The 72,089-nt window shown below is 38.0% G+C and overlaps 4 protein-coding genes across 6 annotated transcripts in view; 2 read left to right on the forward strand and 2 right to left on the reverse strand.

Moving 5' to 3' along the window:
* Window positions 1–10,245, forward strand: part of LOC149832307 (putative bifunctional dihydrofolate reductase-thymidylate synthase) — a 12,633-nt gene extending 2,388 nt beyond the window's left edge. The window contains exons 4-11 of the mRNA XM_090012415.1: window positions 91–135; window positions 1,404–1,469; window positions 1,661–1,722; window positions 1,824–1,898; window positions 1,984–2,149; window positions 8,694–8,817; window positions 9,397–9,503; window positions 9,815–10,245. Coding sequence (XP_089868541.1) covers window positions 91–135; window positions 1,404–1,469; window positions 1,661–1,722; window positions 1,824–1,898; window positions 1,984–2,149; window positions 8,694–8,817; window positions 9,397–9,503; window positions 9,815–9,925 — 756 coding nt within the window. The 3' untranslated portion in view covers window positions 9,926–10,245. The remainder of the gene's footprint in view (window positions 1–90; window positions 136–1,403; window positions 1,470–1,660; window positions 1,723–1,823; window positions 1,899–1,983; window positions 2,150–8,693; window positions 8,818–9,396; window positions 9,504–9,814) is intronic.
* A 21,705-nt stretch (window positions 10,246–31,950) lies between these two features.
* On the forward strand, window positions 31,951–47,159 carry LOC149832308 (signal recognition particle 19 kDa protein-like). Of its 2 annotated transcripts, none has more exons than XM_090012416.1 (4): window positions 31,951–32,142; window positions 32,310–32,503; window positions 32,661–32,817; window positions 46,775–47,159. In XM_090012416.1, exons 1-4 carry the CDS (start codon window positions 32,124–32,126, stop codon window positions 46,909–46,911), a joined length of 507 nt encoding a protein of 168 aa, XP_089868542.1. In that variant the 5' UTR covers window positions 31,951–32,123; the 3' UTR covers window positions 46,912–47,159. The 2 variants fall into 2 exon arrangements, with proteins under 2 accessions (XP_089868542.1, XP_089868543.1); XM_090012417.1 differs by having other exon boundaries at window positions 32,001–32,142; window positions 32,661–32,760.
* A 534-nt stretch (window positions 47,160–47,693) lies between these two features.
* On the reverse strand, window positions 47,694–50,169 carry LOC149832309 (AAA-ATPase At3g50940-like). The gene is made up of 2 exons (XM_090012418.1): window positions 49,294–50,169; window positions 47,694–48,562 (listed from the first exon to the last, which is right to left on the reverse strand). Exons 1-2 carry the CDS (start codon window positions 50,043–50,045, stop codon window positions 47,866–47,868), a joined length of 1,449 nt encoding a protein of 482 aa, XP_089868544.1. The 5' UTR covers window positions 50,046–50,169; the 3' UTR covers window positions 47,694–47,865.
* Window positions 50,170–53,612: 3,443 nt separating this feature from the next.
* LOC149832310 (uncharacterized) lies at window positions 53,613–70,995 on the reverse strand. Of its 2 annotated transcripts, XR_016433334.1 has the most exons (3): window positions 70,761–70,995; window positions 70,540–70,638; window positions 53,613–53,747 (listed from the first exon to the last, which is right to left on the reverse strand). XR_016433334.1 is itself a non-coding variant. In XM_090014437.1 (2 exons), the coding sequence occupies exons 1-2, from the start codon at window positions 70,926–70,928 to the stop codon at window positions 70,591–70,593; spliced, it is 216 nt and encodes a 71-aa protein (XP_089870563.1). In that variant the 5' UTR covers window positions 70,929–70,990; the 3' UTR covers window positions 70,431–70,590. The 2 variants fall into 2 exon arrangements, 1 of the variants encoding a protein (XP_089870563.1); XM_090014437.1 differs by lacking the exon at window positions 53,613–53,747 and having other exon boundaries at window positions 70,431–70,638; window positions 70,761–70,990.
* Between the last annotated feature and the right edge of the window lie 1,094 nt (window positions 70,996–72,089).

Genomic DNA, 72,089 nt, shown 5'->3' on the forward strand with positions numbered 1-72,089 from the left:
AATTTTGAAATGCTCTCTGATATACCACTCCATAACATATTTTTTTTCACTTCATGGTTTACTCCTCTCTTTTTGACCTTTGTTACACAGATGCGGTTTAATCTGCGCAAAACATTTCCACTTCTTACTACAAAGGTAGTTTTCTTTATTTGCTTCTTTATTGTCATGTGTCATGAGTTTAAAAATATAAAACCTCTATATGCCTCTCTACCCTGCAGGTATAACCATTTGTTGGATCCCTCATGGCCTATGTCACATGGGTGCGGGTGCGGGGCTGCGGCACTTTCAAAAACCTTGGGTGCAGGGGGTGCGGCAAAATACACACACACACACACACACACACACACACACACACACACACACATATATATATATATATATATATATATACAAATACAATGGACACAGAGAAATGAAAGATCGAATGAACACGAAGCCCCAGCAGTACTCTTCTACAAAACCAAGAAAGTTCACGAATAGTAACCAATTGAAAGAGGGAAATGAGTAAACAAACAAGGAAATACAAAATTTCTGCCGAATCAACTCAAGATCGAGCGATAACTACCGAGATCCCCACGAAACCCTAACCCTAGGATTACAACCAAGGGAAACCCATCAAATCTCAATTAATCAAAAACTTTACAAAAAATTAGACCCCAAGAAGGAGTAAATCACACAAAATACAGACCGATCGATGGCGGATTCGAAAAGCCCCAAATCCTAACCCTAAATTCCAAATACCCTCTAGAAAACCCAAATCGAGGACAGATCAACGGAGAAAACAAACATAGGTCGAACGACCGTTGATCCAAACCACGAGATCTCAACATGTCTGTTGCGGCAAAGGGAAAGCAAACACAGAGACCCAAAAAAGCACAAGCCGTGCGCACAACCATGTGCACGATGGACATGTTGAGAAGCCGAGCACCCAAGCACCTCGTGGCAAATTAGCACCGCTCGCAGCCACGACGACGTCGGGCCCCTCCCCGACATTCTAAGAGGGAGAGAGGGAAGACGGAGAGGAGAGGAGGAGAGCAGAGGGAGTCGGGGGCATACCTGGTTCGGCGGAGCGGTCGACATAGTGGTTCGGCTTCAGGAGGAGACGAAGGGAGGATTAGGGCAAAAATCCCTAATCCTCCTCTTCGCAACCCTTTTCATCAGGGATTTTTTTTAGTCTAAAAACTGGACAAAAATGACCCTGGGTGCGTTGACAGCATCCAGGGTCAGGTTGACCGCACCGGGTGCCACACCTGCACCCACGTTGCGTCGCGTCAACGCGGGTGCGGCACCTGGTTGGCCGAATCCCTGTGACATAGCTCATGGCTATTCAGTTTTATAAAAACATAAATAAAATTGTTATTTGTGTCTTGTGTTTAGTGCTTGCCTTTTGTACTTCTTTTCAGAAAGTATTCTGGCGTGGGGTTCTTGAAGAACTATTATGGTTCATCAGTGGTTCTACAAATGCAAAGGTAAGCAGTAACTTGTCATGTGTTGGACTAGATCTATGCTTTCCCCCTTAACACCTCACCACTACGCCCCCCCCCCCCCCCCCCCCCTTCAAATTCCTCTCAACCTTATAAAATATCTATGAATAAGTTATGTTTGAAAGTTGTAAAAACTCTCATTTGCTTGAACCTGAAGGGTAAATATTTCTCAACAGGTTCTACAAGAAAAAGGTGTGCACATTTGGGATGGAAATGCTTCCAGGGACTACCTTGACAGGTGCCTGGCTGTTCCCACCTAGCAGGGCTGATTGAGAATGTGATTTGCAGTTACAATTCTCGCTTTTCTTACCTAATGTTCCTTTGGTATTGTGGTTACAGTATTGGCTTGACTGACAGGGAGGAAGGTGATTTAGGTCCCATATATGGTTTTCAATGGAGGCACTTTGGTGCAAGGTCAGTCTTGCATATTCTCCAGAGAATAAAATTTCGCTTAAAGAAAATATCTCTAAGTAAATCTCACACAAAAAATTCATTACAGCTATACAAATATGCATGCTGATTACACTGGAAAAGGATTCGATCAGTTGTTAGATGTAATCAATAAGATAAAAACGTGCCCTGATGACCGACGGATTGTCCTCTCAGCCTGGAATCCTTCTGATCTCAAACTGATGGCTCTCCCACCTTGTCACATGTTTGCACAGGTTAGGCCCAATGACATTTTGTAATGTTCTATACTTTCTTAGTGAGAAAGTTTTATTTTTAAAGATGACCCCGATAAGATGGCTAAGATGTTCTTTAAAGATGCTGACTTAAGTTTTAGATGACTTGACTAACTCATGGTGGATATGATAGACTTAAACTACCTTTACTGATTTATCTTATTATTTGGTCCCAGTTTCCTTGTGTCTTCTGAATCAAGATGGTTGCTCGTGATGAACTGCCCACTTGCTTGGTCATCACCTACTTGAGAGTTGACTATGTTTTTGTTTGCACCTGTGTATATGGAGCACTTGTAGACTATTTGAGATGATTAAATTGTCATGACATTGTAAAAATATCTCAAAAAGGAGATAAAGTGTGCGATAAGCACAACACCACCAATGTGCACAAATGCACAAGAACACTTAGAACAAATGTACACGAAGGTACAATAAAGAAACTCAAATGCACAAAGGCATACAAAATATAAAGAATTTTATTGAGAAGAATAAGTTTTACAAAGGGGGAACTCCCCTATTTATAAGAGGAAAGGAGCCTTGGAGGGGCTCCACTAGCTGTTGGAGCCCCTCCAACGGTTAGAATTCTAACCGTTGGAGAGGCTCAACAGCTAGTGTTGAGCCCCCTCAAGTTGACTTTGAGTCAACAAAAAGAAAGAAATAACAAATGAAAAGAAAAAAGAAAAAGAAGAAAAGTAAAAATACAAAAAATATTACAACATATTCATAATTATGAATATGCGCAAAAGGAAGGGAAATGACTAAAATACCCTTGCGGGTTTTACAAGAAAAAAAAGGAAACATATATATTTACATATATATATATATAAAGATAGATACATATACATATATACATCATGTATATATGTATATGTATCTCTCTTTATATATATATGTAAATATTTACATAAGAGAGATATATTTTAACACCCTCCCTTAAACTTAGGGCACAATGACCGAAAGCTTGCTAAGGAGAAAGTTGAATCTTGGAGAGCAAAGCGCCTTGGTGAAGAAATTTGCCAACTGATATTCTGAAGTCACATAAGGAAGATCAATGACTTTTTGTAGATATGTCTCTCTGACATAATGGCAGTCCATCTCAATATGGTTTGTGTGCTCATGAAAAGTGTGATTCTTAGCAATATAGATTGCACTCTTATTATCACAACACAACTTTGTGGGTTCTTGAATTGTAATTCCCATGTCTTGCAGCAACTGATGAGTCCAGACAATCTCCATAGTTGTAGAAGTCATGGCTCGATATTCTGCTTCGGTGGACGATAGAGACACCTTCTGTTGTTTCTTACATCTCCATGAGATCAGGGATTCACCTAAAAAAATGCAAAAGCCTGTAGTGGAGTGACGATTATTTGGGTCACCTCCCCAATCAGAGTCAGTATATGCAATTAAATTTAACTCAGAAGATGAGGAAAGAAAAACTCCCTTGTTTAAAGTTCCCTTTATGTATCTGACAACTCGGAGAACGACACTCATATGAACGGATGTAGGAGCATGCTGAGATTGGCTTGCAGTATGCACGACATGAGAGATGTCCGGCCTTGTGATGCTAAGATACATTAGAGATCCCACAAGTTGCCGGTAGGGGGTAGGATCCTCCAAAGGTTTCCCATCATCGATCTTCATTTTTTATCCCACAATTTCAGGGGTCTCACAAATTTTATCATCAGTAATACCTGATCTGTCAAGAATCTCACAAGCAAGTTTAGTTTGAGACAAAAAATAGCCTCTATGAGAGTAGGCTACATCGATACCAAGAAAGTAAGTCAGATACCTCAAGTCTGACATTTAAACCTTTCTTTTAAAGTGGTTTTAATGTTTCTGATGCCCTTTATGTCACTACCTGTTATCAACATATCATTAACATACAACAGTAGAATCACAATTCCTGCATCAGACTTTTTGACAAACAGAGTAGTGTCAGTGTAGCATGAGGTAAAACCATTTTGAACCGTCACATCATTAAATCGATCATACCAAGCCTTAGTGGCTTGTTTTAAACCATAAAGCGCTTTTTGCAAACGAAGGACTTTCCCCTTTGGTACGTTCATACCAGGAGGAGCATCCATGTAGACTTCTTCATTAAGGTCCCCATTTAGAAAGGCATTTTTAACATCCATTTGGTAAATATTCCATTTTTTAATAGATGCAATGGTGATCAAACACCTTACAGTAACCATTCGTGCAATAGGAGCAAAGGTTTCTTCATAATCGATGTCGTATTCTTGACTATATCCTTTTGCGACAAGACGGGATTTATATCTTTCGAGAGTGCCATCACTCTTGGTTTTGACTTTAAAAACCCATCTACATCCTATTGTTTTCTTTCCTTTTGGAAGACATTGAAAAACCCACGTTTTGGCTTTGTTGAGGGCTCTAAGTTCGTTGTCCATGGCATCCCTCCACTCTATCATTTCCATAGCTTCTTTAAAATTTCTAGGTTCTTGATATGAGTGAATGGCACTAAGACATGCCCTATGCTTTGGAGAAAAAGACCCATAGGATATAAATCTAGAAGGATTTTTCCTAGATCTTTCAGTTCTTCGAGAGTGGTTGGAAGATTCACTAAGGTCACTATATTTCTCTATTGCACTTCTAAAAGTGCTTTTATCTCTATGTGTATAGGTAATTGGTTCATTTATCATTTCTTCTTCATCATGAATGGTTTGAGGAATACTTTCACTTATTTCCTCGTTCTCATTCAATTCATCATCGCTAAAAAAATCTTCATTTCTAGATAATAGTTCAAATAAAAAAGAGTAATCGGCATTATCTTCATGAGTTTTGTGTTCTTCAAAACCACTTATGTTTTCTAAAAAGGTTACATTTCTTGAAACATATAGTTTATCATTTTTAATATCATAACACCTAAAACCTTTTTGTGTTTCCGAATATCCCAAAAACGCACAAGGAATAGCTTTGGGAGATAATTTATCATTCTTATCGGTAAGAACAAAACATTTACAACAAAAAATTCTTAACCTATTGTAATTGGGTTCTTTTCTATACAAGATTTCATATGGAGATATTTGATTCAAGTTTTTGGATGGAAGTCGGTTTATGAGATAAACCGATGCAAGTGCTGCTTCGGACCAAAATCTTTTTGGAATTTTTTTGAGAAATGAGAAAAGTTCTTGTAGTTTCAATTATGTGTCTATGTTTTCGTTCGGCCAACCCATTTTGTTGATTCAATTATGTGTCTATGTTTTCGTTCGGCCAACCCATTTTGTTGAGGAGTTTTGGGACAAGACCTTTGATGAACAATCCCATTATTTTCAATATAACTTTTGAAATTATTTGAGAGATATTCTCCCCCGGAATCGGTTCTAAGAATTTGTAATTTACTATTGAATTGATTTTGTATTAACATGTGAAAAACCTTAAAAGTAGAGAAAACCTCATGCTTATGTTTGAGGAAGTATATCCAACTATACTTTGAGAAATCATCCACATAAATAACATAATACGAAAAACCTCCCTTAGACACAACGGGTGCCGGTCCCCAAACATCCGAATGCACAATTTCAAAAGGCTTAGTTGAAAAATAGTTCTTTGTCCAAAAGGTAAGCTTCTCATTTTACCAAGAATACAATCATTACAATTGAAATTGTCTTTACATAAAGTTTTAGCAAAATGTAAATAAGAAAGCTTGACAATATTTGGATGCCCAAGGCGTTTATGCCAAACATTTATATCTTTATGTTGGGCAACATTACAAAAAGAGGTTTTTGGAATTTGAAGAAATTCCATGAGATAAAGATCTCCCTTCCTAGAGCCTTCCCTAATCAACTTCCCGGACCAGCGATCCTTTTTCCAAAATTTATTTGATGAGAATTTGATCACACCCATGATCCGATAGTTGAGAAACGGAAAGCAAATTTAAATTTAGTTTTGGTATAAATCTAACTTTAGGAATAGAAAAATCTTGTCTTTCAAAATCACCAATTTCTTTTATTTCAAGAGAAGCCCCATCCGCGGTGGAGACAAAAGAGGGTGACAAATTTTTTGAATATTTAGAAAGTGCAAAAACATTTGGAGTCATATGAAAGGATGCACCCGAGTCTAAGAGCCAAAGAGTCTTACCGGGAGGAGAGAAGGTGGTCTTGGCGGCTCCGAAAACGGATCCCTTGAGGAGTGGTTGAAGAGCTTCCATGATTTGATTGAGAGACAAAGTAGCATGGTTGGAAGTTGATGGACCTTCCTCCTTGGTTGATTGGAAAGTAGTAGACATAACCACCATCTTCTTCCATTTAGGGCATACCGGTTTAATGTGACCCGGTTCTTTGCAAAAATGACATATGATCTTACTATAATCTCTTCTTCCATAATGCCCACTATTTTCTCTTCCTCCTTGATTTTTGTTAAAATGAGGGGGTTTATAGGTTTTAACATTATTCCCCGGTCTTGAGACGACATAAGCACCCTCATCCTCATCTTTGGAGGGAACGGCCAACACACTTAGATTGGTTTTATTCATTCCCAATCTAGTTTCTTCTCCACTTAATTTGGTAAGCACATCTTCCAATGGAGGAGAAGAGAAAAAAGACAAGAGAGAGGATCTAGTTTGTTCAAACTCGGGTCTAAGCCCATTTAAAAAGTTAAAGAAATGATCGTCTTCTAATTGTTTGGCCCTCAATTCAATAGCCTCACCACTCCATTTAGGTTCTTGGAGACCAAGCTCATCGCAAATAGTGGATAACTCGGCGAAATATTCTCTAACGGACATTTCTCCTTGTTGAAGGGTTAAAGCCTTCTTTTGGAGATAGTATTTATGGGACAAATCTCTTGAAGTATACATTCTTTCAAGATATTCTCATACTTGATATGCCTTTTTGAACTTTAGAATGTTGACATTAATTTTGGTCTCAACCGAAGAGAAGAACCATGAGAGTATTTTGTAATTTTTCATTTTCCACTCTTCATGCTTCTTATTGTAATCTTCAAAAGCCTTTTCTCTTTCTTCTCCCTCAAGAACCTTGATCTCCCCTCTCTCAAGGATAGTAATTTTAGGTTCGGGAATAGTTCCTTGAACATATCCCCAAAGACCCTTTCCTTTTATATGGGCCTCCATATTCCCGGCCCATACATGATAATTCGTTCCATTTAATTTGAAGCCAAGAGAGAAGTGTGAATCATTTTCGCCCATTAGAGAGGATACAAAGAGAAATAAATGCGTACCACAATGCGAAATGAGTCCCTTCTTGATGTAGGAAGCTTCTAAAATATAGAATGAAGGACCGAGTCTTCACTCCAACCACCACAACTTAATGTCACGCTTTACGAGGTACTCCAACGAAGAGAGAAAAAAGCACGATCTTCTTTTCCTTTAAGCCTAGCTCTGATACCATGTGAAAATATCTCAAAAAAGAGATAAAGTGTGCGATAAGCACAACACCACCAATGTGCACAAATGCACAAGAACACTTAGAACAAATGTACACGAAGGTACAATAAAGAAACTCAAATGCACAAAGGCATACAAAATATAAAGAATTTTATTGAGAAGAATGGAGAACAAAAAGCTCCAAGAAGTAAGTTTTACAAAGAGGGAACTCCCCTATTTATAAGAGGAAAGGAGCCTTGGAGGGGCTCCACTAGCTGTTGGAGCCCCTCCAACGGTTAGAATTCTAACCGTTGGAGAGGCTCAACAGCTAGTGTTGAGCCCCCTCCAAGTTGACTTTGAGTCAACAAAAAGAAAGAAATAACAAATGAAAAGAAAAAAGAAAAAGAAGAAAAGTAAAAATACAAAAAATATTACAACATATTCATAATTATGAATATGCGCAAAAGGAAGGGAAATGACTAAAATACCCTTGCGGGTTTTACAAGAAAAAAAGGAAACATATATATTTACATATATATATATATATAAAGATAGATACATATACATATATACATCATGTATATATGTATATGTATCTCTCTTTATATATATATATGTAAATATTTACATAAGAGAGATACATTTTAACAGACATCTATGTGAATTATGTCTCTCTGCCATTTTTAGAGGAATTTTTTTTATAACCTTTGGAGTCAATTGTTTGCATTACACTAAAGTAGCTCGAACAACTCATCTGATTTTTGTTGATTTTAGATTCAAGTTAATTCATAGTTCATACACCTAAAAGATCTTGGAATTGAAGCAGTATTTTAAGTTTATTTCTCAGTTTATTGATGGCTCTGCCTCTGAGTTGGGTAAGTTTGTCATGGTAGTCTAGTGGTAAAGATAGCTGTGTACGGCTGTTGATCTGTTCAGCATTTTTTTGTTCTGAGATGATCTATTTTTATCCATTTATAGGAAATAATTGGGTAATAATTCTGTGAAGATGATCTGCTTGTGATAATTGTGACTATCTTTTTTCAAGAGCTGCTAAGACTAATGGGCTAGTTTATTACTCTGGAAAGTAGGGCCCAGTGGTATTCTTGTGATCTTGAAGGTTTGTGGCCATTGCTTTGCATCTGTGTCCAATATGTTGGCCTTATTTTCTCTGATTGTCTACTTTCACAGTTTTATGTGGCAAATGGTGAGCTATCGTGTCAGATGTATCAGCGGTCTGCTGATATGGGACTCGGCGTGCCATTTAATGTAGCTTCATATGCTCTCTTAACACGCATTATTGCTCATGTCTGTGGTAAGCTATTCATTCTTTGCTATGTTTAGTCATTTTAACAAGTTTGAAGAGGTAACTGGCTTGGCAGTGGGACTTGTTTGGACTCAATCGTACATTTGTCATCTATGAACTACAGCAACTTGCATTGAGTTCGTGCACTTTGTTCTGAGTTGAACATAAGTGATGTGTCCTGCTGAACCTGAGTACTTTTTATAGTTTTGAGAGTAATCCCTAATGCTTGATCTTCATCAGTGTACATGAAAACTGGATCAACTGTTTGATTTGATTGATTCAAATTTAGCTGGTTTTCAGACTGCCTTGGTGTGGAAACAAACATATTGGAATCAGTAGAAAAAGTTCATGCTTGTTATTGTTATTTTTTAAAATCTTATGAAAATGAGCCAGATCTTTCTTTTTGCTGTTTCTTTTTTTTTTTGGTAACGGTTGGTGTAATTTAGTTTTAGAATAGAAAGACGTTCTGAGATTGCACCAGCTGCACATAGCTAGGCCTTTAATTACCTAGACAAGTGATATGCCTGTTTTAATGCTCCTTGTGCTTTTATTTATTTTCTTCTTTGAAAGAGTGGTTTTTGTTTGCAGATCTTTCTCCAGGTGATTTTGTTCATGTTATTGGAGATGCTCATGTTTACAGGACTCATGTTAGGCCCCTCCAGGAGCAGCTAAAAAACCTGCCCAAACCATTCCCAGTAAGAGGACTGCTTAGAACACAATGTCATTGTCATTTAGCAGTGCTTTGTTCCAGACTACCTGTTCAGTATTGTTTTCATACTAAAAATCCTGTGCTGCACAACCACCCTTTCCCTCCTTTCCTCCCCCCTCTCCCCCTCACAACCCCCCCCCCCCCCCCCCCCCACACACACACACACATACACCAACGTCTAGCATTGAGTAGCTCCTATACATGGATATCCTAGTTCTACTGTATCTTTTTGCTTCATTTTGTTTTCCTCTGGAGCAATTACAAATCCTTTTTTGATCATAGGTCTTATGATGACAGGTTCTGAAGATAAATCCTGAGAAAAAGGACATTGATTCTTTTGTCGCAGCTGATTTCCTGATTGTTGGATATGATCCCCACAAGAAAATAGAAATGAAAATGGCAGTCTAGAAGAGGGCTCGATGAGAGACTATTTCCTATTCCCAATACTTCAAAATGGGTTGTTGTCTTCATTTTTATAGTAAGTGCAGTGTTGCATAGCAATAATGAACCCTTCTTTCTTGAGTAAATTTCTGGGTGAGATGCTGTAGGTTAGTGATCCATACAGAATGAGCAACATGCCAAGTGATGGCAGTCGGATCATGTTTTTAAATTGTTTATACAGAGTGCTTCTTTGCTAGAAAAAAAAATTCTTGTAACGTTAACATTAGTTTTCTGAAATTTGTGCTTGTGCAACAGGGCCACAAGTCTTAAGCCAATTAATTCTCAAATGCGTCCGCATTTCAACCTTTGGTTGAGTAACAAGAATGTCTAGGAGTGAAGGCAATATTTGTGTACCATTTTGTTTCCTTAGGCGAAACAATTGAAGCGTCTGATAATGCAAGTTTTTTCCATGAATTGGCAATGATATATATATATATATATATATATATATATATATATATATATATATATATATATATATATATATATATATATATATATATATATATATATATATATAAACTCGGACTGTCTTTCAACATTTAGGCTTCTCAAATTCTTGACCCTTGCAAGATCTTTCCATTGAATGGCTTTGATTTTTGTTGCATTTACTTTTCTTTATTCAAGTGTATAGGTTCTTATATGATTTGTTTAATTTCTTCTGTCTAAGATGAGTCTAATTATTTCATCACCTCTTCATTGCTTGGGTGGAGTGTTCTTAATTCTAAAACCGCCTAGTCATTTGGTGCTAGCAGATTTCCCATAACCTGGCTTCTTTTTTAATGTCCAGGTGGGAAAACAGGCACTATTGTAGGAAGAGAGGTTAATGGTGAGGGTACACGTGTATTTGCAATGTACAGATTAGACTCAACCTTATTTTTCTTGTAAAATTTTCTCTTTTCTCAAAGATGCAGGATCTAGTAGCCTTCGTCACAGCGGGTGATACTTTGATATTTCTTTTTTTTTCCTGTTACTAGTATACAAGTCGAAAGTGCTTTATGCGGGACACACCCGTGCAGGGACCAACCGGGCACTGTCCTGTGTTTGATGCGCAGGGAGCAGTGTGTTCAAGACAGCACAAAGAAAGTCCTTTAGTCGCACCCCTGGGGATGCAAACACCGCCTCATTGTCCACTATTTTCGTAGTTTCCTTCAGGACTGCTGTACCCAAACATGGAAAGTATCTTAACCTTGGAGAGAGAGAGAGAGAGAGGGTTGAATCTATTTCCATTAGGGGTGGCAATTTCTGACATGACCCGCCAACCCGCCTCTTAGGCGGGTTCGGGTTGGGCTTAAGCCAACCCGTTTAATAAACGGGTCGACCCGCGTAACCCGTTTATTAAACAGGTCGGGTTCGGGTTGGGGGTATGCCAACCCGCCAACCCGGCTGACCCGTTTAATAAACGGGTTAGGCGGGTGGGTCAACCCGCCAACCCGTCTGCCAACCCGCCAACCCGCCAACCTGCCAACCCGATCCGTCAACCCGCCAACATGACCCTCGAACCTGAAAACCCATTTACCCGACCCAACCCATTTATTAAATGGGTTGGCGGGTCGTGTCGGGTTACCCGTTTATTAAACGGGTCGGGTTCGTGTTTGCCACAGCCGACCCGTTTAATAAACGGGTCGGGTTCGGGTTGAGGTATGCTGACACGCCAACCCGCCAACCCGACCCGATTACCACCCCTAATTTCCATCAGGGAACTGGCATTTCAGATTGGAAGTCACTGAACCAAAATATTTGTCAAACCTTCGGTTACATTTTCATTGCATCACCTACAAGTCAAGTATCCTTTAGGCTTACTAAATGTTTTAGGAATCCGGTACCCGACAGTTAGTATTCCTTTTACATTTAGAAAATAAACAGATTATGGCACATTTATCATAGATTGAATACGACTTGATCCAATTTTCATGTTGCAAAATGAGGACAATCAATTGACAGTTTTTGGATTATTGGTAATGACAACTTGATGTTTGGCATGATTCTTGACTTCGTTTTACACATGAAGGAATGGAGAAATGGGAGATGCATGACTCACCCCTTATAGATGGGGCAATGCATAATGATGATGATAATAGTTATGGGTACTTGATGTGTTTGTGTGGTAAATGATCAAATCTGACCGATTTCTTGTTAATTGCTGTCAAATATCTGTGTTTAGTGATTAGAGAATGGTTTTTTGTTCTCATGGAAACTGAATATTGAGCACCCCCTATAGATGGGGCAAAGCATGTTGATGATGATGGCGATTATACCAACCTAATGTGTCTGGTATGATCGCAGTGGACCAGTGTCTTGTTAGTTGCTATCAATTATCCCATGTTTAGTGAATAGAGAACGGTTTTTTGTTCTAACAGAAACTGAATATTGAGATAATATCACTTTTCTGTACTGGTCGTACTGTTATTCAAACAATAATGGGGTATGAGATTTTCTTATGTAGAGAATGTTGCTTTCTTGGAAACTAGAAGCATACTTCAAATTGTTTCCAACTTGCAATTGGTAATTCTTTTAGGGGACGTTTGGAAAGAAGGATTCATTTTCGTATATGAATGTGACTCACGATGATGATAAATCATAGTATATCAAATCTAATGACTTAGCTTCTCCTAGTTGTTTTGCAATGTATGGAAGGGGACAATCCAATTTCCTTTGTTTGTTTTACGTCATCAAGCTTGAATATCCAACCGTTGTGTATATTAGATTTGATTTTATATCCAAATCCAAATAGATTGGGCTCCGCATATCGTTTCTAGGTAATGGTATTGGATTTGATTATTATGGATCATTCAAACTCAAATGGTTTTGAGTGGGTGGCTGACATTAGATCTTTTGTTGAATCCAAACTTCAACTTGATTCGATGTTGATTTGATCGAGTTGGACATGATCCTCTCAACTATTTAAGATGAGGACATGAACCTCTCAACCATTTAATTGGCACAATATAAATGCTGCCGATCAGAATAAAATTTTGATTCCATAGAAATTGTTCTTCAAAGCGCACACCAAGAGTTACTTTATAGAGATGCTCCAAACATTATCAACAAAATGTAGCAGTGATAAATTTATTCCAAAAGTTAAAATCAAATCATCAATTCTCTGTTGTCGCATACAAGAGAAAATTTTCTTTTGGGAGAATAAAATCAAAACTAGGGGTGATAGCGCAAAAATAAAATTGTTCACTCCATTGCACTTCATAGCAGATTATTCTGGAGCTTGATTTTCAACAACAGTTGGGTTATTTTTCATATAGTATAACATACTATATGAAATTGGAATAAGAATGGCTCTTAATTTGAACTGAGTTATTTAGATCACGCAGGTAAAACCTGGATAGGATCCGATTGAGTCTATCATCAACTTTCTAAAATCCTATTCGTGAAATGATTGGGTTTAGCATGTGGCTTTCAAACCTGAATTGATAATGCCATGAGCAAACCTAAATTACTGGTCCTGTTTGGAAAAGGCCTTCCACGAGAAGAGGCAAGGATTTCTAAAAAATCTTGCCAGCTCAGCCTTTTCATGAGAATACTTTCGAAGAGGGGGTATGAAAGGATTCACACATAAGTGGTAGGTGGTAGAAAAAACTGGGGCCCACTTGTGCCAGCATGGCACTTTTCCACTGTGATGATTTGATGTTTGTTTCATTCATAGTGGGAAAGGAAAAGAAAAAGATTGCCAGTTCAGTAGTTTCCCATGAAAGATGCATGAAACAAATGAGATCGTGTATTTTTTGATAGGCAAGTTGGGGGATAACCCTTGTAAGATTTGAAGTCAAGACCCCTTGGTTATGATAGTGCAATCTAACCATCATTCGACCCCCATTAACCTGATAGGTTAACTTGCCTGCAAATTCACATCCAATAAGGGTATGAAACTAATTGAACTTGGATAAGGGAAAAGGATTTCCCACCCCTTGCCTATATCTGTATATGCTCTTTTCTATTTGAAATTTTGAATTGAAGTCCAAGAGGGTAGCTGTGAAAGAAATGGCAGCGGCTTTTGCCAACCCAGTTAGACATAACAAACTACTATTAAAACATCTAATAAATGCATCATTTCAAAGTTACCAATTGTACAAAATTCAAGAATACTCTTGAACCATAAAACAAAAAAAGGTGGGAGAACAAAAAAATCTTTTCATTACATTGCACATGGCAATATTCACCTACCAAGGCCCCTGTCAAGAAACCATTATTCTTTTATATATATATATATATCAGCAGGGTCTTGTGTCAAGCTGAAGACCCAGGATTGAATCCTACTGACACATGGGGGCTGCCGTTGCTGTTTTGGGGTACGTAAGGCTGGGTGGTCGTGTCTTTAACTTGGAGTTTTACCTCACAGGGTGACAAGCCCGTGACCAGGTTCTTGGTGAAGGTTTCTTCATCATCTTATTAGAGCATTTATTCCTATGCATGAATAGCTTTTTATAAGGTTTCAAAAATTACTGCTTATAATTTTCATAAATTTTAGAGACACTAAATACCATTTTTTCTATCCAAAATGCATGATCTAAGTATCAATTTCTAGTAAATGGATCGTGTTGAACACATCTATGGGGTCAGAATTTCGAGAAAAAAAATCACTAAAAATTCAATAGCCCTTTTTATAGGTTTCTATTTTATTATATGTTCATGTATTCTTAAAGGGAAGGCAACAATGTTTTGCAGCGACATTACGAAGTTAGAGGTATTCTAGAAAATAATTAGAAAAGAAAAAATGTTTCTAAAGAAATTATTACACCTGGGGCTTTAAAAGGGGAAGAAGCAGTTGTCCTTTAGGTTCCTAGCCTTGAAAACAGAAACATTTCCTGAAAAAAGGCTAATCCGGGAATAGGAAATGAAGGCTCTGTCAATTTTACTTGCACGGTACAAGCCAACTTTCTGGTTATTATGCCACGTAAAATTCCTGGATGGATGTTGAAGCTCCAGCAAGTTACAGTCTTCAAGAGCTTGATTGAATTCCTTCATGCAGGAAAGAAGTGATTGAGATTAAATACGCTCATGAGGGAACCTTATGGTGTTCCAGTCTCCAAAAACAAGCGATTGCTACAACATACGGCGTTGCGTGTAAGAATTAGACGCATATATAGCTGAACCAAAGAACTGGTGCTTACCATCATCAAGCAGGACAGTGGGACATTGATCAGAGGAAAAATATAAAATCTGCAGAAAGAACCATGGGATTCCATAAGCAAATGATATGAACCACCTTACAACCATGTCCATTATCAATAATATGCCATCCATGAAAATCTGTAGTCAACGTTGCAACAGCAGCCTGTTGAGTTTTGGTTTCAAGCAAGAAAGCCACTGCTACTTTAAATTTTCTCAACATAAAAAGAATCTCCAAATGGGACCATTTCCGCCTCAATCCCCTTACATTCCAAGCCACAAACTTCGTAACGAAAAAACAATCAAATAAATTAAACATACGGCAAGTCCTTTCCCTGGCAACGTACGGCAAGTCCTTTCCCTGTTACACCGACAACCAAGAAAACCCCCCTTTGATATTTTTTTCTCTATCGTAAGGTAGTGGGGGTTTTGCTCGGATCGACGGATCCTATGGACGTCGTGGCTGCATCGCTAGGCTCAGGCGGTTTTTCATTGGCTGATTCACCTGTGCCATCGGGGCGTTAGGCGAAATCAACAGCATCTGACATAGTCTTCTCCCTTTTTTTCTCTGTTGTTTCCGTTGTGAGCAAGGCGGCGATGTGCATCACCACCAGGTGATGTGGGTCACCGGCAGGTGACGTGGGTCACCGGCAGGCGACGTGGGTCGCCGGCAGGCGATGTGGGTCGCCGACAGACGACGTAGGTCACTGACAGGAGACGTCGATCGCCGGCAAGCCGGGTGGGTGAAACCTCCTTTCCGGTTTCACCAATTTTTGTAAACAAAAACCCTTGGGTTTTTGTTTTTTTTATTTTGATCAATGGAATCGGATCGGGTTCGAGTATGGATCAGATCTGGTTCATACCGGGTCAAACCCGGATCCGGTTCATACCAGGTCAGACCCGGATCCGGTTCATACCGGGTCAGACTCGGATCTAGTTTATACTGAGTCAGACTCGGATCTGGTTCATAGCCACGTGTAATGTATACAATGATATTAACATGCCTCTAAAGTACAGCCATATATGTACCAAATTAATTCATTAACAATGAGCATGAAATATGACATTCTCATATGCAAATTGAACTGTGCATGTTATACATTTTTCATGTGTATATGCTTGGTATGCACATGCATTCATCTTTATGCGACCATTGTCAAACATGCTCCTAACCATGAATCGTATTGGGCTAGACAAGAGAGCATTCATGTATTTATGTATATGCAACAACACACGTCAAGTCCATCTATGTGCAAGCACTTGAAAACAAACTTTATCATGGAATGATGTTTAAGCATGTTCTAACAAACATATAAACAACTTCAAATCCGAACATATAGGGAAATCAAAGTGCAGGTACGTAACTCATTCTCAAAATTTATCATGCATCGAGAGATTAGAATTCCAAATTTCACAAATCACATGACTAGACACTGTTTACATAAGCTAGCAGCATTATGTCATTATCATAATATGATTCCAATATAAGATGATGCTTTTAATTGGACTAATACAAGGGTGGGTGTGTTGTCAATGTGTTTATCAATACTAAAAAAGAAATTGCAGGGTATTGGACCTAGAAATAAACCCTCCCTTTTTTTCTATTTAACAGACCAACCCAGCCGACAAGCCTGTTGGCTGGGTCCAAAAGCATTTACACAGACCCAGTTTGGGCCTGTGTATGCTGTCAGGGAACAACAACAATAAGGATAAAAACTATTTACTCATTATGCTATATACCCATTTTTTTATTTTTTTTTTAAAAGAATACACCCAGCCCAGCCGACCCGAGTCGGTTGGGTCCAACAGCACCTACACAGGCCCAGTTTGGGCATGTGTATGCTGTCAGAAACGACATCATAAGTGTCAACGCAATCACTTTGTGATATTTATTATTATATACCCCCTTTTTTTGTTGAAAAACAATGAAAATACTGAATATACAAATGGGTAACGGTGGAAATCATGGATCCACTGCTCCTCCATGGATTTCCATCAAGAGATGCATGAAAATCCAATCTCCACCCGATTCTCATTCGTTTCAAGAAGGGGTACCTGTACCTTAGAATCGACGTTTGAAAAAAAGCACAAGGATGCCAATAGCGAGGAACAACTCAATCAGGCATTGCCCGAGGTGTCTGTTAAATATAGGAAAGAGGTCACAATAAGGAAAAGGTTAAATGAAAGAGAAAGAGGAGAACAGGGAAAACAACGTGTGAGGGTTCGGCCACCAGGCGAGCCCGGACCTGCTATCCAAGCCCATCATTGGGTTTCGAACTTGCTACGTCCCAATACAGGGTGATGAGCACCCACTGCTCCTGTCAGACTAACTGAGCCCCCCATTTGTCGTCGCAGAGAGCAACGTGTGCTGCCGCAACCATTGTTGTGCACTGTGTCACAATTGTGCGTATCGAGTGCACGCAACCTCAACCACCAGTAATGCAGCCACGCGAACCATATGCTGCAACGATGCACGGGGTACCACAGTTGCAGCGCACCGTGCCACTAGGATAAATCAGGACTATGATTCCCCATTGGCTTCCCCAACAAACGAAAAAACAAGCAGCTCCCTACCGGTTATACAACTATAGCATTTGGGATTTGAACCTGCAACGTCACAACACAAGGTGACGTGCAGTAGCTGCTCCTACCAGACAAGCGGAGTCCTTGATGGTTTCACCAAAAAGGGAAAAAAAATAAATCAGGCAGGGACCTTGCTCTTTGGCCTGGACAGAAGGGAGAAAAGGGGCGGCAGGGGCCTTCGACCCCTTATCGGCCCTTGGCAGAGCCCCACGCTAGAGGTGGCAAGGGCGGCAGAGGCACTGCCGGCCACCTGCTGACCCTCGGCAAGTCCTTAACGAGGGAAAACAAAAAGGGAAAAAGCACAGCAGGGGCCTCCAACCACCTGCCGACTTCTCGATAAACTCAGCGAGGGGGAGAGAGACACAGCAGGGTCACCGACCTCTTGCCGGTCTCCTGACCACCCCAATCGAACAACAAAAGGGAAGAGAGAGAGAATAGAGGAGAAGAGGACAGAGGAGAGTGGAATGACACTTACCTAGAGGAGTTGCGTCATCCGCCGACGTTGATGGCTACCACACGTTGGGAGGGGAAACACTACGAAGAGGAGAGACACACGATGATGTAGGGATGGCAGTGGACCGGGGGAAAGCGGGGCCCCGCCCCGCCTCGCCCCGTTTGGACCGGGGATGAAGGGTATGAAACGGGGATGGAGGCGGGGACGAAGGTTAAAATCCATCCCCGTCCGGGGGTGGAGGCGGGGATGGACTGGCACGTTCCCCCGCCCCGCCCCATCCCCGCCCCGCCCCATCCCCGCCCCGCCCCCGCCCCGGCCCATTCCTGCTCCGGCCCCGGCCCATCCCCGTCCCGGCCCCGCCCCATCCCCGCCCCCAACCCTTTATATTTTTACTATTTACTAACCCTAACTCCCTTCCCTAATTTCCTAACCCTGGAGCCGCCGAGTCGGGCCGTCGCAGGGGGAGGCCTCCACCCTCATACTCAGCCTCCTTTGCAAGCTCGACGGGAGGGCGGAGCTCTACCGTACCCCTCTCCTACCTCTTCCTTGGTTTTCAGGCGGTTCAACTCCGCCTTCGAGGAGGGCAGAGCTCTACCAAGGCTTTCAGGCGGTTCAACTTCCTTGGTTTTCAGGCGGTTCAACTCCGCCTTCGAGGAGGGCAGAGCTCTACCAAGGCTTTCAGGCGGTTCAACTTCCTTGGTTTTCAGGCGGTTCAACTCCGCCTTCGAGGAGGCATACCGGGCGCAGACTGCGTCGATCGTGGTGGAGGACATGAAACGGGGATGAAGGCGGAAACGGGGACGGGGACGGGGCGGGGACGGGGACGGGGACGGGGCGGGGGTGGAGGACATGAAACGAGGATGAAGGCGGGGGTGGAGGATAAAATCCATCCCCGCCGCGGAGGCGGGGCGGGGGTGGAGGATAAAATTTTGAGGCGGGGCGGGGGTGGAAACCTTGTCCCCCGTCCCGCCCCGCCCCACTGCCATCCCTACGATGAAGGCCTCCTCCCTTTTACAAGTTTTTAAAAAGGAACTGAGGGCGTCGACGGTTACGGGAAAACAAGACTTTTTTTTTAAACCTTATTGGGTTACGAGTCCGAGTTTTAAAATCCTACCGGGTTACGGATCCAGGTCTGGTCCGACCCAAGTCATTTTTTTTAAGAACGCGGGTTTTACAACCAAAGTGTTTAATGCATCAAAAATCAATGACAAGAGTGATGATTTGGTAAAAGTGAGTGCTGGCAGGTTACAAGTAGCCCAACTCATACGGACAGAGTTGAATCCATTTTGTAACGCCCCAGAATTTCTACTCGGAAAATCCTTTGGATTTTTAGGAGTTTTTTTTTTTGAAAACCAGAGAGTACAAGTGCGGAAAAACTGAAAGGGAAAGACAAGTGGAAACTCTGGGCGAGCTACAGAGAACAACAATAGTAAGGAAACAACTTTCATTAAATACATTTACAAGTTGTACAAATCATTTTTCCTTATACAAAACCAAACTGCCAAGATCTAGCAAGTATGAAATAAAGGCAAGCAATGACTTATGATAATTGCAAGAGCATGAGTACATTTACTCGTCCTAAATCCACAACCAAATAGGAAAAATGGAAACTCACGAAATGGTATCACATTCATAACCTAATCCACAACATCTCCACGCATTTCATAGAATGCGCAACATGGAGTTTGGTTTCATGTCGTGCGTGGGAAAGAAAGAATGTATAGTTCATTTAATCAAGACAAGAAAATCGTGTAAATAGAAAGAGGTTGGAAACCTCACTAGAAAGGGATGCAAGCTTGCTCAACCCGAACGACAAGCGTGGTACCAAAACCGAAATGTTCTTAAGCAAAGACCCAAAACGTTTTCTAATAAGGAAAAATCCAAACGATTTCAAATGGTAACTCACTACCACATTTCACAATAACCAAAACAAATGCATTGTATACATGCTCAACAAACCACAATTCTAAGGTAAAGACATGTAATAGCAGCTCGTGAAACATGTATGAACATGTAAAGGTTTGTTCAAATCCAAAACCCACAAGGGTAGAAGAAAGGAAACCCACAATTTTCACAACGCTTGGAAGAGATGGAAAGTCTCACCTTCGAGGCTTTGAGGCAACAATGGAGAAGAACGAGATGGTGTACACGGTTGGAGTTGCAGCAATGTTCACTCTACACTCACTCACGTTGGAGAAGAAAAGGGGAGGAGGAGAGAGATGCTACTCAAGAAAATCGTCTATAGCATACCTCTTTCTCTCTCTTCACAACATTAAATAGTTAGGGTTAAGGCATTGGACGGCTGGGATTAACCCAGCTAGGATGAAGGGCTGGGGTGCTCCACGCCCCCCTCCTAGGAGTCTACGCCCAATGCATGTAGGTCTTTTGAAATCATTCCAAATTCTTTCAAAAATGCCACTTTGAAAAACCATTAAAACTTGAAAGAATTACATGGGCTGCCCTAAGGCTCAGCCAATGGGTTTCTAGCATTTGAAATCCTTCAAAAATGTTGCAGAAATGCCATGGGGTGCCAGCCCCATGCTCTCTCTTTGAAAGGTGCGCCCCTCATAATGCTTCATTATGAGCCTTTTTGAAAAAAGCAATGGCCAATAGTGGCTTACTTTTCAAATGCCATGCAAAATGTTACAAAAGTACCACCCAGCTGGTCAAACCTTGACCATCTGTTCAACCAAGACTAAGGATGTCTACTAGAGAGGACGCCCAATGGATTTGGGTCCTCATCTAGTTGATCCGCTCCAAATCCAAAAATCGCCACTTGTTATATTTCAAAACTACGCTTAATTAATACACTAAAATATTAATTAAATTCAAATAAATCATTTAGTTCTCTAAATAACCTCAATTAATACGAAATGGTCAAGGCCTTTCGATAAAATTGCCTCTCTCTTGCGAGAATTAAGCGTATTATGATTTTGGGTCTAACACTCGTAATTCACATGCACTGACGAGGTTTTTACGTTGTATAAGTCCGGAATTCGGGGAAAAACTATAAAAACATATTATAAATTAGACCTTAAATTCTCAAAGATTAATTCATCCAGAATTAGGCACTTCTTACTTACACAGTGATTTTTACACGATTTTCGAGTCACGCGTATAAAGCGGAAATACAAGGCACAACCAAAATTTACTTAATTATGCAATATGACCTCGTAATTATACAAAGCACACATATCAACACTAAGTACGCAGTAAACTCCTCAAAAATATTCGCGGACCTTACATCCTACCCTCCTTAAAAAGGATTTCGTCCGCGAAATCACAAAACAAGGGGTAACAACAAAATGGTCAGATCTCGTCTGACAACGCCTAATCGGCTACAACTAAGTCTCCCATAGACTTCTTGGGACAAAACTTGGCAACATGCCCGGGTTGTCCACACCTAAAACACTTGCCGTCGAAGAGAGGACAAGTTCCAAGACCGTGATTTACGTCACATCGCCGACATTTCCGCTGAACTATCGGTCGCTGTGGTTGCTTTCGCTGGACAATCGATCGCTGGGATCGCTTACACTGGTGGTTCTGAGATATTTTCTGACGCTTCTGCTCTCTCTCACGTATCAACGGCTCGGCAAATCTCAGGGTCGGTCTTGTTCTCAAAAGTAGGGAGATTCAAATCTATGGGTAGCTTATAGGTTTTTGCACTATTATTCTGCCTATCTTGGGTTACGAGCTGAAGATTCGCATCCAACTGCTGAATCGCTACCGTTTGTCGTTGCACAACCTCTGCAAGGTTGTTCACAACACTCAAAATATTGTTGCATCTAGTCTCCTGAGTCATCTATCATGATGAAAAGACACAACAAATTAATCAAGAGATCTAACAACCCTGCTCGCTAAGCGATAATCGCCATAATCATACAGAAATCATGAGCACCCAACACACAAAATCAGGCAACATTCATCACAATTCAAACAAAAGTCACATTGCAACAAAATCGGGCAACAACACAACAAGCAAGTACGTTCCCTCAACAATCTCGAGCGACACCATATCAGGCCGCTACTGCTAGAAAGGTCAACTTATAGATCACAACTAGCTATATTCATCAATATCAGGAGATCAAAATCACACAAGTTACCCGTCGGATCACCAGATCTGGGAAACGTACAACCTCACACGGATTTACCGCCCTAGATGGTTTACCTGGTCTTGGATAGTATTTCCTCACAGAGATTCACCAAGCTAGTTGGATTATCTGGTCTTGGTCATACCTATCTTCATAGATACTCTGTACATAGAGATACATCAATACAATCGATTGATCAAGACAATTGACCGCACTCAGGGTCAGAAACCACTAACAAGGGTTTAGGCACACTGACTAACAACACACATCGTATTACTACTTTTCCCAGGAAGTAGAATCACACATAAAATAGCAACATGTATCACATTACTTTACATGGCACAACAGAACAAGGAATCACACATTCCTTCAACAAGGTTCCACGAACCAAAGTCATACATCAGATCTAAGCATCCGCCGCATGCTCTCAATAATTCTATTCAGATAGCAACACGATCATATCATAAAGGAGATTCACAATATGCTACTTATCACTGCCACTATAAGCATTACAAAAAGCACGCGTAAACAAGTCATCTCAAGCTTAACATGACTAGGATAATAGTTCGATCGTTGCTACGATAAATCAATCGTCCCCACCATACAATGTGGAACGAGAAGGGCGAACCATGCAAGTAGTCCCCTCGATTTAACTCAAAAGCTTCAACTCTCGCAGGAGTCTACTCGAAACATCTTGGGAAACTAGGTCCACAAGCGCGAATGAACCTTTAGGTTCCAACAATCGATAACTTAAGCCCGATATACAAGGCTCAAACACAAAATGGGGTCTCACATCGAACGACACCCGAAAAACACACAAGATCATCTAATCAAGCAGTACAAGTCATCAAACAACAGAAATACAATTCTACAAAATTAGAAATACTCACAGTGCGATGGTTGATGCTTGCAGAGACTTGAACCACACTTCTTCATCTCTTTTTAAAACATTGCTCTGATACCATAACTGTAACGCCCCAGAATTTCTACTCGGAAAATCCTTTGGATTTTTAGGAGTTTTTTTTTTTTTGAAAACCAGAGAGCACAAGTGCGGAAAAACTGAAAGGGAAAGACAAGTGGAAACTCTGGGCGAGCTACAGAGAACAACAATAGTAAGGAAACAACTTTCATTAAATACATTTACAAGTTGTACAAATCATTTTTCCTTATATAAAACCAAACTGCCAAGATCTAGCAAGTATGAAATAAAGGCAAGCAATGACTTATGATAGTTGCAAGAGCATGAGTACATTTACTCGTCCTAAATCCACAACCAAATAGGAAAAATGGAAACTCACGAAATGGTATCACATTTATAACCTAATCCACAACATCTCCACGCATTTCATAGAATGTGCAACATGGAGTTTGGTTTCATGTCGTGCGTGGGAAAGAAAGAATGTATAGTTCATTTAATCAAGACAAGAAAATCGTGTAAATAGAAAGAGGTTGGAAACCTCACTAGAAAGGGATGCAAGCTTGCTCAACCCGAACGACAAGTGTGGTACCAAAACCGAAATGTTCTTAAGCAAAGACCCAAAACGTTTTCTAATAAGGAAAAATCCAAAGGATTTTCCGAGTAGAAATTCTGGGGCGTTACACATTTTGAGCCTCAGAATGGCCGTACCATGGCCTGCAAATGAGATGACAATCCCTCCACCAAAAAGGGAAAAAAAAGCCTGGGGCAGACCCATGTTTAGTCTCTTGGTCGGTTGGTCTAACCTGGACTGGACTTAGGCCCAGTCAGCCTGTTGCCCACCTTTATTTCTATCATTAGCAGTCCGCAAGCAATGGTAACATCTTTTTGTCATATAAAAAATTCTTTTTATTTTGTATTACTTCGCTTATAACAGAGTTTATTACACGAATGAAATCTAACTTTTAGTAGGCATAGGACCGGATAAGGTTCATTTTAAAACTGGTTTGGAAATTTGTGCTAGTTCCCACAAAGAAAAATGGTACACACTAGCACACACATTATGATCAATGGGAGGGAGCATAACATGAGAAAAGGAAGAGAATCAAATAATGTAAACTCTCAGATTTTCAGGGAGTCACTGGAATAAGGCATTTACTGTAGTAAATGCTGTTAAATTTTTTTAGGAAAAATGTTGTAAAAAATTTACTGTGGTAAGTGTAGGAGACCCAACGTATGCAGCATGGAGGAGAGTCAATATATACTCAGATTTTCAGGGACTTAGTGGGAATAAGGCATTTACTATGGTAAATACTATAAAAAATTTATTGTGGTAACTGTTGAAGGGACACAACGTGATAAATAGGGCATTTACTGTGGTAAATGCTATAAAAAAATTATTGTGGTAACTGTTGAAGGGACACAACGTGATAAATAGGGCATTTACTATGGTAAATGCTATAAAAATTTTGAACCATCAGATTTTTAGTGGCTCACCGAATCAAGGATTTGTAAATACCTCCTCTTTCTAAGGAGAGTTCAAATAGTGTATTTTAAGGAGTTGGAGTTGGTTGTTTCACAACCTTAATTATCAGCTCATTTCAACTCCTTATCCTAAACAAAAATCAAATCCTCGTCCACATTTCCACTTAGGATAACTGTTACCATCTTCCCAAACAGAACCTAAAGGAAGTTACAAATCACATTTTGGATAAGGTTACAATCCATTAGGTGAGTGACCACATTTGAGTATACTTGGGTAATCACGATCCTTACAATCCGTTAGGTGAGTAACCACATTTGTGTAACCAGGATCCACATTTGGGTAATCTAGATCCTTCGCAATTGATATCCTTAACACCATGTTTCTCGCTTAGGAATGAGGTTGAAGTTTTTCTTATTCGATACATGAATGAAAAATAATTCATTCTTCAATTGTTGGGTTTCCCTCCTTACGAGACCCATTTATCTTGGAAATGGATCATCTGATAACTGATCATTTATGGCATCATTAGTAGTTCGATGCATATTCATTATCACGGCAGAATTTTCAAGCATGATGCTTGATCTTCTCGAGAACGTTTTAGAGTATTCGTTGGATAGCGATTTGTAGGAGTCCTCACAGCTGAATGACGATTCAATTGTTCAGAGTTTTGAGGATCAGCGACTTATCGATGGCGATTTGTGATTAGTGCTTTAAGCTGCATAGCGACTTGTTTTAGTACTCGTTGGATAGCGATTTGTAATGCGATTCAAGCGCATTGTAAGTTGTGCAAAAATTTTAGTCTCCCACATTAAATGCGGGTCTCGTCCTCTATTTAAGGGATGGATGAGAGAGAGAAAGTGAGAGCTGAAAAAGCAGGAAAGAGTGTGAGATACACTTTTAGGGCACCGAAAGGGTGTGTTATGAACAAAGGCAAGAAGTGTTGTTGAACTTCTTTTAGGACAGCTTCGTGAGGCTAGTTCTTTCGAGCATTTGTTTTTTGTTCTTCAGTGAGGTATATTCTTTTTGTTCATTTCGTTACACCTTTGTGTGTTTGTAAAGACTTATGTTCTGTGGCCATTTTGTAAACCCTGTTTGATAATAATGGAAGTTGCTGACCTATTGGTCACCGTGGGCGTACCTCAGTTTGAGAGGGAACCACGTAAATCTTTGTGTGCTTCTTTTGTTTTCGTTGTTGATATATTTTCTTCCATTATCATCGATATATTACCTCCATCGATTCACACTTGTGGGAAAAGCCAATTTTTTTTCAACATATACAAAACCTTAAATCTTTTAGGCGTTGTTTGGGAGAAGGGTATCGAAGGAGTTGAGAGGGTGTCGAAGAAGGTTACATGATGGCAAGGTCTAAATGGATTTGGAGTGTCTTTGGGAGAGGGAGGTGGAAGAAAGGGCAAATGTCAATTGGAAGTCAACCAACTCCAAATACCAAAAATTTACTTCTATAATCACAAGGTCCTTTCGATGGGTTCTTAAATTTTTGATGGCTCAAAATGTTTACCCTATTTACCTCAGTGAATCTTATATTCATTTATTTTACCTCATTATTAACTACAATAATGATGCAATTAAGAGGCTAACAACTAGAGGCGGGCAACGGACTGACCTGGCCTACTAATGGATTGGGCCAACCAGCCGATCCGTTGACCCAACAGAGCCGATCAAAGCCCGACCCGTAAATTCAAAAAACCTTGACACACCACCTGCCCGTTATGCCCGTGGGAGTAATCAGTGCAAGCTGGGCATATTATATTATATAATATATATATATATATATATAGCCACAACCCAGTCTCTTTTGGCTTGGTTTCGATTGAACTTAGAGCTAATTTATAGGCCCAAGCCTGGCCCATGATGGCTGGGCTAGGCTAGGCTGCCCGACTCATTGCCTACCTCTACTTACAACTACATGCACTTACAACCAAACATGATGAGAAATCAAGAAGAGTTGAAAGTCTGAATCCTTAAAAGAGTTACTTATGCTTCTAAACAATAGAAGGAATTGACAACTCCCTTAAAATCCATTTTCCAGCCATTGGAAAGGAAATACCATCCGATCATAAGCCATGGAAGGTATAACTAGTTCACGATATATTGTCTGAACCTTGAAAGCGTAGACGATTATGAGGGAAAGAAATCTTACCCTCCACCATATCTGCCCAACTCGGTCGAGAATTGACACTCAAGGCTTCATCAATAGAAGATGAGGCATCACCCTGATGTTGAGAACCATCCACCTTCATGAACAACCTAACTTTTCAAAGCACTATGTGGAAAAATTGCCTCGATGGTGATGTTAAAATTTTGTCCATTGCCAATGTTGTGTAATGCTAAGCAAATTGATGAAATTAATTTAAAGAGAAATCGTCTTTGATGCACTTCTTTTTTCTTTTCTAGGCAAAAGGGAAAAAACCTCCATTACCGAGGTAGTCAATTGTATTTTTTTTTATGATGAACGAACCTTTGCCAAATGGAAGGAAAAACTTCGAGTGAGACCCCACAATCACCCTGCCTTACGTGGCCCACCTCTGGAAGTTACGGACACACTCATGTGCCAGTAATGTTTGATCCAGGGTTTTTAACTCACAACCACCTTGCTGGCCACGCACCCGCCGCGGTAGTGAGGTACACTCAATTGTAGCAAATGTAATTGTGATAACATTTGCTACCCTTATGAGTAAGGAAGTCCCTAAGGATTTGTTTGGGAACACGACACTGAAGGATTTGGGATTTAATCAGAGACGATTATCTAATGTGACACTCAACATAAGGATTTGGTTGCTATTTGGGAGGAGTTGAAGAGAGGTGCATATTTGAACTCCTCTTAAAAAGAAAAAGAAGTATTTGTAATTACTGGATTCACTAGGATTCGGGTGAGTCCCCTAAAAATCTTATATTTCAAAATTGTCACAACATTTACCATAATAAATGCTCTATTTAATGTGCCTCTTACCTTATTGGTTTATATATTTAGACTCTCCCAAACGCTGCATATGTTAGTGTCATTAGCATTTTCAATATACATGATTGAAGTAACCATCCAGATCCAAACAATGGTTGGATTTGGGTTCAGCTCGTCATATACGGGCAATTCTAAAATAAAATAACGAAAGTTGGGTCAGGATCTAACCATATAGGATCTAAGTAGACCTCTAGCCCATACTAAAAACATGACCTAATGAAGGTCAGAGCTGAACCTGAACCCACCTACAAGTTATGAAACTCGTTTTTTTTTTTTACTTTAGGATCTTCCGAACTGTAGGATATGGGATTTACACAGAAAAATCACAGTTTTTATAAACCATGCTACTTGATTGAGAGTGGATCAATGCCATTATGTACATGAACCTTATAATTTGCAATTCGATAATAGACTTGATAGGCTCATGCATGCTACAAATGTCATGCAAACTCACTCACAAGCCTCTTTAAAGAAAGGAAGCTTACAGATCAACGGAGCAAATTTATCTGATTACAAAAACAAAAACAGCCAAGTCTTTAAACAAGAAAGATCCTTTTATATATACATATATAAGAGAGAGAGAGAGCATGGCATGAGATGTGATTGATGATATAAATACTACTTATTTGTCAAAAAATTTAAATGCTAATGATGATATAACTTTTTTCTACATTCTTTGTTACTCGCATACCAGGAAGCAGATCTGGTCATGCTGAACATGAACATTTTTGCTCATGCGGTCGTGGCCGTTGTTTGCATTTTGGATGAATGCCATGCGGTTTTGTTGACTTTTGAGCTTTTTAAAATGCAAATCGGATGGCCACGATGTAAGCATGAGAAAAAACGCTCATGTTCAGCATGACCTGATATGCTTCACACATACCATACTACAAGTTCTGAAACATGGTGAGGAATCAAGAGTAGTTGAAAGCCTGAATCCTTGAAGGACTTGTTTACGCCTTCAAACAAAAGAGGGAGTCCATAACTCCTTTGAAATTTAATAATTGTACTTTCCCTGACTCCTTGCAACAATCTCTAACACGGGTTCCCAAACAAAGCCTAATTGAAATTCATAAGGGAGATTGTTTTGACCAAATTTGACCCCATGAATGTGTTCATTATCATCAAGTTAGTAGGAATTCATCTTTGGATCATAGTTTTTCTATTAAAACCTGATTCTACAAAATGTCCCCAAGATGGCAACAAGCGGACACGTCTTCAACATAAATAGATAAAAAAGTGAAGATAGACTGGCCTAGGGCACAATTATCAAGGATATGATACCTACAAGGTAGGAGGGAGAAACTCAATCTCACTTAATGGAATGTGTGAAAGGAGACTATCAATCTCTCAAGCTTGAAACCAAGATCAAGAAAGAAGAATAAAAAGCTCTCAATAAACTTCATTGATTCTAATCAAAAGTATATATTTATAGAACTCAACCACGAAGTCTAAAAAAACCAAGAGTCCTAAACCAATAATCTCAACCTAAAAAAATCAAGAGTCCTAATTCAAAAAAGCTACAAAAACCAAGAAACTTAAAGAAAGCAACACTTCTAATTAAAGAGCTTTAAGAAACCAAGGATCTAGAGGCTGAACGTCCCTCAAGACTAGTCGGTTGGGGTTTTTGGATCAGATCTAGATTCAAATCAAGTTAAATCTGGAGCGGTTCATAACAATCCACCCTTCTTAAACTAGTCTTGCCCTCAAGGAGAAAACTCCAGATACTATTGCAGTAATTCATCGTTAACCTCTAGATATGTGCAATGGCTAGACTTTGTTGCTCATCTTCAAACCTAGTGCACAACATGACCTTGAGTATGACCCACTTTCATTTCTTCTAGTTTTATTCGACTTTTAAGAGCCATGAATAAAACATAATCTCTAATGGATGTGGATAAATCAAACATTGATTCAGAAAAATTGGTGGTAGAAGGATGCAGTTTGTTCATGAGCCAAATAGAGAGAGTCGCTGGTGCAAAACTAACTCCAAACAGATTTACATATAATTTATGATCAAAAGTAGAAAGATCCAATTGTAACGACTTTTGTAACCAATTTAAGCGAGAAGTGGATCGAAGTCCAAAACCTGTTGCAACTGACTCAAAGTATGAGAATCAGTAAAAACTGGTCTAGGCCACCATAACCGGTCAAGAATGGGTTTAAACTGGTTCTAAATTGGTATAAACTAGACTTTTGGTTCCCATTTGAAAAAAACTGGTTCCAATTTGGTTTTCTCTCTCTCCCTCCATCGCTTGAGAAGGAAAAGAAGAGATAGAGGAGGTGGTGCCCGTTGCCGCCCCACTTGAGTCTTTCGGGTTGATCGATAGGGCAGGCATTGTCCGGCCAAGTCTGACTGGTGGATGGGCACAAGATCACCAACATCCTTGCCGGTGTTGCAGAGGGTAACTTGATAGTAGATGGGGACGTTGTTGTCGATAATGATGATAGCTCTGGTCAGCTCCCTTCAAAATTAATCAAGAGGAAGAACAATGAGAGAAAAAGGGAGGTGGGCAAGGTAGCTCGCATGGACCACGAGTGACCGGTGGGATAGGTTGTCATTGACCTATCGATGGGACCCTGTCGGTCCCATCCCAATTGATGACCATGGCTAAGTTTGTTGGTTGCAGAGACACCAGGAAGGGTGAAGGTTGCCTAGTTCGGTAGCCAACCCGCATCCAATGGCCAAGTTGCCAGAAAGGTAGTTGGTCGCATAGAGAGAGTCGATGATTCAACACCTATAACTTGATTGCCTTTTCTTTTTCTTTCAAGCACTTGTTCTATTCTGGCGAATCTTTAATCTACAGTGTTCTCGAGATGATTCATGCAACTTTTAAATTTGTTGAAGGATTCATTAATCTTCTTCATTACTTATTTTAGACTCCCTGACATTTTGATCAATGTGATGACATAAACATGAACAGATTCAAGAAGGGTGTGGGCCCTTGATATTGAAAAAAAAAATCTTGATCTACCTCTAATAACACAAATACATCGTTCTTGATCTCACGAAAAGTCTCGCACTGATAGGATTGTTAGAACCCGATCCTAGGAAGAAATGAATTCTACAAAAGAGCCTCGAGAGGGAAACAAAATTGTGTCTTAAAGACAAATAGCTAAAAAAATAGAAGGTCTACATAGACTTGTGAAGGGAGTATCAATCCCTCAAGTTGGAAACCAAGATCAAGAATAAAGAATAGAAGAACTCTCAATAAACTTCATTGATTCTAATCAAGATCAAAAGTACATATTTATATAACTTAACCAAAAAGTCTAAAGAGACAAGAGTTCTAATCCAATAATCATAACCCAAGAAAGCCAAGAGTCTTAATTCAAGAAAACCAAGAAACTTAAAGCTAATAACATTACTAATTAAAGAACTTTAAGAAACCAATGATCTAGAAGCTGGATAAAGTTGGACGTTCTCCAGTAGGGACAATTGGGGCTCTTGGGGTTGGGGTTGGGTCTAGATCTAGATCAGGTATGAACTGGGGCCGTTTGTAACATTTTCAACAAAAAAATATTGTTTAAGTTTGAAAATTTGGTATATTGTCATTGATTTTTCAACTCTCATGTAAATCTTATAAGAAAAACATGATCTAAAGATTAGCTTTTATCATCCCTAGGTTAAACATGTAAACAATTTAAGAAAACATAAAAACATAAATCTTATAAGTCATAAATTAAGAAAATATAAATCCTATAAGTCACAAAAACATGATCTAAAGATTATCTTCGATTGTTCCTAGGGTTAATAGTATAAAAAATTAAGAAAACATACAAATGTTACATTTTTTCACTAAAATTCCTTACCCACAAGTAGGTATGCACATGAGTCGAGTTCGAGCTGAGCTTGGGCTGGCTCAACTCGGCTCGAGAAGGAAAACTGGCAGCCTATGCCTGGGATCTCCTCGAGCTGGGTTCATTTATAAAAAAAAAAAATCAAAGTTTTTTTTTAAATTCATGACAAAAGCATTTTTTGAAAGAAATATAAGTAAACCGAAGCCACTTTTAAAAGAGTTCAAAGGATTACCCACTAAGATAACACCTATTTTTTTTCATATAAAGAAAAATAATATATAATCTAATTTCTTTATATAGAGCTTAATCAGGTTTATATGTATCGAGCTTAAACCTTTGCTTAAAGAGGTCGAGCCGAACCCAAACCGAGCCCGAGCTAGCTCGGCTTGTTGTGCATCGCACTGCCCACATGGTAGCAAACATTAACCCATCATCTTTAAACACCCGTATTAAAGCAATCATACGTATATATAGGGACCGAAATAAGAAACAGGGAATCTCGGATTTCTGACCAGGCTGAAGGTGGGCACCTCTCTCTCTCTCTCAACCTGCCTGCGACTTGGAGAATCTAGGTTTCTTGGTTTTCCATAAAGTCAAGAGCAAGATTTCTCTAGTTCAGTAGATACCAAAAAATCCCCATTCCGATCACCGGATTCATCTGGGCAGACCAAAAATCGTATCTTTTTGTGTTTGATGGAGAAATTGATTGACACCCATCAATTGATTTAGCATAATGTTTGATAAAACACAGGGTTTGTGGCTTTGTGCTTAATCTATGATGTAGGCATGCGAATTTCTTGTTGGTCTTGAATAAATCTATCCTGTTTTTTTACTTTTCTCTTCCCCACGTTGTATTGATCCCATTCCATCGTCTCCCAGTATTGTTATCACTCTCTCTTGTATCATTTTCCCATTGCAGGAAGTTCTAGAACGATCATGGAAGGAGCTCCGCCTAATATAAAGCGATGGGTTGTTCTTTATCCCGTTTACATAAATTCAAAGAAAACGTTAGCAGAGGGACGTCGAATTAGCGCAAGCAAAGCGTGCGAGAACCCGACTTGCGTCGAGATCGGAGATTCTTGTACCCACCTCAAGCTTCCTTGTGTAATTGAGGTCATTACTTTATCTCTTCTGATATGTTCATCTCATACTACTAATTCAAATAATTTCACTGACATTGTTGTTTAAGCATGTTTTGTTTACATGTTCATGACATGCCATACTCATACATGCGAAAATTCTGTTTATACACTCAATGATATTGTTGCAGATGGAGAAGGCATATCCGCGTGACTTCATGCAGGTGGGTAGAGTGAGGGTATCATTGAAAAAGGAAGATGGGTCTTTCTATAATCCTGAAATATGTTCAAGTATGCATCTTCCTGAGCTTGGATTCTCTGTCAAATTGGTTCTTTGGATACTTGACTGTAAGTCAAGTGATGATGTTTTCTACCAATTAGCTCAGCATTCGCAATCATTTAAACTGTTAGAATTGTGCATATGACATTTTCTAAGAGGAGTTATTGCAACCTGACTTTCAAGTATTATATATCGCTTAACTTTTATTTTGATCGAATGCTCCAACTTGGATCTTTTTCTATTTTTGTTTTGTTTTCTTTTCTTTTGGGCTTGATGGTTTATTGTGGAAAGATCAACAGGTTATAGGAAGGGGAAACTATAGGTGGATAATGTTAGAAAAAGTTTCAAAATATAGCATATTTATAAAGTTTTGGTGATTTATTGTTATCCACCAAAAGTGTTTTGAAAATGTTTAGTCCCATATCTAATTGAGAGAAATTTTTATGGTGGTTTAAATAGAGTGTTTGTTTTCTATTCTTTACTTTGGTAAACCTTACGTGTGAGGGTGACTTGGGACATTGCTGCTCTTCGCGCAAGAATGGATGCGCTGTTCGTGCACACACACACGCATGTGTGCGCAAGGGCACTTGAGGTGCAATATGGCATTTTTATGGTACACTTTGCACTTTGCACATTCGTAGACTAAGCTGCTTTTTGACTTTCCGTTTTCGAAAGGTCTGGCCGTTTGAAAGACTTTAAAAATGCATTTATATAGCATTTATGGGGCATTATGACTGTAGGACGGTTTTGGAGGTCCTTGATCATTAGTCAAAGGCGGGTGACCGTTCAGGGTCATTTTCATTTAATTTGCGAACCGTTGGATTTATGGCTTTTAATCTCATTTATCATAAAATGTTTTGGCCTTCCTAAAGTCTATAAATTTCTTCATTTTTTCATCTTTTGGATCATCAGAATTTGTGATTCTCAAGCTTCCTCTTTCTATTCTTTTGTTTTCAATTTGGCTTGCCAAGTTCAAGTGTGGGAGGTCACCTGATCTTGCGAAGCAGTGACTCTCTTGAGGTTCAAGCTTAGTTGTATCCTAGGAACTCAATTATAACAAACCCTTTTCGCATCTTCATAATTCCCGAAGTGGGGTGATTGAAGTTCTAAAGATAGCGATCTTAAGAATGTGCCTCTAGGCTTGGGATCTCGTTTTTCTTAAATCATGTTTTTTATCATCGATTGTTCCAACAATTTTAGAACTTTAATATGACCTCTAGTTCGACATTCAACTCCATCAATCTGCTTAGTCGTGACCTTGAGAAACTCGATCGGTTTGATGAGTCAAACTCCAAGCGGTGGCAATTGAAGATCTCTTTCTTATTGTTCGAGCTGCACATCGACTATGTCCTTAAAAAGTCTTGTCCCCCTATTGCTGCTAGAGAAGTTGAGATAGAAGAACAAAAGAAAGGGCGAAAAAAGTGGTACACAGATAACTACCGATGTAAAGGGCATATCCTGAACACTTTAGCCGATTCCCTGTTTGACTTGTATTCTTCTTTAGAGTCAGCTAGAGAATTATGAAATGCTCTCCAGATCAAGTACAATGCAGAAGATGTTGGTAATAAAAGGTTTATCGTAAACCAATATGTTAATTTTTCTATTGTTGATGATAAGCCTATATGCAAATATTGACTTATAAGATCAAGGGAGAATGTATGTATCTTGATAATGACTTTCAAGTTGTTGTCATCATTGAGAAACTATCTGATTCTTGGAAAGAATATAGGAATCACCTAAAACATAAAAATGAAAAAATCACTTTAGATGGTCTTCTTAAGGACATCCGAATTGAGGAAGAGACTCGTCTTCGTGACAAAAAGAATTCGAGTGCTAAAGAGGGTTATCCTAAAGTGAATATTATTAATAACAAGGGTGGCAAAATCATGAAAACCTAGAAAAACAAAAAGAATTTCGTGAAAGAAAAACAACTAACTGATAAAAAGAAAATCAGTTGCTATGTTTGTGGCAAGTTTGGTCATTTTGCTAGAGAATGTAGAGAACAAAAGGAGACTGGTCTCAAGCCAAATGAGTCAAAGGAGATACTTGTTATTGTAATATCTAAAACCTTCATGGTGGCTGCGAATAAGGACTGGTACCTGGATATTAGAAGTACTGTTCATGTGGCAAACGACAGGAACTTGTTCAAGTCGTATGAAGTAGCAGGGGAGGGATGTAATCTCTTTATGAGAAACTCTTCCTCAACTAAAGTGTTGAGAAAAGGGAGTGTGGAAATTAAGTTCACCTCCGGGAAAGTCCTAACACTTGAGAATATCCACTATGCTCCAGAAGTTTGTAAAAATTTAATCTCTGCAGATCTACTGTCACAAAATGGTTTTAAAATTGTTATTGAGTCTGAGATTGTAACTCTGACCAAAGGGAAAATCTTTGTAGGAAAATTGTTTGCCACTAGTGGTATATTCAAGATAAGCATAAATTAATCTGTTGCTTCTGTTTATATGGTTTACTTATATTTTCTTTGGCATTCACAATTATGACATATTAATTCTCGCTGCATTCATAATATGCTTCCTTGTCATGTTAAAATAGAACATAATTATAAGCGTGAGGCTTGCATTCAAACTAAGCTAACTAAACTCTCATTTCTTAGTGTAGAAAAGAATTATAAATTACTTGAATTAGTGTATTCAGATGTGTGTACGATAGATAATGTTCTGAGTCATGGTGGCAATAGATATTTCATTACCTTTATAAATGACTATTCAAAATTCTGTTATGTTTATTTGATGAAACATAAATTTGAAGCATTTTCAAAAAAAAAAATGTATCTTGCTGAAGTGCAAAATAGGTTTAAAACCAAGATTGTACATTTAAGAATAGATAAAGAAAGGTAAATACTTAGGTGGAGAATTTGATAAATTCTTTGGAGATAATGGTATTATCCATCAAACCTCTGTTACTAAAACTCTTGAACAAAACGGTGTAGCAGAAAGAAAAAACAGAACACTTGTAGAAATGATGAATGCTATTCTTCTTAATACGGGTTTACATCCCAACTTGTGGGCAGAGGCTCTACTTAATGCTTGTTATATTCTAAACGGAGTTCTTTATTCCAAATCTGATAAACCACCTTATAAATTATATTTTGGTAAGAAACATAATCTTAGTTATTTTCGTGTTTATAGTTTTTTAGTATATGTTAAAATTTCAGAAAATAAAAGAAAGAAGGTTGGACCTTAAGCATTCAAATGTGCATTTGTTGGATATGCTGAACATAGTAAAACATATAGATTTTTGGATATTGGTAATGATGTTATTGTTGAATCTAGAGTTGCATCTTTTATAGAACATAAAAATACATTTGATTCTCTTCTTGATGGTAGTCGTATTGTAGTTGATGAACATCCGGTTAATGAAATGATTGAATATTCTAATGATTGTGATGCTGAATCTAAAACTGAAGTTAGGCACAGTAAACACATTAGAAAACCAATTAATTTTGGTTCTGACTTTTATACATTTCTAATTGAGAATGATCCTGTGTCTTTTCAAGAGGTAATGTCTTCTCAAGATGCTACCTTTTGGAGAGAAGATATAAATGATGAAATTGACTCAATTATGTCTAATAATGTTTAGAAATTAGTAGATTTACTTGTTGGTTGCAAATGGATTTTCAAAAAAAAAATAAAAGTTGATGGTACAATTGATAAATTTAAAGCTCGTTTGGTTATAAAATGATTTAAACAAAAAGAAGGTATTGATTATTTTGATACTTTTGCTCATATAACCAGAATATCTACTATTAGAATTCTGATTACCATGGTTGCCATATATAAGTTTGAAATCCATCAAATGAACGTAAAAACAATCATTTTGAATGGAGAATTAGATGAAGAGATATATATGAAGCAACCAGAAGGTTTTATAGTGTTAGGGTAAGAACGCAAAGTTTACAAACTTGAAAAATTCTTATATGGATTAAAGCAAACCCCTAAGCAATGACATGAGAAATTTGATAGTTCTTTGGTAAATAATGGTTTCAAAATACATGATGTTGATAAGTGTGTCTACAGTAAAGTAGATTGTAATTTTATTATTATTATTTGTTTATATATTGATGATATATTTATTTTGGGTTCTAATAGTAAATGCGTAAACCAAACAAAAAGATTTTTATCTTTCATATTTTGTATGAAGATTTGGGTGTTGTAAATGTTGTTTTAGGAATCAAAATTATGAGAAATAATAATGACATTGCATTATGTCAATCACATTATATTGAGAAAATTCTTACAAAGTATAAATATATTGATTGTTCACCTGCATGCACTCTATATGACCCAAATATAAAATTGACTCTTAATGATGGTACAAGTGTTTAACAATTAAAATATGCTAGTGTTGTAGGTAGTCTTATGTATGCAATGAATTGTAGAAGGCCTGATATAACCTATGCAATGAGCAAGGTGTGTAGATATACTAATAATACTGGACATCAACATTCAAATGTTGTGAACATGTTTTTTAAATATCTTAAGTATACTTTAGACTACATAATCCACTATACCGAGTTTCCTGCTATTATTGAAAAATATAGTGATGCAAGTTGGAATACTGAATTTGAAGATTCAAAATCTACAAGTGGTTGGGTTTTTACCCTTGGTGGAGGAGCAGTTGCATGGGGGTCTAAGAAACAAACCTATATAACTCATTCTACAATGAAATCTGAGTTTATTGCTTTGGCATCTGCTTGTAAAGAAGTTGAATGACTTAAGAATATGCTAGTGGATATTCCACTAGGTGAGAAGCCCATACCTGCTAGTTCAATGTTTTGTAATAGCCGATTTGGTATATGTAAAGCGGTAATATGAAATACAATGAGAAGTCTAGACATATTAGTTTAAGACAGTTTTATAAGACAAATGGTTGATGCCAATATTATATCATTGAAATATGTGAAGTCATGTCAAAACTTGGCAGACCCATTTACGAAAGGCCTTTCGGGAAATGTCATCAGTAAAATATCGAGGGGAATGACAATTAAGTCAATTAAGTCATCGTCTAAGGATGCCCACCCTAGAGCGCTAGAGATCTCACATGCCTAGGTTCAATAGGAAACAAATTGATGAATGACATGTATTGAGTATATTTATGTGAACTCATTACTAATGTGTGCTCATGAGCTCTAACTAATGTGAAGGTTGAGCTAATAGCTCTTAATGAATTTGTAGGCTTTAAGGCTATAGTGTGTGTTACTGTACACCTAGACAAACTCACGTATGTGAGTGTAGAAGTGTAAGCTGCCTCTTATGAGAATTGGCAATTCTTTAGAGCACTCATGAATCTAGGCAAGCACAAGGTTCTAAACGTGCCAACTTGAATACACAATTGAACTTTTGAAAACCTATGTGATTGAAAACTCGGTTAACAATATAAGGAGCTAAGTTGAAGGTGAGTCCACTTAGCACCTTTGTTAATTTAGGTTTTCTTTCACTAAGTGGGGGTTCAAGTCCTGCAGACACTCTCACTAATGTATAAGTTTTCTATCAAAGTTAAATATATTTTGAAACTAGTAGGGGATTGTTAGAAAAAGTTTTAAAATATAGCATATTTGTAAAGTTTTGGTGTTCTATTGTTTCCCATCAAAAGTGCTTTGAAAATGTTTAGTCACATATCTAAGAGAGGGAATTTTTTTTGGCGGTTTAAATAGTGTTTGTTCTCCATTATTTACTTTGGTAAACCTTGTATGTTAGGGTGACTTGCAGACATTGTTGCGCTTCGCATAGGAATGGACACGCCGTTCGTGTACACGTGCGTGCTCACGTGTGTGCGCGAGGGCGCTTGAGGCGCAATGTGGCATTTTGATGGCGCACTTTGCACTTCGCACGCTCGCAGCGGCACGAGGCACATTTGAGGTGTTGAGGTCTGCTTTGACTAAGCCACTTTTTGACTTTTCGTTTTTGAAAGGTTTGGCCGTTTGAAAGACTTTAAAAATACATGTGACTGTTGGACGGTTTTGGAGGTCTTTGATCGTTAGTCAAATGTGGGTGACCGTTCAGGGTCATTTTCATCTAATTTTTAAACCGTTGAATTTACGACCTTTAATCTCATTTATCACAAAACGTTTTGGCCTTCCTAAAGTCTATAAATTTCTTCATTTTTTTGTCTTTTGGATCATCAGAATTTGTGATTCTCAAGCTTTCTCTTTCTATTCTTTTATTCTCGATTTGGCTTGCCAAGTTCAAGTGTGGGAGAGGTCACTTGATCTTGCGAAGCAATGACTCTCTTAAGGTTCAAGCCTAGTTGTATCCTGGAAACTCAGTCGTAACAAGCCATTTTTGCATCTCTGGAATTTTTGAAGTGGGGTGATTGAAGTTCTAAAGATAGCGATCTTAAGAACGTGCCTCTAGGCTTGGGATCTCGATTTTCTTAAATTTTGTTTTTGGTCACCGATTGTTCCAACAAATAAGATAGTAAATGCAGTTTAACTAGTTTCCCTACTGGTGATATTCGTAATTTCTTACCTGCTTGGGCGGGGAATTTCATCACAAAAAGTATTCATGATTTCTGCAACACTATGCCACATGGGTGCGGGTGCGGGTGCGGGGATGCGGCACTTCCAAAAAACCCGGGTGCGGGGGTGCGGTAGGGGCAAAAATATATAAAATTTTATATATATATATATATATATATATATATATATATATTTTTTTTTTTTTTGAAGTTTTAACAGTTTAACATTTAACAATTAACATTGTCATAATATCATTCATCATGCATGCAATATATCAACCTAAATATCAAATTATCAATCAAATAAGTAAAGCAATTACATAAATCAACCTAAATATCAATCAAATAAGTAAAGCATAAAAGAACTAAATTACATACCAAAGTATATCTTGATGAAGTAATGGATGTTAATAATTTTCTTCTTCATCATCAAATGCATCATTAGAAGGAATACTGGGCTCAGCTAAATTCATGTTTGTTATGTTGAAATCATGCTCTCTCTCGAAGTCACACTCTTCTGGGTTTACATCCCAAAATTTGGATGTTCTTTGTCTGCGTTACAAACCCAATTTGAAAATGTTAAATACAATACAAGTATATTTAAATGAAAACTAAGAAATAATCAAATAACTAATAGAGCAAATTAGTATATGTATTCATCATTGCTTCGCGAAAGTAATCGAAGATTTGAATGAACATATACTAAATCCTTTGCACGCTTGCTGGTGAGTTTGTTTCTCTTCATGTTGTGGATTTGAGAATATGTGCTCCAATTTCTTTCACAACAAGATGAACTAGCAGGCTGCGATAACAATCTTAATGCAATACGTTGGAAAAAAGGTGTTTCTGATCTAAATGTTGACCACCATGTGATAGGATCTATATTATCTTCTTCTCTCGCGAATAATGTCGGTCCATATAATCTTGAAGATGAAAATTTTCCAAACTCTTGTGTGACTTGATGTAAAAGATATGCTTCTGGAAAAAGTCTTGTCATACACATATTTCTATGTCTTGATAGCTCTGGGTCTAAATTTGGAGGGACACGACCAATACCACCAACCCGACACTTATTTGCATAATATTTTGGATTAAGAGAATGTGCCATGCAATGCAAAGGAGTGTTGCTCTTATCACATCTTCTGACTAAAATTGAATGAATATGATTAAAAAAATCTGAATCATCCAATGCAAGATTTTTTTCTTCATGCTTGAAAACTATAACTTGTATTTTTTCAATCATATTATCTCACATTTCATAAACTGTGTGAAGCATGGGCTTATCCTTATCAACTTCTCTTTACATTTCTCAAATAGGTTGCATAAATTGAAGAAAGTATACCACTCTGTCCCAAAACTCATCATCAAGAACGAATTTTTTAATTTCTTGAGCCTTGATATCATCATTTGCACGATAGAATGTCCAATTTTCATCCGTCACCATGTTAATCAAAGCATTTTTCACTCTTTTAATCCTCTTCACCATCACAATGATGAACGCAAAACGTGTTTCAACGACCTTCTACAATTTCAAGTCAGAATGCCTATTAAATATAGTATTAGCACGATAGTGGTTAACAACAAAATTCCTAATGCTTTTGACATTTCTTTCTAAATTTTCAATCCATGAACATAAAACATATGCTTGTGAATTTTCTTCTTCTTTGGGGTTGCAGATGCTCTTTAGGGCTAGATTTAAGTTGTGTGCTACACAGGGAGCCCAAAAAATATGAGGGTACTCACTCTCCAAACTCAACGCTGTACTTTTACAAACTGGAGCGTTGTCTGTAATGATTTGTACCACTTTCTGATCACCCACTTCTTTTATTATTTCTATAAACAATCCCTTCAAATACTCTGCATTTTTATATTCCCCATATGCATCAACTGTTTTCAAGAATATTGGGCCACTAAGCGAACAAGTAATGAAATTGATTAATGGACGCCTTTGAATATCTGTCCATCCATTAGACACAATAGAAACTCCATTTTGCTCCCATGAATATTTTTTAATCTCCAGCAACCTCTCCACATTTACCCTCTCTTCTGCAAGAAGTGTGGTTCGTATTTTTTCTGAACTTAGAGGCACATAACCACTCAAATTACAATTTGCCAAGGATGTTACTAAATACTTCCAATAAGGATTTCTAGCCGCATTAAATGGGAATGAACCAGAATAAAAATACCTCCCTACTTTTCTATCAAATTCTTCTCTTCCATATGTATTGAATGATGCTTGTATCGTTCCTGTACCTCCTACATTGACTTTTTTTTTTCAGTATCTTCTTGGTAGCTTGCAAATGGCACACTAACTGCACAAGAATCGGCCATTGTCTTTCTCTTCTCATATTCTTCTTGTATTTTCTTGTATTGTCTTCACATTGCCTCATCAACTTTTCTGCAAGCTGAAATGCCACTCTTGTGTATGACCCAACAAAATCTCTTTCGCAGAGCTTGCATCGAAATCTCTTGTTTCCACCACCTCCTTCTCCAGTTTTTGCAAGTTTATCTACATGTACCCATAGTGGCCCCACATCATCAATCCCACTACAAGTATCAGCAAAACTAGCAGCAGAACTCACATGTTGGGATGAGGATGATGCAAGTCATTTCCCTTTATCCGTCATTTTTATCCTGAAAACACAAAAAAATACATTCAAAATTTTAAATCAATTATACAGACTGACATTATCTTGATATAAAATCATCAAGGGGGGGGGGGATATATCCCTCCCCTGCCAAAAACAGGGAAGGACTCAGCCCCTCCTCTGCCAAAACAGAGAGCAGGGACGGGGGCTCGACCCCCTCCCCTGTCGAAAACAGAGGGAGCAAGGGGGAGGGGGGGCTCGGCCCCTCCCCTGAAATCAAAAGGAGCAGGGTGGGGGGCTCGGTCCCTTCCCTACAGAAAATAGGGAGGGGCTCAGCCCCTCCCCTACAGACCCAACAAGAGAGCGAGAGGGGGGGCTCGGCCCCTCCCCCGCCGTAAACAGAGGGAGCAGGGGGGGCTCAGCCCCTCTCCTACCGACCCAACAAGAGAGCGAGAGGGGGGAGGGGCTCGGCCCCTCCCCTGCCGTCCCAACAAGAGAGCGAGAGGGGGGGCTCGACCTCTCCCCAGCCGAAAACAGAGGGAGCAGGGGGGCTCAGCCCCTCCCCTGCCGACCCAACAAGAGAGCGAGAGGAGGGGCTCGACCCCTCCCCTGCTGAAAACAGAGGGAGCAGGGGGGGGGGGGGGGCTCAGCCCCTCCCCTGCCGACCCAACAAGAGAGCGAGAGGGGGGCTCGCCCCCTCCCCTGCCGACCCAACAAGAGCAAGAGAGGGCGCAGGGGGGGCTCGGCCCCTCCCCTGCCAACACAAGCAGAGAGCGAGAGGGACGTACCTGCGACGAGGGAGAGGAGGAGCTTCGGAGGTGGCGTCGGGAGGAGAGGGCTGCGCGGGAGAGGAGAAGAGTGATTTGGGCAAAAAAAATATTTGCCCTAATCACTCCTTTTCATCATTTTTTTTAACATCCAAAATGTGGATGAAAACGACCCTGGGTGCGTTGACCACACCCAGGGTCGTGTTGACCACACCCGCATGCGCACCCGTGTCGCGTCGACGCGGATGCGGCACCTGCTTTGCCGAGTCCCTGTGACATAGCTGCAACATGAATAATGTGTGCGCTGTGTCGTTAAGAAGCATATCTACTTGATGGTTAACTTCAAAAGTTTGCTTCAAGTTCATGCTTATTCATGGCAGCATGAACCCGTTACAGCAGTGAACTGAACTGCCTGCTTCCTATGCATTTAGTAGAAAATAATTTGCCAAGTTTCATGGGTCTATCTGTTGCTTGTTAGTAGAAACACCTATTACCTGTTAATCCCTGTTTAAAGCATGTGGAGGTCTGTCTTTGAAATGTAACTGCTTGTTTACAGAATGATTGGCATACATTTCCAGGATGCTTTCTTGGGCTCCCTGGGTGTTTTGCTGCATTTTCTATGTATTATCAATATGATTTTGTAGGATTTCTGTCATGATATATGCATGTTTCCTTTTTTCAGCTCAAATATATATAGAAATTACAGGTCTCACACATCTCTAATAATTGTTTATGCTAGGCAGGCATACATGTGCTCCTTTGGAGATGTCTTGTTTCCTGCATCTGTACAATGTTTGTCTCATTTTTTTCTCCTAGTAATTTCAGGTTTTAAACTTTGTGTTCTACTTAATTTATTGTGCTAGCCGTGCAATTCTGCTCCATAACAATTTTCAAGCATATTCAGTCCTTGTTATAAGGGTATTTGCTTTCTGTTTTTTAATATCACGAGATCCATCAGTTTTCATTTCAATATTTACAGTTCCTAGTCATTCTCCAACATTATGACATTTAAATATGTTATTGTCTTCATGATGTGTTACTCCTTATATTATAGGCTGGTGTGGAGTGTGAAGTGTGAACTGGGTCAAACAAAGGTTTCTCATCTCCTCTAGGGATTATATGAGTGGTTTGTTAGATGATATGGATAAAGGTAATCAGAGGATTAGTGTGGTCCTCCAATCAAGACATTGATATAACAACTAGACCTTTTTTTGTATTTTCAAATTAGCAACGCTGATGCATTATATGCTTCTTTCTCAAACTCCCTGAACTCTCTCTAATTAATTTTACTGTTGATTCATTTGTTTTGCCTGTTCTTTCTGTTCACATTCATTGTCACAGCATGTATACATTTAAGATCTGAGCTTGAAGATTCATCACTGTGTTGCTAATGATTCACAAAAAACTGGCTCTTCCTAGTGTGCAAGGTCCACTTGGAGACCTTTAATCTAAGGTTGTAAGTATCGTATCATTACCCGTATCAGTCGGGCCCAAATGAAGATTGTATCGTATCATACCGTATCATAAAATATCATAATTTTTTAATAAAAAAAATTCAAAAAAATCAGAAAAATTAGAAAAAATTATATCACATGAAACAATGATAAATTGCACAAAATAGAACTATAAAATAACATATGAAACATTTATGTCTCTATGAGCTGCATATGACATCATCAAACATCAACTATCTCACAAGAACAATGCAAAATATTAAATATCTTGCAATTAAGAACATGCCACACGATTCATACTTTCATATTTACATAAACAAAAATATTATGACAATAGTTGCACTCGATTTTCAATTGGTTTTCACTCATTATTTGAGTGCTCCATTGTCATGCCGGATCATCTTATGCCATCTTTGTTGGAAGAGTGTGGAGCTTGATTCCTACCTTAATATAAATCTTTATTTTTTCGTGGATTCAAGTTTAATCCAAAGTTGTAAGTATCGTATCGTTACCCGTATCGATCAGGCCCAAATGAAGAGTAGCTTTGTAATTTTACTCATAATAAAGATTTTTTAACTTAATCCATTTTCTTGAATGAAAAAATAGTGAAAATGCATTTTTTTTACCTTATCCCACTTTTTTGGGTGAAAAATTTGTGGAAATGCACTTCTAATGGCTTTTAGACAAATGGAAAAGTCAGCCCTCAAAAGGTATTTAAAATCCAAAATGAAAAAGGTAACTTTCGGCTTTTTTAAAATGTGTCGAAGGTATATTGCAATGTTTTAAAACTCGCCGAGTCAACTTGGTGACTCGGCCCTCCAGCGAGTCAACCCGGCAAGCTTAACTCGGGCTGCTGACTCGGGCGAGTTCTGGGATGTTTGAAATTTGATTTTTTGGGTATTTCAGAATAGAAAAAAATTGTAATATTATTGAGAGAATTACTGGCTTTCTAATACTCGCCCCAGAACCTATAATTCCTACAATAGATAGACCTTTTAAGGTAAATATGTCTCATTTTATTATCCATCAATCAATATTTCTTTGATTCGCCTAATCATGTATTTTGACCTTGCTATGATGACAACACAAATATGTTAACAGTTAATTCTTAACAACTCAAATGTAACGTGTTTAAACTTGCAAAGATTTCTAGAAATAAAAAGAGTCAATAGAGAACATTTAAAGAAGCACAAAAGAAATCCTGTAGTTTTCTCCTCATTATGACAATGGCAAAAATATGTTCAAGAGTTACTTAACAAATCAAACAAGTAACCTGCTTACTCTTAAAAAGATTTCATTAAAAATCTATTGACGCTACAGAATGACTAGTAATGGACTTTTTCAACTGCAATAGCTTACTTCAAAATTTCAAATGGCTAGCAAACCAAAATATCTCAAGGCCCCTCTTTTAACTGGCTCAATACAAACATCAGGGGTTGGCACAAAATAAAAAAAAGGTGTTGTACTTAGTTGGAGGCCCTAGTGTATGAAGACAAATACTTCATGTCTTCAAAAATATGAATGTCCTCCACTTCAACATTATTATAGACTAAAATAAATTGTACCAAGTTAACAACGATCGCCATATATTTTGATTCTCAGCTGACAGATCACAAATTTCCTTAATGGTAAATAAAACAACCATCTGCATGCACGTACACACACAAAACTGCTTACTATTACCAATAAAACTTCATGCACACACACGCACACGCAATGGCTCATTATTACCAGTAAAACTTCAAATGAATCCCGTATCAAAGTATTTTCATAAGTTGCAATTTTATCTTCTTTGAACATCTCATTGAAGCCATGATAAGCAACTTTAAATATTTGTAGCGATCCTTCTACAAAGACATCATAACTAATAAATATTTGTTAGAAAATATATATATATATATATATATATATATATATATATATATATGGTTTGAGACATTATATATTGTTTTTCTTTTAAAATCAAAAGTTAACAAAACCTGGTCTGAGTCACCGAGTTGACCCGCCGAGTCACGAGTCAATAAAGAACGAGTCGAGTCCCGAGTCACGGGTTTTAAAACCTTGGTATATTGTACGATACACCCTATATCATACAATACTACATACAGGAGTGTATCATACAATACACTCGATATGGGTATGATACACACTTGTATCATGATACGAGTATGTATCGTATCGCAAAATCCAAAAGTAACAATACGTATCGGACCGTACCGTACGATATGGTATAATACTTACAAAACTGCTTTAATCCCTTCATATATGTTAAACATAGATAGACCATTAACTTACATTTTCACAAGGACACATCCTTCATCCTTTTGCTGTATGACCCCTATGGACCAGGTTGACAAAGTAGACCTGAATGATTTTTTATTTCACTTATGAGATTAGGTACCAACATGTTAGAAGCACACAAAGTCTGCTCGAAGGTGGCAGCACAAGTGTTGGAAATCTATGGGCCTCACGTCCCATTGATGGCACCGGGGAGGGAAGGGTGTAACATTTTGGCTACGCATATAAGATAATTTTGCTGATAGCATCATAGTTGATGTTCTGATTCTCCATTAGGAATATGGTTGCAGCGTACTCTTTACGACAAGATAGGCTATATAGTTTAAAGAGTGAAGGCTCAGTGAACTAGTTTGACAGGTTATGTTTGTTTTCAGTGTTAAATGTTTTTTTTATTGGATGTCTTTGATGATCATGGAGTCATGGATGGGTTTTGATGCATTTCAGGGAAACAGTTAATGCTGCAAGTGGCTGAACTAGTCCCTAGACATCATGGAAGAACAAAGAAGCAGGAACCAGGAGCAACTGCAACGGCAACTGCAGGAACTTTGAAGCCTAGTAAGGGTGGCAAGAAGAAGAAATAAGAACCTTCCAGACACCGCAAGAATGTTTTTTCCTTGTTCCTTTCTCATGTGGGCAGGCATCAGATCCACACTGGATATCTCTTTTTTTAAGAGACTGCATTTCTTAACCAGTTGAGATAAATAAAAGTATAGACTTGTATATTTCATCATCTGAAAGATTAACTGACCTGCAGATTCCTCATGATTGTTTGCCTACATTATATTCTCGATATAGAGACCTATCTTAGGTCAATGATTTTGGTTTTTCATCCTCATTCAGATTCACTTTAGTTCTAATTGCAGCATGAATGCTCGAATTTTATCTTTATTATTTAATTGCAGAAGACACCTATTGGGATAAGGGAAAAAATAAACATTCTATAAACCAATCCCTCTAGGCTTTCTTTTTTGTAGGTTATGGGAGTCACTGGATGGTCAGTGCTGCCTGAAAGGAGATGGCATATCTTTCCGTAGATTTTGTTTATAGCCATCATAGGATATTTAAGCTTCAATTGCTTGTCTACATGTGTGAAGGAATAATTTCTTGAGCTTGGAGAACTGTTCATTCTGTGGATGTATGAATTTTCTGGTGAGGCTTGATGTCTTTTGGTGGATGGTTCTCTACATATATGAATGGTATTCTGCAAAAATCAAGCCTTATTGGGTGACAGTGATTGCTGACAGTGAAAGAGCATGGTAGCCCAAGATTGCTTTTGGAAGCTCATCCAAATGCAGCAACAATAAAAAGGATAAATCAGAGTGATGTATTTTGCAGTCTTATAGATAGAACTTTGAAGGGGATACATCGGTCGCTATCATTATTTTTCATGTACATGGAATTTCAAAAACAAAATTGGTAACACTAATATGCATATTTCTTGCAGGTTTTTAATAGAAAAAGGTTAAAACAAGAAAATGTTACAAATACAACGGAGATTCTATGTTGTGTCAAAAAATATACAAGTTTAGATTAGGTTAGCTTGTCATTGCTTCACCCTCTGCTTTGCTATCTTTGTTGTCATTTTCGCCCTCTTCTTTCCCGTCTTTATTTCCATTTTCTGGCTTCTCTTCATCTTTCAATTGTTTTTCTTCCTTCTTCCTTTCCATGTCTTGAATTATATGTTCAATTGCATCGGTGGCTTCTTCATTTCTCATCAAGCCTTCTGCAACTTCTGCTGGGGTTATCTCCACTTCATTTATCAGTGTCATTACTTTTTCAAACAAAGGATGATAATCAATCTGGAGGTAGTTGGAGACCAACACCTTGAATGCAGAAAAAGTACAGTAACCCATGTGCACATGCATATCCATTCGACCAGGCCTTAGCAGAGCAGGGTCTAATTGGTCCTTATGGTTGGTTGTGAAAATGATTATCCGTTCGTCTCCAACACTAGACCAAAGGCCATCCACCATGTTGAGGAGACCAGAAAGTGTGACCTTTTCTTGTTCATCATTCTCTTTCGAGCTAGAGCGGTCCTGCAGCGGAGCGGAGCAGTCAATGTCTTCAATGACAAGGATAGATCGGTTGCTGGTGGCAAGCAGGAGGCGTCGGAGGTCATTGTTAGAGTGAAGTGCTGTGAGTTCAAGGTCATATATGTCAAATTTGAGGAAGTTCGCCATAGCTGCAATTAAGCTAGATTTCCCTGTGCCAGGAGGACCATAGAGAAGATACCTGTAGACAAGTTTGATAAGGACATTAAAGCTTTATCTTAGCATGTATATTCCAATCAAACGTTGGTCCAACTTAACTCATTCTTACCATTTCCTGAAATTGTTTTCTTGTTTCTGAATGGGATGGGTGTAGTTGAAATCAAACAAGATCCAAAAAGAGGCAGACAAACGAAAAGAAGGATTCCATTTTCAACTACCAAAGTTGGAAAAAGTAAGTCACGAGTTGGAAAGTGAATAATTAAAAAGGTTCACCCAGTTGAATTGCAAATTGCCCGAGATATATTTTTTTTTTAAAGGCAAGCTGGGGTTAGGCAGACCCCTAGCAGTTATACAACGATACCATTGTGATTTGAACTTGCAACGTCCCAACACAAGGTGACGTGTACTGGCTGCTCCTACCAGACAAATGATGGCAAGAAAACCTGACCTGTGGGATGCTGGGTTAAATTTTCCTTTCAACAGTTGAATTTTCTACGCTGAATAAACGTGTAAATGTATATGGCAAGAAACATATACGTGCACGCAAGCACACATACACACACACAAGTTGGAATTTTACTAATTTGTTGGCTAAGAAAAAAGAAACACATGCACGCGCGCACACATTCACAAGTTGGAATTTTACCAATGTGTTGGTTAAGAACAAAGAAACACGCACACGTATGCATCACAGATACAAACACATGCATACACAGGCTTAATCTGCAGAAATTTGGTGTTATGTTAACTTACCCTCTCTTCCATGCTTTCCCAACTCTTCTGTAGAACTCCTTCCTCTGTACAAATCTTTTTAAATCATTCATGAGCTCCCTTTTTAGCATCTCATCCATTGCCAATGTCTCAAAAGTGGCCGGATGATCCAAGTAGATTGAGCTCCATATGTCGCTCAGATCGCCATATAAAGTCTCTAGACAATACAGCTTCGGAGCTCTCTGTTCAAGCTTGATATTTTCCGCGCATGCCAACACATGAGGCAAGTAGGAATTCAAGGCCAATTCCTTGTGCTTCTTGTGGCACCGCAGCTCAAAATGCCTCTTCTCAACGGGTGCCATGGTCAGGTTCGGATTGCCTGCATAGGCCGGCTGCTGATTTTGTTCACATACCAATAGCCATGTGAACTTCACTCCCTGAAAAATATCAACAATTTCTTCACCCTTATCAATGTTGATTGTGATCAGCTTCTCTTTCTCTTGCTTGTGAACACATAGCTTATGCACCGACGGCAGATTTATTAGGCTCAAGTACTTTTCCGTCGCTTCAAAGATCTGATTGGCCGTAAGGCCGTCGTATTCCTTGATGACGACGCTTAGACGATTGGACAGATGGGCGAGGAGGTTTTGGAATCTCGAGGATGCATAATCATAGACTTCTGATGGCACCAAATCTCTGAGTATGGTTCTCATCAACATGATTGAAGCTATGATCGAAGCTACACTGGACAGAATAGCTCCGGCGGACGGCAAAGAGTCACCACCGGACCACATATTTGCTGAAAACCTGACCTGTGGGATGCTGGGTTACCAGAATATGGGGTCACTAAACTTTGGGCATCCCAAGATTAAAAAGGTTCTCAGGGGGAACTGGTGGTGGTATGATGGCACTCAAGCATATATATATATATATATATATATATATATATATATATATATAGAGAGAGAGAGAGAGAGAGAGAGAGAGAGTTCTTGAAGAAGGTTTTGAGATGTGTGAATTAAGAGCTCCCCTTCTTTATAAGCCAAGAACGGGAATAAATTCGTTGTCCAACAAAAAAAACTCTAAACATGTGCCCTGGACCTTTAACAAAATAAAGAAAATGCCAATGGTCATTAAGAAATCAGAAATTGTGAACCTCTAAGCTTAGAATTTAAATGTTGGGGATTGATTTAGTTACAGTAGCCAAATCCATTCTAATGAGGTCTAACGTAATGGGATTCTCTGACTAGAAACTTTGATGACCAATTACCACATATCTTGCAAGATATTAAGCTCTTTGTGGCTTGGACACCTACATGAGTCATGACCACCCTTCCTCATTAAGTCATATCCGTCTCCAAGCATCCCCCAAATGGTTTCAGATTAAAAATGCCGTCTCCCAACGACAGTAGGGCACTTCTGTAATCTGAAGTGTGAAATCATATTATGAAGGCCGGCAGGTTTGACCGAGGATTTGCTTTACGCCCACTCTTCCATTTGTTTTTTCATGACCTTTTCCAGACCAGAAAGATGTTTTACATCAACCAAAGGGGACTTTACACTCTCATTGGGAAACTTCCACAACTACTCTTTTGTCTATTCACTAATCAACTTGGTGTATCAACGGGTAGGACCCCCGCTGAAATGGGTGGGTTCAAACCCAGATCCGACTAAATAATGCGGGTACCAGATCCACATTCGGGTCTGACAGATACCATACCCAGATCTGATATGAATTACATAAATCAAACCCGGTCCATATCCTGCAAAATAATATTTTTTAAGTTTTTTACATTACAAATTTAAGGATCTTAATAGGAACTCGATCGGGTTGGATTCTGGTTTGGAATAAACCCATTTAAAAATCAGACCTCATGGATTTGACCCAGATGGTTAATCCAACCTTCTTTGTAACCAAACCTTGACTCTATAAGATCCGTTATGGGTCGGGATCGGATCATACCGATCAGTTGACACCTTTAATATCAACCAAGATATTCATATAATCTCACCAAAAGAACCCATTCATTTGGATTGGCATCTTTCTATCAGTGAGGGACCAAGAGGTTACAAAAAAGGAAAGTGACAGTGACGCAAGATAAAGACCCGAATTCTCTAGCATTTGATACTGCAATGTAGACAAATGGTTGGGTGTTTTTTTTTTTTTGGAGAAAATCTTCTATGCAACGTTGCATAGCACAGATGGGATAAGAAATCATTTTCTCGAACAATAGCAACCTCTTCATTTCCCGCGATGACCAAGATATGGACTTTTTACTCGTTTCATCCTTTATTCAAAGTAATTTGATTTCATTTCGTACTCTGATAATGTTAGCGCATATCTAAAAATCCAGATACAGGGCTGGCAAATGAACCAAGATGCATGTTAATCGGCTTAGTTCATCTTGGTAATTCGCTTGTTTGGACTTGTTTAGTAAAAAAAAAAGGAGAGAGAAACCTCGCATTCAGGTTGCTATGAGTTCACTATGTTAGAGTGAGATGAGCTTGAACAAGGGCTGTTTATCACAGCATAAGCCATTCATGTTGGGTTCAAGTAGATTTTGGTAATTCATTTATAAATGACTTGTATATTTCACCATCTAAAAAAATAATGGACATGCAAATTCCTCATGATAGTTACATTATATTCTTGATAGGGACCTATCTTGGATAAAAGATTTTGGCTTTTCATCCGCATTCAGATTCACTTTAGTTCTGGTTCCAGCGTGAATGTTAAAAAGTTGTCTTTATTGTTTAATTGCATGGGGAAGCCATTAGGATAAGGAAAAAAATGAAACAATCTACAAACAAATCCCACTAGACCTTCCTTTATGTAGGCCATGGGAGGCATTGGATGGTCAGTGCTGCAGATGGTGCTATCCGTGTCGTTTATAGCAAGGTTGTCAGACTAAGAAGCAATGCATTTTAAAATGTATATGAATTAGGAAGCGAGGAATAAAAAAAAGTAATATAAGAATTGAATGAGAATCAAAATGAAACCAAAATAAAAACTAAAATAAAAGTGACTATTCTTAAATTTCAATTTTATTTTTTAACAAAATCTAAAAATAATGATTGCCAATTTAAAGAAAGCATATGGAAGTGACATGAGAAAAAACACAAAAACATGAAAAATAGAGTGAAAAAAATATAAAAAGAATATATGAAGCATGTGAAAAACATAAGAGAAACTTGAGAGAATCGAGATTTTCATCAAGTTTCAAAAGTGAGGAGTATTGTACTTTCGAAGCGAGTTTCTGGGAAGTAGGCTTCCTACCTATCTAAGAAGCTTCCAACAACTCTGGTTTATAGTATCATGTGATATTTCGGCTTCATTTGTTCGTCTACATGTGTGAAGGAATGATTTCCTGAACCTGGAGAATTTTCTCTAATATATGGGTATGTGAATTTTCTGGTGAAGCTTGATGTCCTCTGGGGGATGGTTCTCTACGAATATGGATGTTATTCTGCGTAAATCAAGCCTCATGTGGTGACAGTGATTGCTGGTTTGGTTTAGACAGTTAAAGAGCCTAGGTAATCTAAAATTGCTCTTGTAAGGTATCGTAGGGCATCAATAGTAAAGATAAATAAAAAAGGAGTGACATATTTTGCAACATTATACAAAGATTTTTAAAAGGATATATTGATTGGCATCGTTAATTTTCATGAACATGGAATTTCTAGAACAAATTTGGTTAGTATCATCAACGTGCATACTTCTTGCAGTTCTTTCAATAAAAAAGTTAAAGAAGAAAATGTCATATACACAACTGACATTTTATATTAGAAAGCAAAAAATATACAAGTTTAGATTAGGTTAGCTTATCCTTGCTTCACCCTCTTCTTTGCTCTCTGTTGCCGTTTTCACCCTCTTCTTCGTTGTTTCTGTTGCCATTTCAGGCTTCACTTCATCTTTCAATTTTTCTGTTCCTTTTTTTTTTCATAGCTTGGATTACATATTCAATTGCACCTGTGGCTTCTTCGTTTCTCATCAAGGCTTCTGCAACTTCTGCTGGGGTTATCTCCACCTCATTTATCAGTGGCATTACTTTTTCAAACAAAGAATGATACTCAATCTGAAGGTAGTTGTGGACCAAGATCCTGAATGCAGAGATATTACAGCACATGCATATCCATTCGACCAGGCCTTAGCAGAGCAGGGTCTAATTGATCCTTATGGTTGGTTGTGAAAACGATTATCCGTTCATCTCCAATACTAGACCAAAGGCCATCCACCATGTTGAGAACACCAGAAAGTGTGATCTTTCTTTTTTCGTTCTTGTTATTCAAGCAGGAACCGTCTTGCAGAGAAGCGGAGCAGTCAATATCTTCAACGGCAAGGATAGATCTGTTGTGTGTGGTGAGCAGGAGGTGTCGGAGTTTTTTGTTGGAGCGAACTGCTGTGAGTTCAAGGTCATATATGTCAAATTTGAGGAAGTTCGCCATTGCTGCAATTAAGCTAGATTTCCCTGTGCCAGGAGGACCATAGAAGATACCTGTAGGCAAGTTGGATAATAACATTAAAACTTGGTATTACCGTTTAAGATTGGTTCAACCTGACTCACTTGTGTCATTTGCTGAACTGTCATTTCTTGTATCTGAATGGGAAGGGGGGATTTGAAATCAAATAAGACCCAAAAAAGAGGCAAACTAATGAAAACAAGTGATTCCATTTTCAACTAGCCATAAACTTCAAGGTTGGAAAAAGTAATTCACCAGTTGGAACGTGCTACTTAAATAATAAAAAAGTCACCCAGTTGAATTGCAAATTGGCTAAGACGTACACAAACAACTTTTCTTTTCCTATCAACAGTTGAATTTTCCTTGACTGAATAGACGTGCTTACGCTTATGGACAATCTAGACAATGCAGCTTCAGCAGTCTCTTTCATGCTCGTGCTAACACATGAGGTAAGTAGTAATGCAAAGCCAATTCCTTGTGCTTTTTTTTGGCATCGCAGTGCAAAGTACCGGGTCACATTGGGTGCCATGAACGGGTTCCCAGTGCCTGAATAGACTGGCTGTTGATTTCGGTCACATACCAATATCCAAGTGAACTTCACTCCCTGAAATATATCAACAGTTTCTTCACCCTTGTGGATGTTGATTGTGATCAGCTTCTGTTTCTGTTGTTTGTGGATGCATAGCCGGCGCACCGACGGCAGATTTATTAGGCCCAGGTACTTTTCCGCCGCTTTGAAGATCTGATTGGCCGTAAGGTCGTCATATTCATTGATAATGATGCTTACATGATTGGATAGATGTGCGAGGAAGTTTTGAAATCTCGAGGATACATAATCATAAACTTCTGATTACAGCAAATCTCTGGAGATGGTTCTCATTAACATCGAGGTTATACTGGACAGAATAGCTCCGGCAGACGGCAAAGAGCTCCACCGGACCACATTTTTGCTTGCTGAAAACCTGAAATGCGGGATGCTGGTTGCCAGAATCTTGGGGTCACCAAACTTAAGGTGTCTTTAAGATGGAAAATATTCTCAAGGGAAATGGTGCTGGTACAATGGCACTCAAAGAGAGAGAGAGAGAGAGAGAGAGAGAGAGAGAGAGAGAGAGAGTTTTCTTAAAAACAAGATTTTCTGTAAACAAAGAAAAAAAACTACTTGTCATTAAAAATCAGAAGACGCCAACCTCTAAGTTCAGAATTTAAAAGTTGGGGGTTAATCTTATTATAGTAACCAAATCATTCTAATGGGGTCTAGCATAATGGAATTCTCTGACTTGAATTGATGACCAATTATTACATCATTACAAGAAATTGTGCTCTTTAGGGCTTGGATACATATGACCATCGTGCCAATTAAGCCACATCTGTCTCCAAGCATCCCAGATTAAAAATGTCATCTCCCAATGACAGTGGGACTGTGTAATTGGCAGTCTGAAACCATATAGAAAGGCGGGCAGCTTTCACTTGCGGATTTGCTTGACGCCTACACCTCCATTTGTTTTTTCATGACCTTTTCAGAAACCAGACAAGAAACCTCAGATTGACTCAAGTGGTTGATAATAGGGGACTTTACACTCATTGGCAGGCTTCCGCAACAGATCGTTAGTCTTTACACTGAACCAAGATATTCATACGATCGTTACCACAATAACCCATTCCTTTAGCTTGGCATCTTTCGATCAATGAGAATCAAGTAGTTTTAGAAAAGAGATATGACAGTGACCCGGAAAAGGCCCAAAGTTCTCCATTGTTCAGCACTGCAACTTGGACAAAAGAGTTGAGGTGTTTTCAGAGAAAATCTTCCGTCACATGGCAGGTGGCATCAGTCAACTGTCGACTTATTTTAAATGGGTCGAGAAATCATTTTCTGGAAACAGCAACAACCTCTTGTTTTCTCACGATGACCAAGATACTCGTCAATTTAATGAGATTTTCACAGGTTTCATCTTTGATTCAAAATGTTTGATTTCATTTGGTACTTTAATAATCTTATAGCACATTTAAAAATGCAACGAGGAGATGATAAGGCTGGAAATGAAGGGGCGCCTTGTTATTAGGCTCAGTTTTTCTTGGTAATTAGTGTTGGACAAAAACCAAGAGTAATGGAAGCACTTCCTCTCGGCTGTGTAAACCAAGTGAAGAAAAGAAATCAAACGCACCGATTTAAGTGGAAAACCTTCTCTAAAAGAAAAGGGAAAAATCAAGAAAAAACCCCCAAAAAACCCTTATATGAAATCAAGTTACAATGACTTCTCAAGTTTCCAAGCTTACAAGAATCTTCCCTTTGTGCTCTCAAGGTGGTAGCAGAAACCCTAGGTTCTTACACCTCTTAAACTCTCATTATTCTCATACAAAGAATAGAAGAGTACTCTCAAGGTGGTAGAAGAAGCTCTAAATCAATCTCACACATGTGTGAATCTCCCACACTCTCACTATGCTCGTACAAAGAATAGAAGACAGTAAACTTCACTGTATTAAAAACATAGACATAATTAACCTTTCATAAGTCAAACTATATGTTTGACTCTCTATAAGAGAGGGCTCAAAAGGTGGATCACCCAATGAGAATCAACCTAACTAACCAGCTCACTTTGATTTTGCTAAAAAGACAAAAAAAAAACTCCCAATCCGCTTGCTTTGAGCTGTTGAGGCGTTTGTGCACAAAAACTTTCATTGAATAGGTGGCAACAGTCAAGATTTATTTTTCAGATCGTACAGCCGTGTCAAGAAATCAGTTTCCAGCAACCTCTCCTCCAGATGACCAAGACTCCTATCAACTTGTGAGATTTTCACAGGTGTCATCTCTAATCCAAAATAAGCTATTTGGAAATCTGATAATCGAATACCACATTCATAAAGACCCAGCCAGGAGGTGAACAGGGTTGGCAAAAGAATCAAGGTGCTTTGTGAATCGGCTCAGTTCACCTTGGTGATTAGCTTGTTTGGACCTGTTAAAAAAGCTCACAGTCGGCTTGTTATGAGCTCATTATGTTAAAATGAGTTGAGCCTGAGCAAGGGCTGTCCATCTCAGTTTAGCTCACACAAGCCTAGAAACTAAATGAGATAAAATATGTATAGATATATCATGTATGAACAAATTAGTTGCTAAGGATGATTCGGATACAAGGAGTTTGGAGTTTTTTTTATTTTTTCACGAGGAATGGGGAAACCACCCTTGAGATCTCACCTTCATAGTGGTGTAAACTTCTTGTGCACCCCTTGCCCCCAAGGGGGTCGCCTTGCTTCAAGGCGAGCAAGAGACATAATGTCCTTTCCCCTTCTTATATGCAAAGGGATGATGCCCATGGGAATGAAACCCTGTTATCATTGCAAAATTTTACTTTTGCAAGTTAAACTGACATTTGAAAAAGATTTTGAAAATAACTCGTCTTCGTTTTAAAATGCAGGATAATTCTGAAGAATAAGATTCGCTCGTCGATAAGAGGTTCAACCGTTCCTGGCACCATAACCAGGGGTAATTGAACCAATGATCAATCATATGCTTTGCTTTACTCAACTTGTCTAAATCGACGTTCTATTCCTAAATGCACAAAGAATCAGGCATATACTATGACTTAGAAAGATTTTGACTTAAAAAATATGACGTATGCTTGAAATATTTGGAAAAGAGGACACCTTGAAAGTCGTAAACCATGTTGAGAGAATATTTTTGAAGAAAAGAAAATCGATTTCTGAAGAAATCTTGATGTGTTGTGAAAATTGATTTCTGAGAAAAATCTAGCAACTTTGAGAAAATCGATTTCTCTGAAATGAATTTGTGAAGTAAATCAGAAGAAGGGGCGTGTAGCTCTATGAAATATTTTCATGATGCAATCTAAACCTAAGTGATGCATGGATGCAATTTGAGAAAATATTTTCTGATTTTTTTTTGAGAAAAATCCTTTGAAAAGGGAAGTTCATGTGCCTAATAGAATTTCAATGGAACCAATTCTCCTCATATCCCTAACTATGACCACAAATATGGATTGAATATCATCCATTTGATTCTAAAAAGAGAAAAATATTTAGAAATCTTTGAAATATGCAATAGTTTTTGAAGATAGCCTAAGAATGTAAGCCGATTGTGGCTTAGAAAAAGATAATAAATCTAAGTTTTGTTTGTATTTTGACTATAACCATAAATACGAAACCCACCGAGTTTATCAACTCCTTAGAAGCTAGTGCACATGCCATTCGTGTAGACCATTGTGAGTTTGAATATGAATCATCATCCATCACACATTAACATTATTGAAGAATAAAACTATATGCAATGCAATCCAATTTTAAGCAGGAAATTAAATTCTTATTCTAATGTTTACAATTACAATTTACATAAAAAGGAAAAAAGAAATTAAAAAAAAATATACTCTTGAATGTCCATGCAAAACTAGAAAACTTGTTAGTAAAAATATGTCGGCTTTTCTAGATTTATCCAATAATATCTGAAAATTAATGTATTTATCTGGATATAAGCCTTTTTATATGTTTCCTTGAGATAAACATAATAAAATATGATATAAAATTGAATAAATAATAAAAATAAATAACTTTAAAATTCAAAATTTTGAGAAAAGTGACAAAAATACCTCTGAAAACAAGACCATGACCTTGAAATCAGGGTTTTCAGAAAAGTTTTTTGTAAAACTTTGGATTTAAGGATCAAACAGATTCAAATAAACACCAAATCGGGTGTGAAGCACCCTAGCATGATTATAAACATGATCAAACATTAAAAACATGAAACTTTTTATAAAAAGATTGAAATATCACAAAAATAGTGATTTTCGTCGGTGTTTTACTTGAACCGAAATTCTGCGGGCACCCTGTTTTTATGATTTAATCAAATAATATATCAAATGAATTCAAAAATCTATAAAAATCAACATGGATAATTCTGATAACCCTAAAATTAAGCTGCATTCAAAAAAATATGCTTTCGATAATATTTTAATATAAAAATTGAATAAAACCCTAAAATACACAATTTTGCCTGTGGGCACGTACCTATCATAGTGTCAAACCCAAATCGGGTATCAAACCACTATAAACATTTACAGAGAGATACTAGACAAATAAACAAATTTTTTTATTTTTATAGATCGGAAAAATCATCTCCGGTTAGAGAGATATCGCTTCAGCAATATACGATTGATTCTGACTTATATGTAGCGAGTTGAAATAAACACATCCGGTTTTGAGTGCAGAGAAATATAGTGAACAATGTTTAAAAATTATAAAATTTTAGCAAATGACAGTAGAAACATAGATGAAAATTATCCTTTTTATGGATCATCGATCGGATCTCTGGTTAGGAAGATACAATCTGCACAAGTCGATCTAGGGTTTAGATAATGCATAACGGGCTTTATAAAACAGATTATGCTTTTTGACAAAAGAAAAATAGAAATAAACCATAAAAAATTTGAACATTTTACAGAATATACTAGACCTCATGATGAACACACTGCAACTTACGGATCGTCGATCAGATCTTCGATGAGGAATATATCGTTTGAACAAACCGTTTCTGATTCCACGTAGTGTTTCACGGTTCAAGAATCACAGTTCGGTTTCTGATTTTTTTAACAAAGTTACAGAACTCAAAATACTCCAATTTTTTTATGAAAGATCACTAACACATGCACGGTTCTACCCTAAAAAAACGTATTTTTTTGAAATAAACTTGAATATAAAATAACATGGTTCCAGCGTGCCCAGGATCGAGAGTCACATATTATCGATAAAACATGAAAAACCCTAATCTAAGCATGAAAAATTAAAAAAAAACTTGCAAATAACATCACGAATTTGGATTTGATGTTTTAATGAATAGAATAATCATTAATATGATGAAATAAAATAAAAAAATCATGAAAAGCATGTTTGAAATTCGATTTAGCCTTCGAAAGAGAAATTTAACCCATTGAACGGGCGAATCTCATCTTTTATTCGGCATAAATATAAAAAAATATGAATCTAAGCTATTCTAATGGATCAAGAACATAAAATACATCATGGTACAACATTAGATCATATTCTTGAATTTTTTTATGGTTTTTGAATTAAAAACATGCTTGAATCTAACAAATAAAGGGCGATAATGGTAAAATCAATGAAATAAAGCAATAAAAATGATTAAAATAACAAAATAAATTCAATAAAATCTTTCCTTAGGGACTGCAACAATGGAGGAAAGCTGCTGAAGAAGAGGATCATGAATTTTTGAGAGGGAGAGAGGGTGAGAAAGCAAGGGCTGAACCCCCTTTAGGTGCCCCTATTTATAGATTTTTTTTGGATTTGGTTTAAGATGAGTTCTAGTTTATCTAAAATTTTCTTAATTGAATTAATTAAGGGGAGACAGTTTTGGCTTGACTTTTCAACCCTTTTAATTATCTTAATTGAGTCCTAACTGAACTAAAACAAAATCCAAATGTGGTGTCACCTATTGTGGGCCCACATTTGATTTTAAAGACTCTAATTTCAAGATTTTTTAAAAACAGAGTTTTAAAAGGTGAAAACAAAGGTTATATTTTGAAATTAATTTTGATTTTTCAAACTCCTAATCTAGTTGGGATACTAACTAACCCTAAGCTAACCCTAACTCTTTCAAATGTGGCGCTACTTAAGTGGGGCCCACTTGACTTTTCAAAAAATGACTTTAAAACTTTAAAAACAAAGAGGTTAAAACGATGTTTTTCAGAAACCTCAAAAGAGACATCTAAAATAACTAATATTTTTTTGTACTTTTGAAATATAAAAGATATAAAATGAAAAGAAATTGAAAATTAGGGTTTTGCATCTCTATAGGGTGGGTCCCGCTTGAAGAAAGTTAAAAACTGATTTAAAAAACAAGTTTTTGAAATAAAGAGTTTTAAGAAGGAAAATTTTTTAAAAGAAAGTTTGAAAATAACAACGAAGATCTAAATCAACTAGAGTCCTAAATGGATTGAAACTCTTTCAGATGTGGCGCCAACTGTGTGGGCCCCACACCAGGATTTTGAAAAAGTTGAAATAAAGACTGAAAAGGGTTTTGAATCAGAGTTGAAATCACTAGATGAGAATCAGAAGTTTTAAAAACAAAGTCCTAAACAAACTAAAACTCTAGAACAGAGTCCTAAAATTTTGAAACTCTTGCAATTTGGGGTTTTGAAAGAAAATGAAGAGGTTTTGGAAGATCTTTTCAGAAGTTGGTGAAAATGAACAAAATACAAAACCAGGTCAGAGTCCTAATCAACTTGGACTCTAGGATAGAGTCTCAAAATTTTGAAACTCTTGGAACTGAATCTGTTTTCGAAAAACAAGTGAAATAAAAGTAGAGAGAGGAAGTCAGAGTAGAGTTCTGAACCGACTGGAATTCTGGGGCAATGTCCTAAAATTTTGAAACTCTATAATGAAGTTCTGAAATTTTGAAATTTGATTGTTTGAAAGATGAATGGAGAAGTTTTTTGAAAGGTTTTCTCAAAAAACAAAGTCAGGGTTAGAGTTCTGATCCAACTGAATCTCTGGAACAAAGTCCTTATTCGACTGAAACTCTAAAATTTTGAATTCTTTCGAAAGATTTTCTTTGAAATAGGTGAAAATAGTAATGAGAAATTGAGTCCTGATCTGACTGAAACTCTAAAATAGAGTACTAGTCCGACTGAAACTCTAAAATTTTGGCAAAATGAAAGATTTTGTTGAAAACAAGTAAAAATAGACATGGAGGACAGAGTCTTAGTTCGACTGAAACTTTGTGATAGAGTCCTAGTTTGATTAAAACTCTAAGATTTTTGCCTTTTGAAAGTCAGATAAGAAGGTTTTTAAAAACAAGTGAAAAACAAGAATAAAGAATGAAATCGGGATAGAGTCCTAATCTGACTGAAACTTTAGGATAGAGTCCTAGTCCAACTAGGACTTTAAAATTTTGGCCAAAATGAAAGATTTTGAAAGGTTTTCTCGAAAATAGGTAAAAATAAAAGTGAAAGGTAGAGTCTTGATCCGAATGAAACTCTGAAAAAGAGTCCTAGTTCAACTAAAACTCTGAGATTTTGGTCAAAATGTAGAAAATTGACTAGGGATAAAACTACCACTGATTTAAAACCAAAATAAGATTTTGAAAAAGTTTTAAAAGGTAAAAAGATAGAGTCCTGATCCAATTAGGACTTTGAAAATTTGAGAAATCCAGATGAAAGAAGCGATCCAGAAGCGACACCACCTAGATGGGTCTCATCCGAGAATTGAGATCAGTTAAAATTGAGTTTAAAATGAATCCAGATCACTTTCTAAGAAAAATATTTTGAAATAAAGAAATATAAGATCCTAAAGGTTGACAAAAGGCAAATATCGATTTAAAACCTAGGTTTTTGAAATTGATTTTGAAATAAAAGTTTAAAACTCGAATCTGGATTGAATATTTAAAAAAACAAGAGTACTGGATCTCAAAAATGACATGCAATGCGATGCAATGACATGAAAATGTCATGAAATTGTATAAAATGATACAAAATGATATGAAATGAGATGCAAAGGGCAAACCCAGAATGAGAGATTTGAACTCCCAGACCCCTGATAGAAACAAAAAATTAAACATTTCTGTTCGAAGGTAAAGATTGATGATTAAAATTAAACCATAATGGATATTGTCTTTTGGAATATTTGAATTTGGGGCAAATTTCAGGCTCTGAATAACCTTGACTCAGATATCGACCAACAGGTTCCCTGAAGAATTTAGAGAGCGAGTCCCATTGGCAAGAGGAAAGGGTTTGTGAGCGAAGGTGGAAAATTTGAGGTGTTTACAGATCCCCTCTTTGTAATTAAGCCAGTTGAAAGCCGAGTTTAGTGGCAAAGAAAAACATGTCAAATTTAAACTATAAAAACGCCTCAGTTAGAAGAATCTGACTAGGTATGAAAGAATTTGCTCTGGTGATAATTGTAGATAGGGAATGGAGAATGGAAAAAAAAATCACCTCATCGGAATGAGACTCAGGCTTAGCCCTTAACCTGAACAAGACAAAAAATACCTCATGAAAAAATGAGGTTTAGTCTTGACCCTTGACCTGAAGGGGGGGAAAATACCTCATGGAAGAACGAGGTTCAAATTTTGACACTTAACCTGAAGGGGATAAAAAAAATGAAATCCTCAAATGAAGAAACCATGATGGGACCTTCGAATTTTGCATAATAAATCCGAGAGGGATTTACAAAAGAAAGAAAATGGGAGTCCCTAAAGCTTGAAAAGGGATTGATCTTGGGCGTCTCATTACTGAGACTAAATGACTTTTAAAATAGATGACCTTTTGCAGAAACAATTCAGGTTTAACCTTTACCCTGAATGAAAAAAACAGAATCCTCGAAAGAAGAAACCATGATGGAACCTTCAGATTTTGCACAATAAATCTGAGAGGGGTTTGCAAGAGAAAAAAAAATGAGGGTTCCTAAAGCTTGAAAATGAATTGATCTTAAGCATCTCATTGTCGAGACTAATTGACTTTTAAAACGGATGACCTTTTGTAGAAATAATTCAGGTTTAACCCTTATCCTGAACAGGAACGGTCTATGATGAGACAGTGGGGAACACAGGGAAGTGTGCAAATCAGAGAACCCATGCACTCAAATTAAAACAAGAAGGGAAAGGTATTAAAAACTCCCGTTATCAAGTCCTAAAGAGGGATAAAAACAACGCCAAGATATATCAAAATAGACATTAAACTCTAACTTCATGTCGAGATAACTTAAAAATATTGTCAATAAGATAAAAATGATAGTCGATTCAAGATAATTGAAATATAAGCACATTTGTTTGAAGGATATCTCCTCTTCTAAATAGAGTATTACCTTCAACTGGGCTAACTCCGTAGAATCCAGAATCAAAATCAAATTATTGCTGTTGAATTTCTTTAAGGAAGCTATCCATTTCTTTGATATGAAAAGAAAGAAAAGACGTTCTTAGTTTCATAAAAGCAATTATTGAAAGGATATTGATAATTTTTTTTACATAAATAAAGATAATTCTTGGCAATTTGACAGTTTGATATCTAAGGTTTACCCATGATGATCTTTTTGCACTCTTTTGAGACATAGAGGTTGAACTTTCTTGAGGTTTGTCGAGAATTTCATCACATCAGCCTTCGACTCGATGATGTTCTGATTTTTCCTAGAAAGACACGTCACATGCTCCTTCAACTTGGAGATGATCCGAGTCTTCTTTTGTCCTAGGAATTATATTAATGATATTGTCTCTTTAATTGAAATCTCTTTGATAGTTTTTTGCGCTCTTTTGAGACATAAAAAGTAGGCTCTCTTGGGATTTGCCAAGAATTTCATCACATCAACCTTCATCTTGGCTATGTTCTGATTTTTCCTAGAAGAACACATCACATGCTCCTTCAACTTGAAGATGATCCGAGTCTTCTTTGGTCCCAAGAATTATATTGATAAAATTGTCTCTTGGGTTAAAAATCTCTTTTTGGTGATAACAGTAATTAAATATCTTTTAGGGATTGTCGGGAGGTTCATCGTATCAGCCTTTAACTTGGAAATGATTTAAACTTTTCCTGGAAGGACATGTCACATACTCCTTCAACTTGGAGATGATCCGAGTCTCCTTTGGCCCTGGGAGTCTAACTCATCCATCAACCTTCAACTTGACGATCATTGAGATATCCCTTTTGCAGATAGTTGATTGTAGCTTGACTAATTGAAGAGATATTAAAATTGAGTGAATTCTTTTATATTTCCCGAGATATTTTCACTGCCTTATTACCAAAAGAATAGTCTTTAAAATGTGCCATAGTTATGATCAATATCAGTTCACTTATGACTTTTCAACATCATTGAATTTTTCCTTTACTAGTCATATCGAGGATTTTTCTTCATCCTTTTGATTGACCAACAAAAAAATATTGATTTTTTTCTTTGTTCGCAAAACTTTGTCCTTTTGGAGAGAATATTGAAGCTAATATGAGGTAAAATTTTGTGCAATAAAGATTTTGAGATCAACAACTAATTTTCTTTTATAACATATTGACAAAATTTTCTTGGAATCCTTAGTGAAAGAAATCGCTTGAGGTCTATTTGACACATCCGTGGCTAAATTCTCCTCTCATTTCCCCAAAGGAGAGACTCAGGCTTGACCCTTACCTGAACGAGTAATAAAAAAATACTCCCCTCTTCCCTAAAGAGGAGGTGTTTGCAAAACGAACTTTCGAAGAGAAATAAAGTTTTGGTCAAAACTCTCTATCTTTAGGCTTCTCTTATGAAAATGTGACCGATAATAAAGATCGAGAAAAATATCATAGAGGAGCGAGTCCATCACACTCTCCCTGGAAAAAGGCTCTCGATGACAAGATGGCCTAACAAAAAATATTGGGTGGTTACAAGGAGAACGAGTTTTCTTCGAAGCTCTGCATAGAAACAGGGTTCCTTGTGTGATAATACAAAAAATGCTTTGCAAACTGTTCATAAAACACGAGTCCTTTCAAACTCTCCTTAAAAAAGGGTTCAACGAGCCAACAAAAATTGCATGAAAAAAGAACGAGCTCCCTCGAACTCTCCCTATGAGAAAGGGTCCCTCACAAGAGAAATGATTGATAATTGATTTTGAGCCAATTGGCAGACGAGTTTGACACGAAGGTCAAATCTTGGATGACCATGATTGACGGATACAACCCAAATGTTGGAAAAATAATGATTTTGATAAAATTAATAACCCGAAGGTTTTCTTGATAAAAATTGATGACCCGAAGATCAATTTGATAAAATGGGCAACCTGAAGATCTGATTGATAAAATTGATTGACCCGAATGTCTGAAAATGATTGATTTTGACAAAATTAGTGACCAGAGGTCTGGTTGATTGTTTGAGCTAGGATCTTAATAAAAGACCGGATCATGAGGGATGGTTCAAAACCCTTTGGGGCTTGGAGGGCAACAAACACATTTGCCTTGTTGCTCTCTTTTTTTTTTCTTTCCCAAAATGAACCAACGCAAGCTCAGGTCCTGCTTGGAAAGAGTTGGCTCAGGTTCGTCTTGAGCTTGTGACATGGTAAACTCGGGCTTGGGCTCGAGCATGTATCGAGGAAAACAAGGCAAGCTCAGCTTCTTTGGTTCTTCTGCCAGCCTCAGAGGCGTATTTTTGTGAACTCGGTTGAGAAAATAGCATTAAAAATTAATGGTTGTACACATCTACCATTTCCTTTTTTGCAGATCAATTAAGAAAACAGTACCTTCTCAGCAAAGGAAGATCTTAAATAGGGCAAATTAAAGGCATGCATTTTCTTCACCTAATACAGTGAATATGAAAAGGTAAGTCCTACAGATTCATTTTTTAAACAAGGTATTATGAAAACAGAATACAAGTCCAAAGACCCAGAAGTTCATGCAAATAGCCGATCCATTCAGAGAAGTGTGCCACAATTAGTTGGTGGACCTACCAGTACAAAGAGGGATGGTCCAACAAAAGCCATAAAACATGTTGGTGACATATATCTAAAGAATGATTGAAGGTTTACATAAGATCTTCACTAAAGCTGATTGTAATGGACCTCATGCCATCCTAAATCTTAGACGTGAATATTGTGTCTAGTTATGTTAAGGCAGGGGAAGAGTTTTCATCCAAACTTGGGGCATATTTGGTGCTTCCTACCAACATTCTTGTGGAATCTTGGGAAGAAAAGGCAAGGTCTGGAATTTGTGTTTGGTCCTCGTAAGCTTGGTTAACAATTTAAAAGGGGAAAAAGAAAATTCTGAACAGTGGTTGAGAACCTTGAGATCAGTTCTTCAACCAACAAAACCCCAAAAAATTTGGTCACATGGAGTTGTGCAGTTTTAGGAGAAAATTTGTGCTAAAAGCATGGCATGATTAGGGTGTCGTGGAGAACATCCTAAGGAAATGCTACTATTCAAGATTCATGACCTTTCTCAACTCCACCACACAGCATAGTCACCTGAGAAAACACACTACTTGAATGATTATCACCTCTGCGCGGAATATCATCGAAGAAGATTATGCACCAAGATGTATGGCCTGAACATAGATTATGGAAGCTGTTTATCTTTAGTGCTACAATTATCTCATTATATTCTGATGATGTATAGGTTACAAGCAGTCTTTTTTTATGCCTCCGCTAATACTTATATCCCTCAACAACAAGTACAAAATTGCAACAACAAAAAGATATGCATAAGCTCGCAAGGGCTCTGCCTTCCCGGCTAGGGGAGACTCTGGGTTGTCTCTAAAGATGAGATGACCATTGTTCAAAACCCATGGGGGGCATCCCTTGCTGTAAGGTCAAAACTGGTGTACTGCCCAGCAGCCAGAGGATACCTCAAGGGTTTTACTAGCAGGAGGCCTGGGTGTGGTTGTTTCCCTTGGTCTAGCCAAAAAAAAAAAAAAAACAGAACAAGATATGCATCAAGTTGATATGAAAGACTTGAATAAAAGCACCAATGAAAATCTGGAGCTACAAAGTTCACCTGGGATGAAGGTTAACCTATTGATGTACATCCAGAGTGCAAATGCCAGCATAAGTGGAGAGGAACTGGATGAACAGTTGTCCATTCATACAGAGCCCCTCCACAAAACACAACTTGGTGGCTAATAACTGTACAGTTTAAGACACTACTGTGAACAAGAAAGCAACACTGTTTTGCACTAACCACAGCCAAGTTGAAATGGACATTGTTCAAGTGAACAAAAGATTAAGGCGGTCTGTGCAGATTTATCGCAAATATCACAAAAATATGGGAACACTGCACACTGAACAACGAAACAATGGCATTCAAGGGGCTCCTATTCCCTGGAACAAATGTCTCTTATGGGAATCAACTTGGTTCCCAAATCTTAGTTGAGCTCTTGAAAAAGCTGTGCAGTTTTCACTATGCAGGACATGCTTGGCAAGCAATGAAATGGCCATTTCCAGTTGCCCTATATTGTTGGTAGAAGTTTCACACTTGCACCAATCAAAGATTTCAGCAGTAACCACACAACCAAGAACACAAAACAATATTATTGTCGTAGCATGTTAGAAATAAACAATATTCTTATTACTTGGTCAAAGCAGCACAGGCCAAGTACACAAACTTGTGCACAGAATAAGAACTTTTGGATGATGTAGAGCTGCCTTGTTTAATTAACATATACTATGTAAGGCTTCCGTGCTCCACAGCCTATTAAAATAAACCCTCAAAGTGTGCATCAATATACAGATAATACTCCAAATAATCCAACAAAGACAAGCAGTAACTCTTTCATGCTGATCTAGGCGACACAACAATCAATTGTTAAAGTTCTTATCATGCTGAATCCTTAAACTATCTCTTAAAACTACTATGAAGTTTAGAGGTTAAAATAATAAGGATCACTAAAAATAGCCATTTAACTGGTAGAAAGGAAACATGCAAGGTAGCACCTATCTCTAATATATTTTGCGTTGTCAAGTTGGGGGATGGCCACCCTGAGGATCTGAGCCCAAAATCCCCAGGATAAGATGCTGTCACTTTAATATCCAGCCATCGAATTCACCAGTAAAAATAGTGTAGTTAGATCAAAACAGGTAAGTATAAAATTAACCTAAGTCATATTGCTATCACAAAAAGTGTGGATTAGATTACCAGAGATTTCTAAACATGAACTGAACTATTTAAAATTTGATTAATTTTGCAAGCCAGTAAAAAGTTGCTGTTTATTCTTCATAGCATACTTAAAAAGTGCACACACCTGCAAATTCCAAGACTCAAGGAAAACCAAAGTTCAGGATAAGTGTTTACGCCATTTGAAACTGTCTGAACTAATGTTAAAATGATCATATCGTATCCTACGATATGATATGGTGTATCATTCCCTGGACTGATATGGTTTACACCCAAAAGTTATTAAAATGAGGATTATCGAGGTGCATTGACCTGTACTAGACTATACATTCTTGCACTTTTGGATTAGATCACCCTAATAGATTGGCATTTGTGCAAATCTGAGTCCCAGGGAGTGATTTTTTGCTACATCTATCCTCTTCTGGCCGTACACCCACGATGTACCATGTACCCCCACACATATCTATGTGACATAGGGCATCATGTTTCAGTGTTCACACTAGTTTCTAACCTATCATACATATTTTGGTATCTGCAAGGTACCTATTTCTTGGTCTTTCTTTAATTAGCATTGACCAGATCAGCTGCCTTGAGACGCTACCATAAGCTTCCTCTACATCAATAAGAATTCCGTTAAAAGAAGAAAACTTAATTTGAAAAGAATGTTTACCTCAAGGTGGAGATGATGGACTAGGTGCACCTCTCTTTGACATCAGGAGTAATGTACACCAATAGAAAAATTAGAAGTTCTCAACAAGAATGCTGGGGGTGATAAAAAGTTGACCTATCTACACTTCTTTCAATTTAGAGGAAAAAACATTTACCTTCCTCATCCAAAGGACGATAGGTATTTGTTTCTTTAAAGGAAACAAAGCAACTTATCTATTGATTATGCAACTATATTTGGTGAATGTTCAAAAAGACAAGACTGCAGTACCAGACTAGTCCTAAAAAATTATGAGAAAGAACACTTAAAAGATAACAGAAATAAAATGCAATTTTAGATATTCAAGAAAGAAGAATACTGCATATATCTCTGTTTACCAATTGGGAGAGTTCCCCATGCACATGCAGGCAAAAAGTGCAGCTTCAGGAAGAGATTGAAAATCAAAAAGTCAAAAAACTTCTATCATGGCCAGCCAGATATCAACTTTTTTTTGTCAAATATATGTGTAAATGGCCAGAGCCACCATAACAGAGCCTACCTGGAATATATGATCTCATTGCAATATTTAGACTTGGAAACATATTTCAATTCCTTAATCGGTAGACAAACTCTGTTAGATAGTGATTATCATGAGACAGAATTCCACTAGATGTGGCACATAATCTTTCATGGCCAGGAGTTATTATCTGAAGCCCATCAATAAAATGAAAGTCTCAGCAAGTTGGAAAATGTACTCATATCTTGGTGACTCGTTTGCTTGGACAGGCCCTTCTTTTTTTTAAGGATTGCTGGTGTAGATTCATATTTGAATCTCTGTGCAGTCAGATTGTGCCTTAACTTGAATCCACCTAGGTGCGTTTACTTAGGCATGAGCTTAAAGTTAGTGTACGGAATGGAGCCCATGCCATTAGCTCTTTGCCTCTTCTTCTCAAAGTTAGTGGCTTATACTTTCCTTTACTGGCTTCCTTTCTACATCAGCTAAACAGGTAAGCTTTCTTGTTTCACCAATTGTTTAGTTTCTGTGTGAGAAAGCCCTTCCAATGTTTCATACAGAACATATTTACCATCTTCATAAGAGGTATCTATATCTTGTAGATCATGAGAAGACAGCTTAGTTTACAGACCGGAACAAACTGTGCTTTGTGTGAGTAACAAAGGGAAAAGTTTACCCTTCAAACCATTGTTAGAGTGCCATCTCCCAAGTCAAAAGAGTACTACACGATAACCATCAAGTCATCAATCCTTGAAAAAAGAAAAACAACACCAACTCGATCTTTCATGAAACGGAATAAAGTTCAGTATTCATCAAGTCATCTAAACCCAGCCTCATGAATATTTACAGTGCGTATAGGAACCCAACCACAAAAAAAACACAATTTTTACTTAAACAAAAAGTAGGTTTTTTCCCCATTCAATTTTAGTCTAAACGCCTCGTTCCTCATCAAAATCATGGATTACCAACAATATATTCAACAGAATTAGCAAATGAAACCATCAAATTATAAAAGCCCATCGTATTTCAACATCGAGAAATCCATATAAATCACAAAATAAGTCCTCCAAAACCACCATGGAGTACGAATGTACCTCAACCCCCATCGTTATTACATAGAAAAAACAGACTCCACCAAACTTTTCTCAGATGAACTTCCTGTAGGGCCTCTTCCAATCCTCATCTTGCATATGCTGAAAGAAGGCACCAACAAACCGAAAACCCCCAAAAAAGATCAAAATTAATAGAACCCAACAAAAAAAAGAAACAAGTCGAAAATAATTGAAGGAAGATGAGATGGAGGGTGGAGTCCTACGAATTCCTTGACGATGCCTTTGTAGACAAGGATGGGGACGGCGATGCCGAAGATTCCGACGAGGGCGAGGTTCCGACGGGTCCACCGGAAGTTGTGCTCGAGATTCTCCCTCGCTGCGTTCCAATCCTCGATGTACTTGTTCTTGTTCACTTCCATCCCACCTGCCATTGTTCTGTTTCTCTCTCTCTCTCTCTCTGGCAACGCAAAGCAGACCCCTACTTGGCGACCCCAATTTTTTAGAGAAATTTGGGGAAAAAGGGCCAAAATTTTGCCTTTAATTCAAAAGAATGACTTCAATTTTTCGATTTTTTTGATTTAAGTCAAAGGTTTAATAAGAATTATAAGTTTGCAAGTAAAAAAAACTCTCATAAAAAATAAAAATTTCCCTATACAATAACTTTTCTAAATGAAAAAGTTTTTCCTTGTTTGTGTAGCACAAAAAAACATAGCGGAAAAACGTAAAAAAGAAGAGAGGGTCGACCAGCCTCCTCTACGACAGAAATCTGAAAATGGTGGTGGTCTACTCTTAGAGAAGGTAGTTAGACTAGATAGAGAAAGAGGTGGTTGATCATGCCCAAGAGAGAGAGAGCTGAAAATGATGGTGGGCAGGAAGTTCCTCTTGTAGCAATCTCATGGAATGAAGAATTTGTGGGTGAATGGTTATCCTAATGCAAAGAGAAATTTTGATAGCAAAAATTCTTTTGCCTGGCAGGTAGAGAATTTTTTTATAAAAATCAAACTTTTTAGAAAATAAATGTCCTTTTAATTTTTTTTTTCACATTTGAAATAATTGAAAAAGTTGTTTGCTCTTTCCTACTTGCATTTTTTTGCCATTTTCTCACTTCCAAACATTAAATGGAGAGCTGAGAAATAAGACAAGTTACTCATAACTCAACTAGTTATTGAAGTTATGAAATGGAATTGGCTTGTCCAAAGTAAATAATAAGTGCTCAACTTTATCTCACTTAAGCTCGTTAACTAGTAATAAATATTTTGCATATATGTTTTTGATGACGAAGAACCTTCATTGAAGCAAGAAAAACCCCACGGCTAAGGATGGCAGTGGACAGGGGAAAGTGGGGCCCTGCCCCGTTTGGACCAGGGATGAAGGGTATGAAATGGGGATGGAGGCGGGGACGAAGGTTAAAATCCATCCCCGTTCGGGGATGGACGTACCCTTTTCCCATCTCCGCCTCGCCCTGCCTCATCCCCGTTTGAACCGGGGATGGAGGACATGAAACGGGGATGAAGGCGGGGGTGGAGGTTAAAATCCATTCCCGCCAGGGATGAAGGCGGGGATAGAGGTTCTGATCTTGAGGCGGGGCGGGG

The sequence above is a fragment of the Nuphar pumila genome, chromosome 7 (genome assembly GCF_984573655.1).
Source record: "Nuphar pumila chromosome 7, dmNupPumi1.hap1.1, whole genome shotgun sequence".
Classification (NCBI taxonomy): domain Eukaryota; kingdom Viridiplantae; phylum Streptophyta; class Magnoliopsida; order Nymphaeales; family Nymphaeaceae; genus Nuphar; species Nuphar pumila.

Bases quoted from the DNA above. Each gene is read 5' to 3' on its own strand.
- LOC149832309 (XM_090012418.1), bottom strand. From the start codon at position 50,045: ATGTGGTCCGGTGGTGACTCTTTGCCGTCCGCCGGAGCTATTCTGTCC. The intron at 48,563-49,293 runs GTAAGTTAACAT...ACTTGTCTACAG, and splicing joins GGGAAAGCATGGAAGAGAGG to GTATCTTCTCTATGGTCCTC.
- LOC149832308 (XM_090012416.1), top strand. The intron at 32,504-32,660 runs GTCATTACTTTA...ATATTGTTGCAG, and splicing joins AGCTTCCTTGTGTAATTGAG to ATGGAGAAGGCATATCCGCG. The intron at 32,818-46,774 runs GTAAGTCAAGTG...GATGCATTTCAG, and splicing joins GGTTCTTTGGATACTTGACT to GGAAACAGTTAATGCTGCAA.
- LOC149832310 (XM_090014437.1), bottom strand. From the start codon at position 70,928: ATGGCAGGTGGGATGGAAGTGAACAAGAACAAGTACATCGAGGATTGG. The intron at 70,639-70,760 runs GTAGGACTCCAC...GCCTTCTTTCAG, and splicing joins AAGGCATCGTCAAGGAATTC to CATATGCAAGATGAGGATTG.